General features: G+C 39.9%; 1 protein-coding gene across 1 annotated transcript; it reads right to left on the reverse strand.

Annotated features, from left to right (window-relative positions):
* Window positions 1-1,000: 1,000 nt before the first annotated feature.
* On the reverse strand, window positions 1,001-36,209 carry MYB (MYB proto-oncogene, transcription factor). The gene is made up of 15 exons (XM_057527948.1): window positions 35,938-36,209; window positions 31,379-31,496; window positions 29,471-29,542; window positions 27,553-27,645; window positions 27,086-27,306; window positions 25,141-25,375; window positions 23,714-23,794; window positions 23,168-23,272; window positions 21,592-21,846; window positions 18,350-18,492; window positions 17,245-17,359; window positions 17,027-17,152; window positions 15,803-15,913; window positions 13,006-13,113; window positions 1,001-2,267 (listed from the first exon to the last, which is right to left on the reverse strand). The coding sequence occupies exons 1-15, from the start codon at window positions 35,958-35,960 to the stop codon at window positions 2,151-2,153; spliced, it is 1,923 nt and encodes a 640-aa protein (XP_057383931.1). The 5' UTR covers window positions 35,961-36,209; the 3' UTR covers window positions 1,001-2,150.
* Between the last annotated feature and the right edge of the window lie 35,880 nt (window positions 36,210-72,089).

The raw sequence follows: 72,089 nt of genomic DNA on the forward strand, positions 1-72,089 counted from the left end.
CTTGTTCAAGTTCAAGCTCCTAGTAAGTGGCAGAATTAGCACCTGGAAAAGACTCTGCGGGTGCCTGAATGTAATAAGCTTCCTAACACTGAGATGATGTGTTATTATCTATTAGAAAGACAATCAAAGAATACTAAGCGGTCTTAAAGACTAATAATTAGGGGCAACAAATCCTTGGCTCTAGGAACACCAAGTGCATCATGCCTATGAGAATTCAAAATCTGAGTTGGAAAGGAGGGACTAAAGGAAATTGTAAGGAACCTATGTGAAAGGGATATTGTAGCACAGTGAGGAGAACACTGAGCTGAGAGATGGAAGCCAGTGGGAGTTGGACAGAATGGATGGCTCGGCTGGGTCGCCCTGTCCTTACCCCAACAGAGAAATGTCCTCTGGCTCTGCCCCAGGAGGCTGATCAGCTGCCTTACATCCGGGTACTCCTGTGCCTTCTAGCTTCTGGTTGGTTCTGCCAATGAGGACCCTTGGCAGAGATGGGAGGGGCAGGGAATATAAAGTTAGGGATTACCCTTGGCTCTCTTTCTGTGAGAATTCCAAAGGTCGCTGCTCCTTTCAAGAGCTCCTGCTTTCCATGACTCTCCCCTTCCACGTGACAGTGTCCTTCAGGCCTGCATCCATGAGTACGTGCTACCCTTTGTGGTCCTGCTACCCCCTGCCCACATCTGTGGTATCAGTACCCTTGTAAACGACCTCTCCTTGCATTATCCCAATTCAAATGCTGCTGGAACCCTGAATGATAGATTCTGGAAGATTCTTCCCAGCTGTCATTCTGCACATGATTGTTTTGTGAACTACTGAACTTGGTTTGCTTGTCCTTCTTTCTCCAAAGTTATAATTCTTGGCTTCTTCAAGTGAAGTTCAGATGGTGTGCAAATTATTAACAGAGGAAAGTGCTCTGCTTTCACTCCATTTTCTTAAAATTATGACTATTGTCCACAGTCGAAAGTAAGACAGAAGTCAAAAGTAAGTAAAATAAGGGCACAGCTTTATTTCACTACAAGGCAGTAAGTACACTGTCATATCAAAAGTTCAGTGCCGGCCATCTTGCACCAAATGTTCTTAAGGCAGCAACTGGCTATCAACCCCAGCTGCAAACACAGGTTCTGTGTGGCAGTTCTGAGACCATACGCTTAGAGACCACGGGGAATGCTGATTAAACACATAACTCCTGAATTAAAGAACAGTCAGGCGGAACTCAAAACAAAACATAGGACATCAACAACACAGATCTCCCAAGAAAGAAGTGCAGTGCATGCTCTTATAAACCAACAATAACAAAAGACAAAAAACAACCACAAATGCAAAATCTCCCAAACAAGTTTTCCAATGTATTACAAAAGGAAAAAAAGTATATATATATATAAAAAATAAAAAAGTTTGAAATACTAGTGCATAGTCAATTACCTAACACCAAGTTTCTTTTCTCTCCGTCCCAAGCTCTACTGCCCCTCTGATACTAGCAGCATGTCTACAGGCTAAGACCATAGCAGCAAAACACATTTTTTTTCATTTGGCATATACAAAATTAAATTACTGAATAAAAATATAATTTTTTATAAAACTATTTCATACAGTAATAATTTTTAAAGCAAGCTAACAAAAAAACCCTCATAAAATGGTTTAGTACAATAAATGTACCTCCAATGTTATTAACCATAAATGAGCATTTACAATATTGATTACTTATTCCATGGTGTTAAGCCAACATTTATAGTAATGCATTGTGTTTAGTGATTGAGAAAAGTGAAATATTGGAGTACCTTTTTGTGTAAAATTTCAAAAACCCCATCACAGAAAAAATACTGGTCTGCTGGATCCTCTTAAAATACAGATAAATCATTTTATGTTTTTTTTAAAAAAAAAATCTGCAGTAAGATACTAACAACTGACTACAATTCATGACCTAATAATTTAGGTAAGACTGTTATTTATTAATTTTTTTTAAAAAATTCGTTTAGTTGGGTGAAATCTGATACGATTTCATCCACCTAAATGCACTTGGTGCTGCTCTCAACTGTTGTACCACAACAAAAATAGGCTCTTCTCCCATTCATGAAAAGTTTCATGTAGAGGAATGCTATATCCCAAATCAACTTGAAGTGTTCTGAAAACCATAATGCTTGTCTGCAAACGTCTCACATGACCAGAGTCCGGGTTGAGAAGGCGTTCACGTATTTACGAGCCTGACCGGAAGCCGTCATCTGATCGTCTGTCTTCCCACAGGATGCAGTTTCCCAGGCACCGCTACAAGGCTAATGGGGAGAGAGAAGGCAATGGCAAGGTCAGACCAGGAAGCACACACTTTAGCCCACAAATGGATTCCCAGTCCCAGCAGGGCCAGCAGAAAAAAATGTTGACCTCCAGACAGCAAGTAGTAGACACCAGGGAGCCTTTGTCAGATAAAATCTTCCCTCTGACAACCAGGAATCCAGCATTCTTAAGTGATATTAATTATCAGAAATTGTTTATCGTGAAGAGAGAAAACCCACTCCAAGCAGTATGATAAGATACAGCTGTATCCTCACACTTGAGTGCCTTTTGTCTATTAGGAGATTTTACAGAGTTGGAGACAGGAATGAGTCTAATCCCCCAGATACCTAAGGTGAGCTGTGGGCATTTACTCATTAAGCAAACTGGTGAGTGCTTGAGCCACCCAGCAAAGAAGCTCCTGTAGGTGCTGGAATTGATCAACACCTACTAAACATAGTATATCTTTTTAATCAATTAAATTGATTAAGTTGAGTTATGAAAATTTAAATTTAGCAATTAAAATGGATATTTATCAATTAAATACCAATTAATTAAGAAATATCGGTTTACTTGGATAGCTTACTTTTTAAAGATACAGGATGGAACTAATATCTCATGGGCAGCATCTGGATCCTTCACACACATGATCTCATTTACACAGCACAACTAACCTGGGTGGGAGGTTCATTCTCTCTTAAACTGGGCAGGAAATGGAGACTCAGAAAGTAAGGATAACTTGCCCAAGGCCACTCTATGGGTAAGTAGTGTAATGCTTTTGAACCTGTGTCTGTCTTCTGTGAGCCCTGGCTCCTGCCTTCCCTCCATGTTGCTTCAAACCAAAATATGTACTATTTGTGCCCTACTTATTTCCCAAAAGGATTTAAGATGCTTACAAAATAAATATAAGCAAAGAGAGTTTAAAAAGTGGACAAGGCAGGGTCACAGAGAAATGTGGAAAAAATAAATAATATGAAGATGAGGTGAGATTTGTATTCAAAACACTTGCCATGAACTATAATGCACCAGTAAGATGTAAACTCCAAACATGGCTCTGAGCTCTCTAGCAGTCAATGCAAAGAAGGAAACAGAAACACAAGCAGATATAAGATTTGCTGTCTGTGAGCTCAAAACTAAATCAGTGGTTTTAAAAAGCACAACTATTCCTAGTATTGATATCTAAGAGGGATGTTTTTCATGGGCAAAAGAAGAACAAGAAAAGAAAGGCCTCTGCTGTCCTTTAAGAGAAAAAATGAACGCATGTGAAACTGGTGGAGTGACGACAGGCAGATGAAAGGTTTGTGGTCCCACGGCCAGATGAGGAGGAGACGGGGCACCAAGGAGCAGCCAGGGCAATGCTCTAGGCAAAGGGCATGAATAGGCAGGGTTTAGATAGACAAGTGGTAAAGAGGGTAACCCAGGTGGAAAAATAACATGAAAGAGTCAGGAAGCTGCAGTTTGTACATTGCTTGTGGGAGGGACTGGGAGACAGAGAGGAAGGGACACAATGGATTAAATGACAACATTTAACAAGTGCTTACTATGCACCACTCACGCTTCTAAGTATTTTACATGTATCATCTCATTTAATTCTCATACAAAACACCAGTGGCATAAGTATGGCTCATTACACCTGTTTTACAGAGCAGGCAATTTTAAAAGAAGAGAGAGCTGAGGCAACGTCCTTAAAGTCACCCAGCTAAGAAGGGATGAAGTAGAAATGTGAATCCGGGCTCTAACTTGCTGCTTCCATTAGAGTTCTTATCAGTGGGAAATTGTAGGGTCCTGTCAGCAGGGCCTTGGAATGCAGGAAGAAGTGCTTAGATGAGGTGTCAAAGTCATCAGACTTTTAGCAAATAGGTAAGATAATTCTGAATGAACGTGGTGTTTGTATGGTGATGGGGTTTCCTTGCCTAGGGTCTGGAATAAATTTTCAGTGACATAAGGTTTACAGTGCCATGTTTCTAACTTGTAAACTTTCACAGGACACAAAGTAGATTACCCAGTTTCTGCCCAATCTGTCATGCCATCTCACTGCCAATGTAAAGGCACCATCCAAGTTTACATATATTTACTCTCAAGGCTCAGAGGCTCTATACATAACTTGAAATACTACATAGGCAAGATCGATTATCATAATATTTTCCCAGAACTGTGAATCACAAAAATGGCAGGACAAAGATGACAAGGCGTTCTGGGCTGACTTCTGCCATTGAGTCACATTTAATGTTTTCCTAAGTAAAATCACCAGAGTAGTTTAAGCATTCTTTGATACAGTTCTGAATAAATGATATTTCTCTAGTTTGAAGGAAGTGGATTACATATACATATTTCTTTGGTGTGTTATCTGCCCATCCAAATCTCATATTTTAGTTTAGTTGACTGCTTACATGTTGTTGCTAACATTTTTCAGTGCAGCACTGAAACACCTAATTGACACAAGGAATCCAATTAACAAAATAAAATTTAATGTTATCATTGTAATTTTGAGCTTGTATGTGTAGTGACACACATAGAACATATATGACAATGTGACATATAATAACAATGTGACATCCTAACATGACAATGTGACATACAATAACAATAGGACATATACTAACTACCATTTGAGAGTGAATAGTTAAAGATGATGGCTGTCCATCATGAGTACTATGCAGGGCTTAGAATCAATGATGTACACAGAACAAAGTACATGGATCTTAAAAGCAAGTGACTAAAGAAGATGCAGAATAAAATATCTTACTATGCTAATATATGTAAGCAAAAAATAACATAAAGATACACACAAAACCCAAAAATACATATTTCGAAAGAATACATACAAACAAATGAAGGGGAAAGGAGAATGTAGGTGAAAAGGGAGATAAAAGTGAGGAGCAAGGAAGAAAGGATTGTTTCTGTTTTTCTCTGGTTAAGAATTTTTCTACTTAGCTGTGCTTCAATTAACATAGAATTAATTTTCTATATTAAAGTAAATTAAGTATCTTAAAATCCTATATTAAAAGAATCTTATGCTTGCTTTTACAGTGCCTCTTGGTAAAAGTCAGGTTCTGATCCTTGACAACATAGTACTTAATTCGGAATTCCCAATGTCTGTTCAAGAGAATCTAACACAGTTATCGGCTTAGTATATTTTCAGCTTGGACTTTGACTGTGTTCTTGTTGGATCTCCCAGATGGCTCATCACTTTATTCATGTTTGGCTCTTCCTCCAGGACCAGATATTTAAAACAAAATCAATATAAAGAAGGTACCATATATTTTTAGTTAGTACTTTGAAAACACTTTTCAAACAGTCAGCTTCCCCCAAGTCAAAATGAAATTTATGAAGAAATAAATCAAATTGAATAACTATCTGAATTTCAGAAAGCAGAGCATTTCAGGGGCACCTAAGCCCTGAAGCTCAGAGTTGAGGGAGGGCAAGACGACTTGGAACACCTGAACCTCCCAGTGTAGACAGACACCAAGACACAGTAGCCACTGTGTGCAAGAACCACCGAGTGCAGAACAAAAAGGCGAACGTGAGTGGGCAGCTCCTTTTCCGCACCGTGAGAGTACAAAGCAAGCACTTCTTACAACCATGAATGGAAATACTGGTCAGAGCAGACACATACCTACTTTGTGAAGGTAAAGGAAGAGCAGAAGGTCGAATATTCGGGTAAGAAAGGAAATGCTGAGGTCCACCAGCCAAAAGGGCAGCTGCCTCCTCCTGCTATTTCTTTCTCCCTCCTTACCTTGAAGCCCTGGGGCCCTGGGCCAACTTTTCAAGCTGATGGAATAGTTCTGACAAAGGAGGATTAAACATCTTCGTGCTAGAAGGATGTTTTTTAATACTGTCATGTAGATCCTTGTGCTTCCTCATTCCCTCTCCTTAAATGTTAGTTTCATTTACACTAAAGAATTAGTAAGAATTACAGATTTCTGCACATGAATTCTTGTTAAATGACTAACCCATGGTGCTGTTGCAGACATGTCACTCTACCCTAATTCATTTCAACATCAATAATCCTACCGCACACATCCTCCTCCTCCTGCCCACGAGTTATCTTACGTATCCCATAATTTACCTTTAATTGCCCCTGGGCAGAAGTGAACTGAAAACGGACTGTCCGAGGTCTAACTGGGATATCCTGCTGAAGCACTTTAAATAAATACTCAGATCCTTTCCAGAAAACAGAAGAAAAAAAAAACGAGACAAGACCATGTCCACAGGTGGTTTTCTGTCAGAATTAAATTATCTCCACATTTTCACTTAGAATATGAATGGTTTTTTCATCATGCTGAACAAGAACTGCCATTGTTGTTATATTCATAGAGCAGCTTCACACAATAGCTGGTGATGTCAATAGCCTGGGCAGGGTATGCGCTTTACAATTCACAGACCTCATAAGAAACTTGCGTGAAGTCATAAAAAAAAGATTTTGCAAAACCAAAACAACTTATAAGATGGTATTACATTTTTCTGTTTCAGTTTTTAAAATAATAAGCAGATATAAATGGTGTCCAAAAGACTAAGAATTATTTGATAATTCCATTTAACCTATCTGAAGAAAAGACTTACTCTGGACTAAAATTCTAAAAGTCAGAATTCCTTCCCAGTGGGGCATCTTTTAAAATGTATTAGTTATCTAAGAGATAATGTTGAAATCTTTAGCTGTATCTTGAAAGTCAAGAATAAACCTGAAATGAAGCGTGGCTAAGGTAAGGTTAATGGTTATCAAACTTTTCCCACGCATAAATGCTTCCCTATGTCTGCACAAAACAATTAAATGCTCCCAACTTCAGAGTTGCTAACTTTTCATAGAAAAGAGACCTAAAAGTTAGCGGGTCAAAGGTCCAGATGGTGATGGAGGGTGTCCCATCCACCAGTGCCTCCACATCCCACCCAGGTCTAAGTTAACAATCGCTAATAGGGATGGAGTTTTCCCAAATTTGGAGTTTGTCCCCAATGTCTCTAGGGTTCTTTTCATCTTACATGTTGATAGACTTCCCAACAGTTTTAATCACATAGCCTCAGATGTCACAATTTTTTGGAAGAATAACTCTTTCCTTAGTCACATATTGGTTTTCAACTATTGAGATTAAGATAAGTGCCAAATTGCTCTAAAGCAATTCTATCTTTGTTGGCCCAAGGAAGATTCAATATCACAGTGTTTACCAAACCCAACCAAACAAAAAAATCCAGGTCGTGTACTCTGTAGGGTAGAGCACTCTGAATTTGAGCTCAACTTGCCTTCCCCACTCATTTAGCCTTTCTCAGTTCACCCCAAAAACTGTACATGGTAAACTTGCTTATTATATAAGATATATTGAAAGCAGGTCACTGAAATATTACTGACAGCTATGTGAAATCTTGCCAGGGCAAGTGGAAAAAAGTGACCCAAGGGAGAACCAAATGGATACAGAGGTATCCAGGGGAGTAGGTCAACAACAGCACACTAAGAAATGCCTGGAAAGATCTATGTCACATGGAGACGGACTGTTTCTATGTCAGTTGACATGCCAACACAAGCAGCAGAAAAATAGAGAAGACCCGTAAATCAGTTGTTTCATCTCCATAACACCAAAGAGATCTGACTACCTTTATTTCAGGAATCAGTTGAATCAGCAATCTCTTTTGGTGACCCACTGACACAGTTCTGCCGGAGTGGAACAAGGAATGAGAAAGAGCATGTGAGAGGAAATAATACACCAGAGTGCAAATGGACCTGGCTGTTGGTGAGGCCTCCTTGCCTATGTTTCTAAGGACAGAGACAGTGCATACCCTTTGCCTAAAAATAGGTACCACCAATGTACATTGGCAAGTGTGCTGCCATTTTGAAAGTAATATTATATCCATTTGCTCTTCATAGAAACCTTGTATGATAAGTGGAGGAAATACTATAGTCCCCAATTTAAAATGAGAGCATTTTCATCTGAAGAAGTTAATGAATTAAAAACATGCAGTTAGAAACTGGTGATGTCTAGACTGGAACCCAGGTGCCTGTTGCCTGCATGCTAGCTTATTACACTCCTTAGCAATGCCGATCATGCAAAAAGCAATCCAAAGCACATGGAACTGAAGAAGTGAGCTTCAACTGCTTGCAATAATATCGTAAGATTCTTTGATGCTGTGCAAATGTGTTTAAGTATTAATGGCTTGAGGAATTTACTTAAATTAAACTCACTGCTTTAAAAAAGTAAGGCTAGGACAAGCCAAGTCAGGAAATTAAAATTTAAGGCTGTCATTCTGTGGTTACAAAAAAGAGGAAAGTGAGTGAGTAAAAAGCATATGAACACATCTTTTACATTTGGGTTTTAAACAGGAATAAAAGGAAATTATAATTTAAGAGAAAAATACAGAAGTTCAGAGGCTTATAACTTAAGTACAGTTTCAGATCTACCAATGAAAATGTCTACCTTAGGAAATGTTTACTGGCATAATGTATTTATTTCAAAATGTAAAGCAAATTGAAAGCACATTGAGAAAAACAGGCAGTTCTTTTCTCCTTGCTGAGGGAGCTGTGTGTGTGTGTATGTGTGTGTGTCTGCCTTGGGCTCTTTCAGGGTAACTTTTGAACAGCAGAATCCAATAGTGTTCCACAGTGAATCTGCCTGTCCTGCCCCAAACTGCAAGCTTTCTAGGCTGAATGTCTATTTCCTCATTTGTGTATAAGCTTCTAGACTCCATTCTCTACTACCATACAACGTGAGGAAAACAGCACAATGGTCCGAAAATCTCACATATTCTGAGCTACATGAAAGACACAAATATCAAAAATGTCTCAGAACATTTTTATTATAAGAGTCCCTGTTTGTTTTTACAATTAAAGTTAAGGCAACTAAAAAAAAGAAGAAGAAATCCAACTATTACACTATTATGCAGCTGCTGCAAATTCCTTTTAAAAAAAGATCAAGGGCTTCCCTGGTGGCGCAGTGGTTGAGAATCTGCCTGCTAATGCAGGGGACACGGGTTCGAGCCCTGGTCTGGGAAGATCCCACATGCCACGGAGCAGCTGGGCCCGTGAGCCACAACTACTGAGCCTGCGCGTCTGGAGCCTGTGCCCCGCAACGGGAGGGGCCGCGATAGTGAGAGGCCCGCGCACCGCGATGAAGAGCGGTCCCCGCACCGCGATGAAGAGTGGCCCCCACTTGCCGTAACCAGAGAAAGCCCTCGCATGAACCGAAGACCCAACACAGCCAAAAAAAAAAAAAAAAAAAAAAAAAAAAAAAAAAAAAAAAAAGATCAAGCATAAATAATTTCAAAAACAAATATAACATTATGCATAATGGCTTATAATAGCCTCTAAACATTATAGCTTATGGACTAGGGGTTACATGGAAAGCTCTGAGTTATTAAAATTCTTTGCTTCTCAATGACAACCTGCATAAAAAATGGGCATACTTAGCACCCTGAGTTTGGTCTCTACATACCATTTCCCACTAAAAGGATCACAGCACCTTAGGGAAATGGCTGGTTCCAAGAAGAGAGGAAGGAAATGTAACTATTACACGTATTCATGTGTAAGCACATGCATTTATATGTGCATTAGAAGCTGAACTATAAAGCCCCAATATTTGGGGCCTCAAAACAATAACTACTCTGTCTAAAGTGTTACAGCTATAATTAAGCTAAGGATCACTACCACTGAAATGACAGAACACAGAATTGTACAGTTAGTGTAGTCTTCAATAAACTTTTCTTGTACCTAAGTAAATTTATTTAGTCAACTAGATGGATAGACAATCAACTGTATTATACAAATGACATTTTACATTTTAGAAGTATTGGAAATTTAAAATATTTTAGGAGTCACATTTAGTTGTTTTAATTAAATGCACTCTAACAAAAATGTCTAGATTGTTTGGTTAAAACCCCATTTAACATTTGATTTATTATAAGTACAAATGACAAAATTTCTAGGTTATATAAAGTACTCAAGTTGAATAGCCAGATCATTTAACAAGTGCACAATATGTTCAACAAAACTGTTCATGAGAAATCTGCCTAATTAGGTCAAATTGAATTATCAATGGAAATATATGATAAAGCATAATGGTTTTAATAAAAAATTACCAAATTGCTTAAAAACCTACATAAATATTGAGTCAGGGTTATATGAAATATAGGCAATATATGCTTAAATATTTAGAATTACCTGATGCATTTTCTGAAATTTATCACAAAAGTTTGAAACATTTTAGAAATCACATATTTCTATGGTACGAGAAGCTAGGTTTCCATGACACAAAATGAAGGAGATACATGGTGCATGCCATTCACTCATTCATTCTTAAAATGAATTAGTTATCTATTATAGCAGGTTATTAAAATATATTTGAGCGGTGTAAATCACTAAAACCATATAATGTAGATAGAAGCATTGACTCCAAAATCAACTTATAGGTCTCAATTATTTAGTTTAGTGGAGCCGACAAATGTTACCTTCACCATGTGATGTACATAGGTGGCTTAATCTCAATATACAATATCAGAATCTGTAGAGTGCCACATACGACTCACCGATATACTAGAAAATACTAATTAATAAAAATAGAGCTACTAGACTTCCCTGGGGTGCAGTGGTTAAGAATCTGCCTGCCAATGCAGGGGACACGGGTTCAAGCCCTGGTCTGGGAAGATCCCACATGCTGCGGAGCAACTAGGCCCGTGTGCCACAACTACTGAGCCTGTGCTCTAGAGCCCGCGAGCCACAACAATTGAGGCCGCATGCCACAACTACTGAAGCCCGCGCGCCTAGAGCCCATGCTCCACAACAAGAGAAGCCACCACAATGAGAAGCCCGTGCACCGCAACGAAGAGTAGCCCCCACCCGTCGCAACTAGAGAAAGCCCGCGTGCAGCAACGGAGACCCAGTGCAGCCAAAAATAAATAAATTAAATAAATTAAAAAAAAATAGAGCTATTACTTAATACTGAGTTTCAAAGATAAGTAATATTTCCATCAAATAAAATATAAATATGCTGATAATAAAGTTCCATACTGATTATTTTTTAAATTAGTATCATTAAAATTTTCAAGGTAAAAATTAGACAACCGATTTTTTAGAAATCTGACACTCTTGCCAAATCTTATGTAATATATATTTTATATCTGTACCATGTTTGGCTGGATATATTTTATTTATATCTGCATAAAGGTTTAGATTTAGGTTTTGCTAAACACTATTTGGTTAGGCCAAAAGCTTTAGGATTTAGTTTTAGGGAAAGAACCAGGGGTTTTCAACCTACATAATGATAACTGTCCCTAAATATATATATATGTTGCACTTTGCCACTTAGAATGCACTTTTTTTATACTATGATAAATATAGGTCAGATCCTAGCCTAGGTTACAAAATATACATAAAACTCAACCTAGTTTAATTAATGCACTAATAGCACTAGTCAAATTCTATGCTCTGGAAACCTAGGGCCAAATAATTCAGGGAGGAAGAAGGAAATAAAAACAAAAAAAAGCATTTTCATTCTGGATCTAGGATCAGCTCTAGGTAAAATTTTGAAGTGGCTGACCTTTGCCTTAACATCCTTCTAACCCCCTTTCTTTGTCCCCCTTATGTCCCCCTTCTGTTCTTTTCCTCATCTTCCAGTTCTTTGCCATATTCTGAGTCTCCTTCACATGGCTACCCAAGCCTGACTGACTCAGCAAAGACTCCAGATTCCCCACAAGGACAGACCTTCCCTAGCCCACACTCCAGTCAACAGTCACCTTTCATCAAAGCAGTTGGATCAGATAGAAGCCACAAGGAGAGCAATCTGATGGAATTAAGACACAAAGTGTGCCTACAGCCCTTCCAGCTGTATCTGTATTTCTTAAAAATAATGCTAAATATCACAAATGCTTTAAAGAGGGTAGTCTTAAGAGTCTCACAATTTGGAGAGAGAAGGCCTTACTGCAGTGATGGGAAAGCCCTTCCAGGAACAGGACACTCTTTCAAATCACACTGCCTAAAACAGTGCCTTTCCCTCACAGGACAACTGTGACTTTCCACTTCCTACTCCAGGTTCTCTACATGCTGCAGGGTCTATGACTTTTCCCTCGGTGTAGCACAGGGGGATGGAGGGGAGAGCTCAGCAGGTGGCTGGGTATCGGGCTATTGAATGTTGGGAACTGCTTTAAATAATGTAAGGGAACAAATTTGCATTCTTATTTACATTTGGCTCGGGATTAATTTGGAATTTGTTGTATTTCATCAACATACACCTCCTTCAAAAAAGGGAAATCTCTTTTGATATTAAAACCCGGGAGCAGATGTTCAACTACAGATTAGCCACATAACACTGACAGTTGACTTTTACATTCTGATAGTCAAATATGTTGTAATTCTTTTCTAGCTATCTAATTTCAAACTCCATTGAAAATCTAAACAGGGTCTGAGCTTGGATGGCTTAGTGAGGGAGCACAAAACATTAAAAATTTTGAAACTAAAATTAAACTATACCAATTTTTTATAAAACCTTTAAAAGCAGAAGAAGGAGATAGTGACACATGTGTAATTAACAATCTTAGTCTCAGTCACAGTAAGAAATGTTTCACTTCATCAGGCTTTGGGAGCCTCCTCTAATAAAAAATTTCCCGCGAGTCTCATATGAGGGGCAACAAGGAATTTTAGGAGTTTTTTAGACATTGGGAGTTGTTTAAAAGCATCACTCCTCTATGTCTAAAATGTTTTTCTTTTTTTTTTAAAAAAAGTTTTTTAGTGAATGGCTTTTAAGATACCAACATTGGAATAATAATTACCTGCAAGGGACTCGCCAGGGACCTGTTTTTAGGTACTGTAAATGCTTTGAGAACTTTGTCTTCATCTTCTGACACTGGTGTCATTAAAACGGAACTTGTAAGAATATTCTAAAGGGAAAGAGAATAATTTGAAATTTAAATGAGGTTGGATAATAGGAGAGCCGACACAATTCTAACACTTTAGAGAGTAGATTACTATGAGTTGACACACATTGGCAGGAAAAAAATGCAGGTATCTGCCAGAAATTCTCTTCCCAATGAGCTAAAGTGAGAACTCCACTATGTACTAACCCTAATCCCACTGTGGCAAACATCACTAAAACAAAAAGCCTCAGGGTCCCACACAGTTCTAGGCATGAGGCAGTCACTCAAAATACATCTGCTAAATGGATTAATAAATTTGTGCTTTTAAAAATTTACTAAACTCTGGTGAGAGAACTGTTTATTTCATATATTGGTAAAGAAATATTTTTGAGTTACAGATTAATGGCAGTATAGTATAATGGTGAAAAGTATGGAATTTAGAACTAGACTAAAGTTCTAACCCAGAACCGCCACTTATAAGCTATACAATCTTGAGTAAGTGACAAAGCCTCCCAGTGCCTCAGTTTCCCCCCTGGTGTAATGGAGATGATAATGTTACCAACCTTGTGAGGATTAGATGAGTTAATGCATCTAAAGCTCTTAGACTATTACTCACCACTTAGTACACACTGAATAAATATTAGCAATTGCTATTAGCTCTGATTCTTCATAAGAGGAAAGGGCAACCATTCACAAGTTACAAACTTTAAAATCGATGGTTAACCAAGGGCAAAACAAAACAAAACAAAACTACCAAGCCAGGGCTTCCCTGGTGGCGCAGTGGTTGAGAATCTGCCTGCCAATGCAGGGGACATGGGTTCGAGCCCTGGTCCGGGAAGATCCCACATGCCGCGGAGCAACTGGGCCCGTGAGCCACAATTACTGAGCCTGCGCGTCTGGAGCCTGTGCTCCACAACAAGAGAGGCCGCGATAGTGAGAGGCCTGCGCACCGCGATGAAGAGTGGCCCCCGCTTGCCACAACTAGAGAAAGCCCTCACACAGAAATGAAGGCCCAACACAGCCATAAAAAAAAAAAAAAAAAAAAAAATACCAAGCCACGAAAAGACACAGAAGAAATTTAAGAGCGTGTTACTAAGTGAAAGAAGCTAGTTGGAAAAAGCTACACGCTGTATGATTCCAACTCTATAATATTCCAGAAGAGGCAAAACTAGAGACAGTAAAAAGATCAGTGGTTGCCAGAAGTTGGAGGGATGAATAGCAGCAGAACACAGAGGACTTTTAGGGCAGTGAAACTACTCTGCACGATACTATAATGGTGGATAAATGTCAGTACAAATTTGTCCAAATCCATGGAACGAATAACACCAAGAGTGAACCCTAACATAAACTCTGGGCTTAGGGTGATGATGTATCAATGTAGGCTCACTAGTTGTAACAAATATATCCCTCTGGTGGGTGTGTTGATGATCGGGAGGCTGTGCATGTGTGAGGCCAGGGGATATATGGGAAATCTCTGTACCTTTTGCTCAACTTTGCTGTTAACCTAAGACTGCTCTGAAAAATAAAGTCTATTAAAAAAATGGTGGTAACCAAAGCAATGCAATATAGGGTATAATAAAGGGAATTTACTATAGACACTATGATTAGCACTATGCTAGATGCTACATAAAACCAAACAGGAGACAACTTAGCAAGGAGGAAATACAGGTATCCCCTGCTATTCAAAGGTTCACTTCACACCACTTTGCTTTTACGAAAGTCCTACATCAGTACCTAATATTTTCGCTAACTGCTAACCAAAAGAAATCCGAAGAGAATTTTTGCTTTTCTTTTGCAGCCAACTGTTACAGAGGCAGCACACACCCTGAGCGGTTAGAGTGGCCCCACCAAGCTCCTTCCCCAGGCACTACACTCAGCATCTCGGCATCAAGCCCCATAGTTTTGAATTGTGTGAGCATCTGTGCTTTATCTCAATTTCGTTATTTTTATTCACTTTTTATTGAAGTATAGTTGATTTAAAATATTATATTAGTTTCAGGTGTACACCATGGTGAGTTGATATTTTTATAGATTACACATCATACACAGTTATTAAAAAATACTATCTTATCTGTGCTATACATTACATCCCTGTGACATTTACTTTATAACTGGGAGTCCGTACCTCTTAATCCAGTTCACCTATTTCGTCCCTCTCCCCACCCCTCTCCCCTCTGGCAGCCACTAGTTTGTTCTCTGTATCTGTGAGTCTGCTTCTATTTGTTACATTTGTCCTTTTTTTAAAAAAAAATTTTATTTATTTTTTGCACCTGTTAGCAAGATATGTCCCAAGGTAAACTGCTGCTTTGCTTTATGTCATTTTGGCCTACTAAAGGTATCATAGGAATGCTCTACTTTCAGATAGTAGGGGAAACCTATACTACCTTTAGAAGACAAATAAGTAAGTTAAAAGAAAATGTAAAACTTAACATTCTGTTTTCATGGAAATGTGTATATACATGCAGCAGATTTTTTAAGTGGCAAGGACTCTCAGATCATAAGAAAATAAACAAGTCTGCAATGGAACAGAGTCTATTTCCGGCACATGTAGAAAATCTCACTTTCTATTCAACATTAATAATCATAAGAAAATAAGCATGTGAGAGAATATTTAGAAGTATGATGCACTAAATGCCAAAACCACAGCGGTCCCACATGCCACACACAGAATTCTGTGAGCCACCAACATCTCATAACGTGGGCGCGTACTTACTGGTACATCTGCCACAGGCGATGCCTGTGAGAACAGCTGAGTGTTCAGACTCTCCCCTTCCCAGTGGTCTGAGCAGAAGAAGTTTCCTGCTTTATCAGTTGGAGATTCCACCTAAAAGCAAACAGGAAGTGCTTTGTTGTTTCTAGAGCTAGAACTTCCCATGAAACTGTTAAACTCAAGAGTAAACTTCTGTAAGATGAATAAGGTCTGGGGATCTAATGTATAATACGGTGACTGTAGTTGATAACACTGTATTGTATAACTGAAATTTGCTAAGAGAGTAGAACTTGAATGTTCTCACTGGAAAAAAAGGTAAATATGTGAGGAGATGGATGTGTTAATTAACTCCATGGGGGAGAATCCTTTCATAAGGTACACATATATCAAAACATCACATTGTACACTTTAAATACCTTGTAATTTTATTTGTCAATTATATCTCAGTAAGGCTGAAGAAAAAGTAAATCTATGGCCAATCTCTCAACCACTTATCATTGTGTGAAAATAAATTCAAGAGGCACTGTATCGAACCTGTTGGAAATGCTTCTTGACACCAATGTAAAAGAGTTAGCTAGTGGGAAGCAGCAGCATAGCACAGGGAGATCAGCTCAGTGCTTTGAGATGACCTAGAGGGGTGGGATAGGGAGTGTGGAAGGGAGGCTCAAGAGGGAGGGGATGTGGGGATATACGTATGCATATGGCTGATTCATTTTGCTGTACAACAGAAACTAACACAGTATTGTGAAGCAATTATACTCCAATAAAGATCTATTTTAAAAAAAAACTACAATGAGATACAATGTCACACTCATTAGAATGAATAAAATCAAAAAGACTTACCAAAAAAATAGATACTATTAATTTAATTAGTTTCAATTTTCCATGATGTCCAAAAATTAAATATCTATGTATCAACCAGTCATCCATCCATCTATATATCAGTGATTTTAAAAAGTACAGTACAAAACTGCTTCCTTCTATTTCCTTTATACTCTCTCACATGTTTTCTGTTCAAACAGGAAGGAAATAGAAGTGGCTTGGCTTCCCAAATGCAAGATCGCATGCCTACAGCTTGGCAGTACCTCGTAACTGCATCTTATATGAAAATCTTTTATGAAAAGTGGTGTTGTTACACAGTGCCTCCCCCCACCCTCCCAGACACCTCAAGCTGCCCACAAGGGACAAAAACAGCAGGTTGTTCCTTCCAAAGGATCTCGTGTTTACCTCTTGTTTGATCTTCTTCAGTAAAGGTGGTCCATTTTCTTGAAACTCAGCAACAATTCCAGATTCATCAGATTCCTGTTTAATCACATCTTGTAGGTCTTCTACTAGATGAGATGGTGTCTGAGGCTGAAGGGATGATTGGGTACATTTGCATCAGAGGAAAATTTCTGTCGGTGCTCATAAACCAACTAAACCCCAAGAACTTTGTGAGAACTTACTAGCATCTTCAGGGGACCATATTTAATTTCTTGAGCTGCGAGTGCATGTTTGAATGGTGTAGGAGTTCTCGGAGAGCTTTCTAGGATTGACCTTTTGATAGCTGGAGTTCTGAAACTTTAAAAGGAAAACAAGTGTTGGTTAAATATAAAAGAACATATGTCTCTAACATTTCTCTACCTATTAAATTTAATATTTTTCTACTGAATACAATAAACTCATTGATATGGAATAGGGTATGCTGATGAATCATATATGTATTGTTAGGGAAAAGATAATATGTACATCACATATTTCAAAATATCATACCCCAAAACTAAGAGCATTAAAATATTTCTCATCTTTCTTTAATCATTCTGAAAACACATGAAGTACCCCTAAGCCTTTATAATGACCGTAAGTATTGTGAAGATCTGATGTCATTTAAAAATCAGTTTTATCTATTCATTATCTCTTATCTACCCACAACAGAAAACATATGTTAACCTTTTAAAGTGTATTTTATATTGGAAACAATAAAATTGCTTTTTTAAAAGGTTTCTTATAATTCTTATTGATGTTCTCTCCCATTTCTTTGAATTGGTTAAGGCTTTATTGACTATAAATGACTACTTAATCACTCCTTGGCTTCTAATCATATAATTTTCCTGGGGATGGCAAAAGAGGTCCTATCTATAGATAAATTTCAAAAAGAAAAAATAAGATTAAAAAAATATGAACTAAGTAAAGAACCATACTCATTCTGAAGTTTATAATCAAAGAGGAAAGGAGGCTGAAAAAGCTTGTTTTTGGTGAAGAAGAAAAGGACTTATTGAACAAACAGAAAAACTGAATGGAAAAGTTATTTTAAAATTACCTTTGCATATATAGGAAATTTTGAAATGAACTACAAAAGGTAATTTAGTTTATTCTCCCACCTTCTACCTCTAGGTAGTTCTAACATGCCCAGGACAGACATATTCAATGTGGAAATACACATGACTATGTATATAAAAGTGGATCAGTAAAATTACATATATAAATAGATCAGACATTTGGGGATTATATTCTATTAATTAAATATAAGTAAATAAAATAAATAATTTTTTTCTTGAAACAAGGACTTACATAGTATTTTCCTTTTGAGTTTTCACAGTCTGGTCTCTATGAAATGGTGTTGTAACAGTCAATTTGTGACCATTGAGAGGGGTGGAAGTTAAAGAAGGCATTTCCAAGTCTAAGTTTTCATGGTTATTGGAAGTGTTTAAGAACTAAATACGGGAAGAAAGAAAAAATACTTAAATTAAACAGTGATCCTTTACTCAGCCCAATTTAAAAATCACATGTTGTTAACAAGTAGGTATGTTTTACTGACCCATTATATGAGATAACAATGATGTTAACAAGCACATAGTGTTTTATTTCAATTCAGCACCCAAGATTTGGAGTATGATTTCCAAAAAATAAAATCTAGAGTCAATGCTGAAAAACTTGCAAAATCCTAAGAAAACATTCTCAATAAGTGACACTTGTCATTAAAGAGAATGAGATGCGCTTCTTATTAACATTAAAGGTGTTAAAGTGATTTTTTTTGGAAAGTAATCATTTTTTTCTTTCATACTTTGTTTTTTCTCTTTAATGATCTATGAACCATTATTATATAAAGTTGACATTATGTGGAAAATTCTTGAATAATTTAAGCTGTATCTCTCAGAACACTGATGTTCTGGGAAAGTAATAGGTGTTCCTCAAATGGTTCCAAGGTAAAACAAATTTGGGAAACACACATATTGTAATCTCCTCCTGGAAATTCACAATGCACATCCGTAAATTAAAAACTTTGGGGCTTCCCTGGTGGCGCAGTGGTTGAGAATCTGCCTGCCAATGCAGGGGACACAGGTTCGAGCCCTGGTCTGGGAAGATCCCACATGCCGTGGAGCAACTGGGCCCGTGAGCCACAATTACTGAGCCTGCGCATCTGGAGCCTGTGCTCCGCAACAAGAGAGGCCGCGATAGTGAGAGGCCCGCGCACCGTGATGAAGAGTGGCCCCCGCTTGCCACAACTAGAGAAAAGCCCTCACACAGAAACGAACACCCAACACAGCCATAAAATAAAAAATTAATTAATTAATTAATTAATTAAAAAAAAAAAAACAACTTTGAGAGGTCCTGCAGTAAAGAAACCATTTTAATTTTGTTTGATTCAGTGTTTCCCAAACTTATATACCTATATATTTAGATGTTTTTCTGGAACATCATTAAAGTCTTGTAGAACTAATATACTTCAGAACAGAGTTTGGAAAATACAAGCAAAAAATAAGATCTTTCTTTAGTGGGCATATCATTTGCTCATACCTAAGTTGTTCTTAAAACAGACTCAACAGGCATAATTGGAAAAATGTTTTAAAGAGCCAAATTATCCTTTAGCTTCAATTATTTTCATAATTAAGGACCACAAGTCTTTGATAAAAATTCTAATTTCCATGCCTTAAAAAAGCTGTACGAAATAAGAACATTCATTGGCAAAAACTGCCAAAAAATATTATGGCACGACTCAGAAGAGCCAATGTTGAGAAATTGAAATTAAAACATACGTTATTTTTCTTAAGCATTTGTTCCTCATTTTCTCCCAAAACTTTTTCCCTTAAAGATGGACTGGAACCTTTAAATTTTCTAGTTGCAGCTCAAATGTGATCTAAACATAATTTGGTTCCCTCCTCCCCTGGGTCAGTGAATCACATAGCAATAAGTGAACAAAGAGGCAGAAAATCTGTTAAAGTTTTTAAAGGGATGGGAGAAGAGGAAGAAATAGAAATGTTAAACTCTAGTGTTGAAGGAAATAAAAGCACATCCCAGGCAACTAACTCTCTTTAGAATCGCCAAAAAGTCAGAGAGAGAATTAGGACAAAATCATCAGTCTACAGACAGCCTACACTCTGGGAGGCGGTATGACTTAGCAACAGCCAGAGTCAACAACGGAATGAAATCAGTGAAGACAACAGTCATGAGTCATTTGTTCCAAAGGATTAGTTTCTAGATTATTAAGGTTCAGGTGTCTGTTGAAAATTAGTAACAGCTGTGCAGAAATTGTGCTCTACCTGCGAGGGGGAGAAAGGTAGGCTTTTGACAGGGGAACGCTTGGGAGTTGAACTGCTGACGTCAGCAAATATCAAGGAACTAGAGTGTCCAGTGGCTATGGGGCTGGCCTGGCCCCGCTTTTTTCGAAGGATGACCCGTGGAATTGTGCTGGGCCTCGCAGGAGGGAAGGGCTTGGGCAGGTCAAGTGAACCCTCACTCAATTTGCGTTTGTTCGCCCTCGTGCTAGGCTCTCCTGCAGGTCTATTCACATTGCCCTCTCTTTGCTGAAGCTGGAGGGCTTTGCCTGCGTGGTGTTGGCTAGGTGAAAAAGCTGCTTCTTCAAAGAATTCAAAACTGCTGAGATCACCCCATGATGAAGGATCCTGAAACAACGTGGGAGGCGTGGAACTTTGAGACAGTGTGTGCACATGATGTGTGCCATCACCTGAAACACAGCACTGAGAAAGAGATGCTGAATGCAGAGAAAACACCTGGCCCGCTTGCTTGCCCTCCTAAGAAACAGCTTCGGGATGAACAGTTGTTCTGGTACACTGCATGGTGCGTCTCCCATGCTGCCTCAAGGCTGGCCCTACCCTGGTGCTGCAGGGACCTCCTGGTACTCTATCACTTGCATGCAGTTCAAAGCAAAAAGAAGACCTTTTTGATAGCACATTTTGGCAATGTTCATCCTCTGTCTGATGGGGGATGCAGTAAATGCTTTTTAACCAACTGGGAAACAAAGGAAATGAATTGAGTGTCTGCTTTTGTGATACTGAATTCAAGTTTGTTTCACCAGAGATGGTTTGTCTCGGTGAACCAGTTGGGACTGGTAATCAATGTTTTGTGGAGAAAGCCATGCGCCAACCAATGAACATATTACCACTTCAAATATATTGAAAGATGGCTTTAAGCTCCGAGTGAACATAATTCTTAATGTGCTATCCAAAAGCAAAGCACAATTTTAGGGAAACACAAAGGAGTAAACAAAGTACAAAAAGAAAAGTTTAAAATAATCCAAATATCATTCCTATCACCCAAGCTCTACTTATAGGTCATTAACTTTACTATTTTAAAAAATATGCATTTTGAAGGAAATATGTGAAAAGCTACCTTTTTATCTGGGTAGACTAAGAAATCAGATATTGAAAAGATATATACACAGAAACTAAAGTCATACGTTTACGTTAACATATGCTAGTAACACGATATTCGCCGTAGAAAATGGCAACAATTTGAGGAGTTTCCTAATTCCCCTTCCAAAAACATTAACTTGCCTTAAAAATTCTACTTACAGAATCTATAAATTGAAGTGTTTCTGCAAATTCTAAGAGGTTCTTAACATTGTCCAGAATGGTGCCTTGGTGGACGATCATGCATCTGGCTGGAGAGGCGCTTTCTTCAGGTAGGGAACCAGGATCCACCGGCAGAGATGGAGTGGAGTGGTGGTCTTCCAAACAGGAAACAGGTGCACTGTCTCCATGAGGTCTGGTGTGGTCGGCAATGGTGGTGCTGTGCCACCCAGGGTAGCTGCATGTGTGGTTCTGTGTCTAAGGAGGGGGTGGGGAAATAAAGAAAAAGCGGGGAGGAAAAAGGGAGAAGGAACTTAGCAATGAAGTTGCACAAGGTATCAGATGCTGTTAGAGGAAAGATAAAAGTCATTGCATCATCCAAAACTTGCGCCTATGAGACAGTTGTCAAGATGTTTCCTTTTATCAATGCAAGACCCTGCTTTTTAATAATGGTATAGCCTGTCATCTATAGGATTACCTTCACTGTCATCATTTTGTTAAAGCTGCAAATAGAGGGATTATGTTACAAAGTACAACTCTCACATGGAATGTCTTAAAAATCTACTTTGACATAATTTCCAGCATGATCATAAATGTTTGCTGCAAATTAAGAAGTGGGCTATTCTCATTCTAACCTACAAAAAGGCTGGAGGATTCAAGAGTTAGAGTTGCTTTTATGTGCATATATTCTTGTGGCTTCTACTCCTTTTTTAATGCTACAGATTGCACTGATGCAGTGAAGGGCTGCCAAATCAACGTGGTTAGGAAAGCAGAAGAGCAAATTAACAGAAGTCTCCTTTCAGCATGACCACGCAACAGGAGAAATTGCAAAACATTAACTAAAGTTAAAAAGTGGTCGAACTATCATATGCACATAATCATTTTATTATTTAACCAAAAAGAAATCTACTCCTCAGAATACCTACTGGGTATCACATCTTTTATTCTCTTTGTTGGTTAATTACATACGTTACAAAGTGCAAGCTGCTTTCCCAGTTTGCTGCCCAATCACTAGAAAAGATGTCAAAATTCAGTAATGGTCCACACAGCTTTTGTGCGTGCAAACAAAAGAGTCATTTATGTTGCTTATGGAAAGATTTAATATATATCTTTTTTACATGTATATACTGGACATACATCAAATCATGTTTGAAATGATAAAGTATGAAAATCTAGCTTAAAAAATAATAGAAAAAGAAAAAATCGAATGATCAGGCACCCGACAGATACGCAGCTTTGTAAAATAAAAAAAAACAAAAAAAAATTGCAAATTTTCATTTTTTCTCTGCTAGTCTTTGAATTGATTACAGTCCTTCTGAAGAAAAAAAAATCAAGGATGAGAATCACAAATGGATATTGAGTTTCTATGGCAACACCAAAGGACTACTTCCAACTTAGTCAACACACATTGTGATACCAACTGCATTTTATTACAAGCAACCTCTAGTGTTTAAACATTGTTAGTGGATATACAGAGTCCTGATTAGCGTGATATTTAGAAGATAAGGGAAAAGATACAGAAGAGCACTGGGGTCAAGCATTATCCCCCACCCAGATCAAGTAGGCGGTGACGTCTTACTGGGACTGCCTGCTGTCCTTTGAGTTCATTCTCAGTCGACATTAGAAGCAACTCTAGCTCCTTTATTCGCTTTTCTTTCTCAGGGTCTTCATCGTTATAGTGTCTCTGAAATTAAAAGTTACGGGAGAAAAAAAAAAAAAAGATCTGGTGGGAAAGTGTAAATACAATGGTTGTGGCCCGAGGTTCACGAGGGACCACACAGAACCCAAAGAGCCCTGGCGTGGAACAAACGCCAAAGGAATCTGGCCACTGTAGAAATCTCTGAATGTTATCCCAGACATAAGGGAGGGATGTGAAACCTGAGGCTAGAGGAGATGCTGACGGAGGGGTTGTTTCAACTTCTAACATCAGAGAACCTGAGAATTCTGGCACTAATTCACTCTGGAAGTGTAGCTTGCTGGCCAGAACTCTGCCCACCTCTCCACGGCCCCCTTTTCTTTTAACTTCAGTGGATCAGGTGCAAATAAGCGTTTGGATGAAAGAAACAGAACTGTGCCTTGAGTAGCTAATGAGTTTCTTCACGAAATGATCTTAAAATGGGCTTACCTGAATGGCTGCAGCAGCTGGCTGAGGGACATTGACTATATTTACATGTAACGCTACAGGATATGGGACGTGACTGGAGACCTATGTCAAAAAGGCAAAACACATATACACTAATGTGTATAAAATAGATAACTAATAAGAACCTGCTGTATAAAAAAATAAATTAAATTAAATTTTTTAAAAAAGGCAAAACAAACAAAGGCCGAGTCATTCATGGTTCCACGTGCTTCAGGGGACTTGTTGCCTTCCTGAAGTTTTGCTCTAGGACTAAGGAACACAAACAAACAAACAAACACTTTTCTGATAAAATTCACAAAGCAAAATAAATAAATAAAACCCAACTCCAATTTGAAATTTTAGCCAAGCCTTTAATAATGGTTAAAGAGCTAAAGCAACAGAGCGAAAGAAATTTAAGGTGCTCATCGATCCTGATAGGAAGTATTCCTTAGAGTAAAACAGAAAGAAAAATATAATCTAAAATACATTCACGAGTGTATGAAAGAAGTTTTGATGGTAAAAACGGATGGCACTAGCTGTTTATAAATAAAAATATTTTTCTGTGAATTATTATGAGCTTTAGGAAAGAGTATAGCACCTCTTAAGATAGTTCATTCACCTGAGACCAGTCAGGAAGGTCTGTAGTCAAATATATGGAACAGACAGAGAAGAGTAAAAACTACTTCTGATATGTTTTGCATAGAATTTGTTTATGAGCTCTGAATTCTTGGATAAGTTTCACCATTTATTATTGTTGATTTTAAGATTCAAGTCTTGATTTTTTTCTCTTTATTCTTCTTTTCCCACCCAATTTGAAGATTTTTTTCCATAAATATAAATATCAAGAAATGAAGAAAGAATCACACTGATTCAAAGGAGGATAAAAGATGTCAGATGTCAGTCACAAAACTGCTCCTGATTCACAGTAAGAAGGTAAACACTTACTGAATGAATAAATTAAGATACTTCAGCTAGATCACTACCAGAATTGAACTTACAATCATCTGTTAAATTTCAGTGTCAAACTATTTCCTCTTTAAATGTAATATTACATTCACTTTTCATTTCAGCAGAGAAAAGTATTAGATACAACTGCACCTCCATCCCCCCATTCTTCTTCAGCAGTACCTTGTTAAGTAAATTTATATTCAAAAGCTAACTTCCCAAATTAGATTCGAAGCAGCAAGTTAGAATCAAACAACTTGGATTTTAGTCTGTACTATCTCTATGAGCTGTGTAATCCTGGACAAATCACTTAACATCCTCATTTCCGGATCCATATCAGGGATAACAACACCTACCCCTCTCAATTGATCGTGATCGTGACCATGTTCATGAAAGCTGAGAAGTATGCACCTGAAAGGTATCATTATTACCTGGAGCTAAAATAACATCTCTCTCATTAAACTAAATTCTGAGGAATGGCTTACGTTTTGTGCTTCAGAAACGTGGTAATAGGAATAGTCATTGTTAACTGAGGGCTGGCCAGTTGGAGGGAGTTGAGCTGAAGGTAGAGCATGGGCAAAACCCATCAAATGGCTGTTCTTCTGAAAACTTGTGGCCACTGGTGGCTGGCTGGCTTTAGAAGACTCCTGCAGATAACCTTCCTGCTCGACCTTGCGACGCATGGTAGAATTCCAGTGGTTCTTGATAGCATTATCAGTTCTGCACAGAAATATATCACATACACATTTTACAAACAAAAATTTCAATTCAGATTACAGTTAATTGACAGAAAACTGTTTCTAACAGAGACCCTTTCTTTTGGTCCACTACGAGTGTTTTTTTCCTTTTAATTGTTTCTGTCTTCTCTGCCTCCTAAAAATCATGCTTCCACTATCACCTAATTAAAAATTGATAGGTTTCTCTAAGTTACATAATATGGAACTTATACAGTTTTCTATAAATGCTGAAATCTTTTAGCCATTTTGTTTCCTTGTTAAGAATATTTCCAATACAACACCCTTCATGTTTATTCTGATTGTGGTACAAGACTCTAATACAACTTAAAGTTCTGGCTGTTCTAGAAAATTACTCCTTTGAGTGTGGCTTAGCAGGGCCTACACATCACAACAGGCACTCAGTAAGGTTTGGTGAGCAATAACAATGTTGCTGCCGCCTCAGTGTCTACTCTTTATCTAGAATGGCACTAGCCAGAGATTTTGAGTAAAAAAATTCCCACCTTTTGAAAACTACCTCAAATTGTTCCATAACCAGGCAAATGAAGCCATAACCAGAGGCGAAAATGCAAAATGGGATCCAGAAGGGAAAGAGGCTAACTCCCCAATATATTTTCAAACTGCAAAGCATTTTTACTAAAGTTTTTCAATTCTCAGGAAAACAGTTTCTCAATTCAAAAAAACCGTTTTAAGCCTCCCTTTTACTATTTCGATGGGGGTGGGGGAGTGTATGCTAAAGAAAGAGGAAGTTCAATTGCCCCTTAAATTTTTGGAAGAATCAACAGCATATCCTTTCAGACCATATGGGAGAAAAGGCCTCCTTTTATCAACCTTTTGAATTCTCTAAGCTTATACTGAACCAGGAGGGAGGAAATGTTTTAGAACATCACAAGAGAACACTGCATAGACCATGAGAGCCATAGCCTTCTTTGAAATGACCCTTTCTCCACTTTGGGGTTATGAAGCTCAAGAATAAAAATATTTAAAATATTTCCTATCTTACAATATTTTTATGTAAGATTTATAATTAGTATCTTCCAAACTAAATGGCATCTGTTATAAACTGTTTAAATGGGGAAAGTGGGACAAAAATGAGCTTCCATAGATATCCCTCATAATGAGGTCATTTTTGTGCTTTGTTCATTAAAAAGAAAGCTTAACAACGACATTATTTAAAAACCTGGAAGCAGTACGATAATTCTTGAAATACAATCTTTCTTTATTCAAAAGAAAAAATTAAGCCAAGTGGTATAATGAAATGAACATGGTATCAGGAAAATGGTAGCCAAATTCCTTCTGGTCACTTAACCAGCTGTGTGAACTCATACCAAAGACAAACTGTCTACCCTTGGTTTCCTTCTATGTGTTTAGAGTTTCATAGTTTACGAAGTGCTCTGACATTCGTTTTACTTGATACTAGCATCGGCCCTACGAAGTAGGTTATACCCCGTTTTGCAAATGGGGCAACTGAGGCTGAGGAAAGTTGGCCCAAGCTCACTGTTGGGTGGATTCTGGAAGTCCTCAGTGAGGTAAACTCTAAGATCTCTTCCAGTTGTAAAAGCTATGCATCTAGTTTATCTCGTGAAACATTTACCATCGATAAAATGTAATTCACTCACCATACATTTTAAAGCAGAATGTTCAATACCCACTCCCTCATTCTTCCCAATCAATATATTTTTTGACATATTATTACCGTCCAGGCAGTAGCTTTGCGATTTCTGCCCATCTGTTCCCCAGTCTCTTGTGTGCCTGGTAAATAATTCTGTCTTCCTCTTCTGTCCAGGAGGTTTTCTTAACTTCTGGATTCAAGTGGTTATGCCACCTCTCCCTACATTGTTTTCCAATTCTCCCCTTTAAGTGCTTGGCAATAACAGACCAACGTTTCGGACCGTATTTCTGTACAAGCTCTATCACCTTCAGATAAACACACAAAAATAACCTATGTTTTAATGTTATGTAATGAGTCAGTGTAATCATTCTTCATGTTACAAGATCTTTAGAAAATTTCTAAAAATCTGCTTTCATTCACGGGAAATATGGGAATGGAGTCCTCTGCTTCCTGTTTGCACACTTTACCTGTTTCTTCAAGTTGGGAAACAGTCAACAATGTTGGGGAATATTCATAATTGTGATTCACACACCAACGGAGAAAGAACTTACTCTCTGATCTTCTTCTTTGGTCCAAGGACCCTTGATGAGCTCAGGGTTTAGTACTTTCTGCCATCGGTGCTGGCACTGCACATCTGTTCGATTCTAGGCAAATAAGATAAAGTATGCACTGTCATACAGATACGATGTGATAAGCACATGAAGACTGTTGTAATATAAATCACACACGGACAATATGCAGTGAAAACATTCAAGAACATATTTTAGGGCATATTTGGAGAGCCCATTACTTACAGCTAAAGAACATACAAAGAATATATCAAAGTTGCATCTAAAATTAGAAGCTCTGGGCTTCCCTGGTGGCGCAGTGGTTGAGAGTCTGCCTGCTAATGCAGGGGACACGGGTTCGAGCCCTGGCCTGGGAAGATCCCGCGTGCCGCAGAGCGGCTGGGCCCGTGAGCCACAGCTGCTGAGCCTGCGCGTCTGGAGCCTGTGCTCCGCGACGAGAGAGGCCCGCGCATCGCGATGAAGAGTGGCCCCCGCTTGCCGCAACTGGAGAAAGCCCTCGCACAGAAACGAAGACCCAACACAGCCAAAATCAATCAATCAATCAATCAATCAAACATACGCATCTGATTCAAGATCCTCATTAAAAAAAAAAAATAATAAAAAAAAAAAAAAAATAAAATTAGAAGCTCTGCCTGCTGAGGGAAATAGTCCTGCCATGTGAACTAAAGGATCATCGTACTGCATACCTGGTTGTCAATTTAACTTAACCTTAACCTCAGTGTATTGAATTTGGAAGTACCCACGTGGATTAGGACTTCTTAGAGAGTCCATATTGATGTTGGACTTTTATGGGAACCCACTCTAAATGACTCAAGTTTGATTCCCATTCAAACTAAGAGATGTGCTTCAATTTAGGACCACAAGTGTTAATATTGCAGAAAGAACAAAGATGAATAAAGATAGGCCCTGTTTTATAAGAGTTTATAATCTTGTAAGAAGTAAAAGACAAATATATAATTAACTAATAGAGGGCAGAATTTGATTCATATGCAAGAAGAGACCAAAGTAAAATGATATTGGGGTGGAAAGAGGAGCATCTTCTGAGGAGGAGAAATTATGTTTCCTTAGAAGGAGTCCAGAAAAGCTCTTGGCATGGACTTTGAAGGATGGATAGAACATTTTAGGAGGTGGCATCACCAGGGACAAAAGCCCTCAGGAGGGAAAGCAGAAATGAATTCAACCAAACCTGCTTACAGAAGGGAAGTAGGAAACAGAACTGGGGCTGTAAGCTGAGGCATAAGGGAAGGCCCTCATGTGCCAGGCAGTTTACCTGATGTGTGAGACTCGAAGTTACTGTTGCTAGTTTTGAAAAGTAAAGTACAGCTGCATTTTATGAAGCTCCATCTGTCAGTGGTGTCTGGGATGTATGGGATAGTGGAAAGCTACAAGTAGGAAAGCCAGTTATGAAGGCAATGCAATCGGTCAGAGAAGAGGGAAAGGGGCTGAACATACGGAACAGTGAGAAGAATAAACAAAGGAATCCCAGATTCCTTAATCCTTGCTTGGTTGTAGGGGATGGGGGAGTATGATAAGTCTAAAAGAATGCCAAAATTTTAAACCAGGGTACCAAAATTATGGCTATTGAAAAAACAGGAAATTTAAAAGAAGCTGACTTGGGGGAAATACCATGAGTTTAGTCATCTACTATATAACAAATCATCAAAATGCTAATTTATATTATCCTAAAAAATTAAAAGATAAAATAAGAAGCAAACGTTTAAAATACATTGTAAAAATCCTTTAACAATATATTTAGAAATTTTAATTATACGCATTACAATAGAAATATAAGTTACAGATAAGGCATTTCTCCCATGTCTTAATATCATCTCCTATAATATCTTATTTAAATCTTTGGGAGAAGATTTCCTTTTACAGAAAGAAAAAATTACTAACTTACCGGGAGATAATTGGCAATAACTTTCCAGTCATCTGTTCCATTCTGTTCCACCAGCTTCTTTAGTTTTTCATCCTAAGACATTTAAAGGTAATCCTAGGATATCAGTCATTTACTGTACAACTCTATTCAAGTTTGAGTTAAAGGGGAACCGACCCCCCCCCAAAAAAATCTCTCAAAAATAACCAAATTCAACAAATATTAAGGTGATATACTGGTTTACAGCATAGATTTATTTAGAGTCAGACAGACCAGAGTTTGAATCTTAACTCAGCTACTGATTAGTTGTATAAACTTGGGTATATCATTTTGCTTTTCTGGACATTAGTATTGTCATCTGTACAATGGAAACGATGATGTCAACAGGGTTATTTGGGGATTATATGAGTTAATTATGCAAAACATTTAGCATAATGCCTGGCACATTGAATGTTTAACATATGGTAACTTTTAAAATTTTACTTTGTGGGAAAAAAGTAATGAACTCCAGTGTTTGACTTCAGAGACGTTGAACTATGGCAATAGATAGGCTCTCAGTAAGAAATAGTTCAAGCTCTAGTCTAACATTTAGTAAGTTCAACCTCTTTCATATAAAAAAATGTAAGATCACTTTTCTTAATTACACTCGAAGGCATGTATGATGTAAGAAAATCATTTAGCTTTTGTATCAATGTGTTGACAATTTAAATGAGACCAAACTTATTAGAACACAGAAGACGCTAAACGTCAGGGTGAAATCTTTCAGTTCACAAGTGTCTTTCCAAACATGTTCAAGCAAAAGAGAATCCTCATGTTTCTGCAAAGGTAACTTTCACACACAATGTGAGTCCCCGCTATGACACAGTCACAGGAATTAGGAAACCAGTGTTACAAACAGAGCTTCTAAATCGCTGAGAATCACCCAAGTGCACAATTTCCATAGGCAAAATATGGATTTCCTATGGACCTCACTGGAAATCCCGTCCGCCTGTCAATGAGAGCTCTGGTTTAAGTGAAGGAGGACAGGATGAAACCGAAGAAGAGTCAATACCATTTATTCTAACATGAAATCTTCTACAATTGGTAGCAAATTTTTTAAAGAACTTTGAAGAAAAAAGCAACTTTTCTCTTACATTAATAATTTTGCCTCCTAAGCATTTTTCCATTCCCATAGAGATCAAGATTTGATAAGATAGCAGAAGAAGAGAGGTGAGAAGGAGACACATCTCCATCCATTTTTAAATGTTTTCAGAACAGACATCCACATATATTTCTCTGCGTAATATTATATACCAAGAATGTTAAATGAACCCATTATAACAAGACAAGTTCTGTGAGTGTTTTGCTTTATTCTTTTGTTTTGTTTTTGGAAATAGCAATTCATTCATTTGTTCAGGGAACATCTGTTAATATCCCACTTTGTGGCAATCGATTCTGGGTTCAGGGAACGCAAAAATGAATAGATGTTTAGCCCTGCCCTCAGCAGACTTACAGTCTACTGGGCGGTGGTGGGGGGGAATATACATTACAGCAACAATAAATAAGAACATGTATCCATTGGCTGGAGGACGAATCCAACCTGTCTGGGGAAGCCAAGGTTGGCTTCACAGAAGAAGTGATGTCTTCACAAGTGTTGAAGAAGTAGTAAGAAGTTGTGGGGCAAAGGGACAAGAGCAGAATAGGCAGAAGGAAACGCAGATAAAACAAAGTGAGGAGGGGACCTTCAAACAACTGCAGAAAGTTTGGAAAAGGATGGTATAGTGTCCATGTGGGGGAGTGGTGAGGGGTATGGACGCGGCACAGGCAGGCTAGGATAAGAGTCAAAGAGCCCGCTAATGAGTTTGAACATCTGTAGTTTAGCTGAAATTTTGTTTTTTTATAAATGGATGCACTCTAGGTTTTTCCCCATGTTTTGATTACGTGATTAGTTACCTCTTCCCTGGTCCACCTAGTTTTCCCCAAGTGACGCTTTCCAGACTTGGGAAGCAGCCCGTCATAATCATGGTCACACATCTCAATGTCTTCATCATCCTCGTCACTACTGTAGATGCTGCAGAAATAAAAACGGGCAGATGTGGACTGAAACAAGAGGATTCAAACTACTGGATTACAAAACTTACACCAAAACTCCTCAACAATCTTTTCAAAGGTTACAAAGGTAAAACTTTGAAAACTTGCATAACGAGACTGTTTTTGGCACTCTGTTGCTCTAGGATTGTAAACTGGTTCTGCTGTTATTGGTATCCACAGATACGGCAAAGGACCTGGCACTTTCTATTGCTCTGCATGTTTAAACCTGCTGTTAATGTTAGACCAGTGACAAGTTACACAATTGGCAACCTTCCAACCAATGAAGGTTTAAGTTTAAAACTTAATGTTAAGGACAATAAAAGGAACGAGAGCCCATGTCCTTTACGTAAGTACACTCGCAAAACCTTTGGTATACGTCCCATCATTTAAGTAATATTTCCCAAATACAATTTAAAAAACCTCAATTATGTTATCCTAATGGGACTGGTGTTTTATTAAGAGAAAAAAATTCAAGAAGTAATGCACCCAACAATATAATTATAGTCATCCCTTAAAGATTAGAAGATTAAGAGAATCTAAAAGGAAAGGATTTTAAAACCTGAGAAAGGATAAATGATCAAGTGATCAAACTGCTTTGTAAATAACATTAATACCAAACAGTTCAAAACTCCAGGCCAGGTTGATCCAACTTGTGGCCACGTTTACAATCCTCAGTTTCCAGAGTAACCAAGTGAATAATTAGGCCACATGATAGTCAGAATCTTACTCATGTTTTTTCTACCTCTGACTGAATGGTATTTGAAAGATCTTAAAATGTACCTAATTTAAAACTGAGGGATTCCCACAGGTGGGTTTAAAAGGAACCCATTACTGTTTTCAGAAGAGCTTTTTCTTTTACCTACTTGACCAAAACTATAAATTTTGATGACTTTTGAAGTAACTCTATACTTAATGTTTATTAATCATATAATGGATAGGTGAGAGTCATTTTACAGCCAGTTTACTTTTAGTTATAATTTTACTTATAAAACTTAAGATATGAGGAAAAATTATACTATCTTTAAAAATTTACTAAAATTTATCATTGTAATATTGAGAATTCCATCAAACTAAGAACAATAAAAATAATGATATAAAGCAATATCATAATGCAGATTATTATTCTAAAAAAGAAAATGTATGTTCATATCAGGTTTTGTCTTCCAAAAGCAACTTACAAGTATATATTACCCATCCCTTACAAGCAAGCAAAAATGCTTACCAAAATTCCTGAATTTGAGGTTCTTATAATTTAAAACTATTATTTTGGGAAACAATCTGAAGGTCCAGGATGCATGGTGACAAGTAGGATGTGATCCAAACTTAAAATGCCACCACAATAAAGACCACTAAACTGAGTTTATAATCTATAACCATCTTTCATTTAGTGTCTATCCTTTTGAACAAGAGCCTGATCCTGTTTCACATTGTCAACAAGGGGCTCTAAACCAACTTCTGATTAAAAATTACAGTAGTTTCCCTTTAATAAAAAGCACAAGCATCATAAGGTGAAAAAAAAAGTTATTATAATCCTAGCGCTTTTGAAAGGTTCATAGGGAACTCCTTGGAAAGCCCCCCCAAATGAGGTGGCACCCTTGTGAAATATCAGGGATACCAAGAAAACCAGAGTAATCTGAAAGTGGAGTCATAGATTCAACTGAATTTAACTTTGGGGGTTTGGGTGGATCTGGAGATCACGTTTTCAGAACTGAGGACTATTTTTTTTTTCAGGTTTTTATTAGTTATCTATTTTATACATACTAGTGTATATATGTCAGGCTCAATCTCCCAGTTCATCCCACCACCACCTTCCCCTTTCCCCCCCACCTTGGTGTGAGGGCTATATTTTCCCAACCAGTAATTGGACACCACTGTCTTGGCAACAGATCAACACTCAGGAATAAGCAACAAATTCAGCCGCCCATAGGGGGCAGCCTACACCAGGTGAGAGAGAATAGACATCAAACAGGACTAGGGTTCTGGAGGCAAAGGTGCTAATTCTGCCTCCACCTAGCTGCGTGACTTGGACAAATCACTTCCTCTCTCTCACGACCTCAGTTCCTCGCCTATACAGAGGGCTTGGATTTTACTTCTAAGGTATTTTCCAGGACTAATAAGGGATAATTCCACATCTTCCATGACTCTTAAAAATTAAGCAGAAATGTGCAAAGTCAGAGATGTGCAAAAGCAAAGTCTTGGGGAAAACTTGGTGTGTAACTTCCGCAGGTCCTGAAGAGGCCATGAGGGGAGCAGGGCGAGCCCAGGGCTGCTCACACTGTCCGCTCCTGGGTCCATCAGCAGGCTAGGCGCGGGGCTCGCCTTTGAGCTTTGCATGAGATTTCCTCCTTCTAAATTGTCCGGGTCGTCTAAGTAGCATGATTAATTTCTACTAAGGACCTGAAATAACTTTTCCTTTATCTGCTCTGAGAAGATCTCAGACCCAACAGTCAGAAGACTCTCAAAGGCTGATTTCAAGCTTGATGCACCCGACTCCCCACCTGCTAGACCTGGTGTGGTTACAAGAGTACGACTATGAATATTACATTCTGTCAAGGAAACAAACCGTGCAAAGAAACGAAAAAGAAGAGAAGTGTTGGGGGTTGGGAAAAGGGAGGGGAGCGGGAGGAAGTGCCTTGTGGCCGCTACTGTGATTCTAGAAACAGGGTTCAGACTCATTTCGCTGACCTGGTTAATAATCCCTGCCGAGTTGACGTTCGCCTTGCAAGAAACGGCTTAGCGCCCGCAGCCGGGTTTCTCTTCCCCCTGAGGCAGGTTCAAGGCTCCCGCCCCTCCTGGCCGCCTCCCCTCTCCGCTACCTGGGAGCCACAGGGAACCTGCGCGGCCCCGCCCCGCGGGGACAGTCGAGATCTCGGGGCGCGGAGCCTCCCCCGCGTCTCCTCCCAGCACCCCTTCCCAGCTCCCTCCTTCTCCTCTTCCTCCTAGTTTCTGCTCTCGAAAAAATAGGTGACCTCCGCTGCTCTACTGTTAAGTCCCAAGGGCGAAGGTGAAACCACTTAAGGGGCAGCATCCCTGCCCCGCGCGGCCGGGCCCTGGGCGAGGCTTAGGGAGCCAGCGGCCCCCCAAGTCGCCTCCCTTTTTCTCCGGCACCCGGCCATGCCTTGGCGCCGCTCCCCGCCCGGCCAGGCCCGGCCGAGGGTGCTGCAGCGGGGCCCACACCCACGCTCTTTGCAACTTCCTAGCTCTGCAAGAGGACCCGTGCCCGCTGATTCGAAAACAAATAAGTAAAAGAAAATCAAAAAACCCGAGGAAAAGAGGGTGGGTGTACTTTGCCTCCAGGGACTTCTCCCCAGAACCTCCTGGCGAGGGTCCGTCCCGTCTCCCCTCCTCCGACAGGGCGACCTGAGGCTGCAGAGCTGGGCGCGGGGAGGAGCGGCGACCTCGGCCGGGTCCACGTGCGCGCGCCGCGCCGGGACCTCTTGCACAGGGAAAGAGCTCCGGGGGATTGCGTCCCGGTTGCGCGGCAGCGGCCTTGGGTGCTGCCCGCCTCAGTCCCTTTCCGTTGAGTGGCAACCGTGACGGCCGCCGAGCGAGCCCCTACACCCGGCCACCCGCAGGGAGCTCCGGCGCGTCCAGTCCGGAAAGTCCAGAGACTGGTGGAAGCGGGAGCTTCAGCAAGTGACAGTTCAGACCAGTCTTTTCCTCCTCCGCTCCCTATTCCCCTCCTTCCGGCCGAAATGTAAGGGCACTTCATTCAAGATACCCGGCGAGCCTCCCCAAGTGCGGTTGACATGTGCGTCGCGGGTGCGTGTGAGTGGGTGTGCAATGTTTGCTTTAAAAGTAAAAGCCTCCCAGAGAATAATGATTAGAACCTTCAAAACCAGGGCTTAAAACAATTTGCAAATGTAGAGACCCTTTCCTCCCCTACAATCTTCTTTCCAGCCGCCTGTCAGCTGACACTCTTCTTCGCCTCCATAAAGAATGAATGAAATTTACATGAACTACCTGCAGCTACTATACAATCCGGCATTTTCCCTATATCTGCCATATGCTCTGCACTTCCAAGTCCAAACATATCGCAATGCATCCAGCAATTACGCTGCGACTCCCTCGCCGACACCCGCGGCATCAAGCCAGGGACCTAGTGGGCTCCCCGGGACTGGTGGGCACCGCTCTGCCCCCGGCTGGAACGTGCTGCTTTTTTCCCCTAGACAGAATGTACCCCCGTGCAACTTGCAAAATGAGCCGCAGGGCGTGCTTCCCAACGTCCTAATGCATTTCTCGCATAGACTCTTCCATTCATCAGTCCCTCGAGCGGCTTCTGCTGCCAAGGCAAGGGCTCTAGGTCCTCGCAGGATCTGACAGCCCCGCAGAAGATCCGGGAACCATTTCCCACCTGCTCTCCCGGCGCCTGGCGCCCAGCGCGCCCCCGCCCGCGGCCGCCCGCCCGGGATCCCCGTTACCTGTGCCGGGGTCTCCGGGCCATGGCGCGGCGGGCGCGGGGCTCCGCTGGGAGCCGCGGGAACCGCACTGGGCTGCCGCCTCCCGCTGCCCGCCGCCTGCCTGCGTCCTTCCCCGGCTGCGCAGTGGCGCTCCGCACCGTCGGGGCGAAGTTTCTCAGGAGAAAGAGGAGGAGGAGGAGGAGGAGGTCGCGGAGGAGAAGGAGGAGGAGGAAACAGGTTGATATTAAAGTGTAAACTCTGTAAACAGAGATGCCATCAAACAAAGAGCTTTGGACACTCCCCCTCCCGCCAAATCTGGCGCCCCTGCAGTGCGCACGCGCCCTGTCCACCGCCTCCGCGGTAGCCTTGTCTGCCGCCCGCCAGGCTGCCCGGCCGGCGGGGCCGCTGCTTCCTTCGGCTCTCGCGCCGCCGCGCTGCTCCTGGCGCGCTGCGAGGCCCAGGCGGCGCGCGGGCGGATAGCCCGGGGCCAGGGAGGGGCGGCCGGGGGCTGCGGCGGCGCCCTTTGCTGAGCAAACCCCGCTCCGCGGCAGGGGCCGCGCGGGACCGCGCCACGTCCCACTGATGCCTCCTCCCCTCCTTTTCGGTGGCCGCACCGCCGTCGCCCCACTCGCCTTGCTCCTGGGCACCCGAACCGAGCTCGCCGGGCTCTGCCTCACTGTCGCAGGGGCGGCAAGGGGGGCGGGGGGGGTGGGAACTCCTCCGGCATTTGAGATTGGATTTTCTGCAGGGTTTAAAACTCAGCTCCCTGGCGATGGGGCAATGTTGGGTTGGGGGATAGGTAGTAGGGGATGGGAGCGTACGTTTGCATAGGATGTTTGGCTATGTTTTTGTTTTTGTTTTTTTAAATAAAGATCATCTCTAATTTAACTTGGTGACCAAAGACACTTAAGTACGAGTGGGGCTGGAGCTATCACCGCTCACACATGGCGCACCCCGGCGGAGCTTTCACTCTCCACCCAGATCCTGGAGCCAACACGCCACCTTCGCATTGTCACATGCCTTCATTCTCACCGGGGCACACGCCCGGCCCCACCCACCCTGCCCGGCCCAGGCGGCGCCCACCACACACCTCTGCCCATGCAGAATGCAGCGCGCGCCCTGGATTACACACCTGCAAAATCCACAGGGTTCCAAACAGCCCGCCCCCAGCAGAACTCAGGAAACCCCACGTGTGCTTGCATGGTTTTAAAAGTTCAACAGTCTGTGATACGGAGGTCGGTATCCACGTTGAGCATAGTTTACGACTCTTTGTTTTACGAGATAAAAATCACGAAAGACCTTCGTGTTCATCTAACTAGGGGCTCCCGAAGAAGTAAAGGGAGAATATAAGTGCTGAATTTATAAGGATTGATGATTGGGGGATTTTAGGGGAGTTTTAGTTTTACTTCCGTTTATACACTTGTACCATTGGGGATTTTTTTTTTTTTCATTCTCTGTACACACTAATTTATTTTTCCTTTAATCTTATAGGAGTTTGAGACTTCTGCTGACTGGGTTTGTGAGTGTCCCATGTGCCCCGGCAGTTCAAACTTAGCTCAGAAAGCATTTTTCTTACTAAAAAAGCATTTTCTTACTGAAATGAGTCACAATTTTATTAAATGGTGAAGCATGCTTGGTTTCAAGATTTTATCTGGTGTTTTAAACTTTGTTTCTTAACATTGTAATATAGTTTAAATCCTTATCAAAAAGTGTTAGTTTCTAGTTAGGTTTTAACATTCCTTTCTTCCTGAGGGGGAAAAAAAATAACACTGAAACAAACTTATTGTGAGATAATTCAGTTCACAGTCTTGAAAGACAAGTCACTTGCAAGTTAATATATTTTAAAAGCCAACGTTTATTTCTAGTTTCTATAATAAAGTTTCTTTCTCCATATCAAAAATAAACAAATTAAAAAAAATACCTAGAACAAACATCTAGAACCCACCCTTAAAGTAACTGCATCTGTCTTTGGGATTATTATGAATCTAACCGGCATGATTCCCAAATGCTGAGCCTCTTTGGCACAATAAGAGTGTCTGAACCCTTCCCCAAGTGAGTTCACCGCCTCTTTCCCAGGATTTTTAGGAGATGGAAGTGGTCTATGATTCTTAAACTCCTTTTAAGTAGAAAAATACCAAATTCAATTTTATTTCCTTTATTCCCTTTGTGCATCATTTTCATACATGTTGTTTTGAGAATTTATAATATTGTCATTCCCCAGACATTTTGGAGTTTAGGTTTACATTTTTTTCCCTCCTGTGACAAAAATATGGATGGGGACAAATATAGTCTGATAAAGAGTATGCATGCAATGATTCTACTAGGCTAATTTGGGATATATTGCCACCTGATAAGTATGTAGAAGGATAGAATCAAATGGAATTATAAATTCTTGTATGGATGAAAATGTATTTTCAAAGACATTACAGAATATTTACTGTAACTATATTTAGACGTTTCCTTCCTCCACTTATAATTATTACAAATGCATTTTTAGATGACAACATTATATATTTCATTAGTATCAAAATCTTTTTTTTTTTTAAAGATCTGCTGCATCAGTTATTTTAGTGTGGCAGGCCTGGGTTAGATCTAAATTCAGATACAGCCTTTTATTTGCAATGTGCTAGACGGGGGTCAGCAAACTTTTCTGTAAAGGGCCAGATAACAAGTGTTTTAGACTTTTTGGGCTGTGTTGCATATTCTTCTACTTTTCTTTTTCTTTTCTTTACAACACTTTAAGAATGTAAAAACCATTTTTAGCTTGAAGGCCATATCCAGCCTGCAGGCCATAGTTGGACAACATTAAACCAGTGATCCTCAGTCTTTAGAATAAGAATCACTAAGTGTATCCATGAAAAATGCACAGTCCCAGGCCATCCCCCTAGAGACTAGATGATTCCGTAGGTTTGAGGCAGGGCCCAGGAAACTCTGCATTTTTAACAAGTATCCAAACAGTTTTCATGGAAGCTGTCTCTGGATCAGTCATTGACTATCTCGGTATTAGAGTGAAGTCAGGCTGCTTCAAAACACTCTTCCCTCTGCCTGTTGCCTCTCACCACCTTCCCCTACCTCATTCTCTTTCACCTCTCCTGGGCTAAGGAATCAGGCTCTCAAAAACCCAAGACAACTTAGGTCCATGGGAAAGTTGGTGCCAGTGGCCGCTGGGCTGTGGCATCCTATTTCTTCTTCCTTTACTACTAAACTTCAGCCTCATGTTTGAAACTTGAAAGAAAAGGAATCACTTAATCACATGCTCATCATCATTATGATCATCTCCTCCTCCAGAAAGTAAGCACTTAAAGCATTTTATTTTACTCTAAACACTGAGGGGAAGGACTGACAGAAGAAAGATGTATATTCCAGCTTTTTTGCTTCTGACTGCTGAGAAATTCTGGGCACATGGTGGATCTTTAATACCTGTGAGCAGTGTCCCAAAGAAGAATGAGGATTATCAATGGTAGTGACAGACCAGACCCCATGGGCCCCATGTCTCTAGCCACCCACCTTTTCCCACCCCCTCAACCCAATTTGGTTCAGAGCATTAAGAGGGAAATAATTACAGTAAACCACCAAATGGTTAAAGTACAGACAATTCTTGATCATTTCAGTTAATGAATGACAGCTGTAGCATGTAAAATTGAAATCCATAGGTTTGAGATAAACCTCATGTTGGCTCACAGCAAACCTTTTAGTAATAACAATGGGGAAGTGCTTAGTGCAATATGTTTCATAGAGCCTCCATACAGGATGGTGACCAAAAAAATTTTATCCTTAAAGGATTCCTGGGTTTGGCATTTCCTGTTTGTTTTCAATCTCCAGATCTTCATAAAGTTATATATGTATTCCTGTGACAACCAAACTGCATATTTTCATTGCCGTTTGAACTTTGTCTTAAATAAAACGTATGAGGGTTTTTTTGTGTGTGATGTGGGAAGGACATTCCAGAGGAAGGGAAAAGTGTGAGCAAAAGCACATGATGGGGAACCACAAGGCGTATTCCAAGCACAGGGAATAAGGAGGTGGCCAGATTTCCTGGAGCAAGGAGAGTTTTGGAGGCCAGGTCAGAGTGTATGTGTTTTGAATGGAAGATCTACATTATCAGAGCGGTGCATTTGGAAGGTTAATCTAACAGTATCACAAATAGATTGGAGTGAGAAAAAGGGGTAGGAGAAGAGGTCAGTCAGTTAATTGGGCTGGGCTAGGACGGTAACCCTATTTAGAATGGAAAGGAGGGGGCAGATCCTAAGAACACTGCAGAGGCAGAACCTTCAAGACTTAACAACTGATTGGATGGCTATTTGGAGGCACCATTAATAGAAATAGGGAAGTCAAGAGGGGAAGAGAAGTGAGTGCTAAGGAGATTCAAAGAGGAAAGTGAGTTTAGATTTCGGTATGTTAACTTTGTGGTTTCTTTTGGAAGAGATCCGGGTAGAGCTGTTGAGCAGGTGGTAGAGAGTGTGGGATCAGAGCCTGTGGGAGAGGTCGAGCTGGGACAGCGGTGTCCTGGGGCAAAGCTTTGGGAGCCAGTCCTTAGACGCGGACATTACTAAATGCTAAATTACATAAACCTACAATTAAATAGATTTTAAAAGGTAATAAATATTAAAAACTCATCATTTCCTAATTATTTTACTACATTTCACTGTTAAATATGCTTTTGAGTTTATCTCCATTATATCTGCATGATGGAAATACTATGTAATGTATGCGAATGTGCATTTCTTTCCAATTTTGTGTTCAGTGAAGTCGTGTGAGTAGCTTGAAATTGGCTCTGGTTGGAGTATTTGCCCCATAAAAAGTGGCAAATGCTACAATATTTAAGAGTTATCTGCATGAAGGCAGTAATTGTGCTACAGCCTGGCTTTGCTAATAGGCATTTGTAAAGAGAGATGGCCAAGGGAAAGTCTTTGGAGAATATTTAAGAGGTTGAAAGACGAGGTTGAGACTGAGTGTAGGAGCTAGGTGGAGAGACCTGTTGGGAAGTAAAGAAAGTTTCTAGATATATATAAATAAATGTTATTATCTTTTCTTCTTTTGATAGGATTCTGTATTTTATCAACTGACTTTGAAAGGTTTTCCTTTTTTTTTTTAAAGAATGCTTTTTAAAAAATATTTATTGTATGTATGTATGTATGTATGTATTTTGGCTGTGCTAGGTCTTAGTTACGGCACTTGGGATCTTCGTTGCGGCATGCGGACTTCTTAGTTGTGGCATGTATGCGGGATCTAGTTCCCCAACCAGGGATGGAACCCGGGCCCCCTGCATTGGGAGCATGGAGTCTTACCCACTGGACCACCAGGGAAGTCCCGGTTTTCCTTTACTTTGAAAAAAAGTATTTATTGGGCAGTGGCTTTCAAACATTTTGGATCATGACTCACATTATTCTACTCCATTCCATTCCAACCCATTCCATTCTATTGTTAATACATCCTGGTTAAGAACCCTATGTTGTTTTTGTGCCCTGCTTACAGGTCGTGAAGGACAGTTTGAAAATCGCTTCTGAGAGGATGAAGGCCTCACCTCTTTCTGCTTTAAACAGTAACTTTTCCCCAAGTGGCAGTCCTGTCTTTTCAAAGCTTTGGGAGAAAGTCCTCAAAACCAGTTTACAGAAGTAATTTTTCTCCCCTCTCTTCTTACAACTGTTCGTGCCCAATTCCTCCTCCCTCTCCATACTTCCTCCACATGTGTAATAAATGTAAACTAGCAGCTTTCAGAGTCAGTAAACTAACAAGCTTTTATTAATAGAAATTGTAACAGAAACAACAACAGTCACACTTAGGGGCTTATCGGAGTAACGAAATGACAAGGTGGGCAAGGCAGGTCGTCAAACATACGGCAGATGGCAATTTCTCTGAGCCTCGTATTCCAAACCTTCAAAATGCGGAGATTGCAGGAGAGAGCTTGAAAGGTGCTTCCAGTCTTTAATATTCTGTTTTCCCCCAAAATACCTAGGTCTCCCATTTTACCTCTATATACCTGACTATGTTTCCACAGTTTGTTTTTATCGCACCGTGTGAAGCACGAGCTTGCAGGAGGAACGGGGCATTTTGCTAGATGATTCTTGCTCGTTCAAGGCCTCTGTTCCACTCCTATTGTCACCACCTTCTCCTAGGTTATCATTACTTCACCATGAACTACCATAACAGCCCCCCATCAGTGAATTTCTCCTCTATGATCTCTTTCTCCCCCATCCATTCTCAACTCACAGCAAGCGAGTCAATCTCACTCTAACCACTTTTGGCGGTTTAGTCATATGTTAAAATCCCATAACTGACTCCCTAATGTTGAGAAGATAAGACCTGAACTCCTCCACTCGGCATTCCCTGTCTTGAGCTTGCTCTGGCCTCTGTGCCTACTCGGCCTACCCCCAAGGGGTTATGGCATTTAATAACTGGCATGGCTCATGTACCGACCAATCAGAAGGCCTGGCTAAGCACAACCTGTATAGCTCCAGTTGGGCGCACTGGCTGAGTGTTGTTCTGCTTTACAACACACCTCCCTTCTAACCTTATCTCCTGCCACGCTCTGTTCCCTCTGCTTCCTCCCCAAAAAACCATTGGCAATCTCAGGGCCTTTGCTTACACCATGCCTCCTGCCTGCAATGCTTTCCTTCCTCCTCTCTGCTTACATAAGTGCCGCCACCCCTCATCCCTCAGGCCCCGCTGAAGCCCAACCTTTCTTCTGAAATCCTCTTAGACTTCCCTAATCCACAATCAGCATGCCCACCTGTGAGTTGTGTTCATGCCTCTATTCCCTGCCTTTTGTTGAGCATATGGCCTGCATTACCTTCCCTTGATATTTACTTAATTATCTCTTTTCTCTGTCTTTATTTTTTATAATGTGCCTTATCTCATGTTGAGTTTTGATTATAAACTAGAGGAGAGGGGTGTATCTTCTGACTTTCTATATACTCAGTTTCTGGAGCAGGATCTTGAACACAGGTATGCACATAAATGTTTGTGGCACTGTTGACAATGAATGAGGAATTAGCTGGAGCTGTCGTGTGCGTGTGTTGCTTTTTTAAAAAAAAATGCATTAAATGGGGACTTCCCTGGTGGTCCAGTGGTTAAGAATCCACCTTCCAATGCAGGGGACGCGAGTTCGATCCCTGGTCGGGGAAAAAAGATCCCACGTGCTGCGGGGCAACTAAGCCCAAGTGCCACAACTAGAGAGCCGTGCACCGCAACTACTGAGCCTGCGCACTTTTGAGCCTGTGCTTTGGAGCTCATGCCACAACTAGAGAGAAGCTCTTGCGCCTGCTGCAACAAAATATCCCTCGTGCCGCAACTAAGACCCGACACAGCCAAAAATAAATAAATAAATATTTAAAAAATACATTTAATGCTTGGTATTTGGGTGTTAGAGTTTACAACAGGCTTTGTCATATATTATCTTTAATCCCCATAGCAGTTCTTACCTTTCTGCCTATGGTTTTTCCCCTCTTAGATATAATTTTCCCTACTTTTGGGTGTGGGTAACTGAGGTTGAGAGAGATGAAGTGATTTGCCCAGGGTCACCCAGGTAATAAATTGAAGAGCTGGGATTGTTTAAACCCAGCTTTTTTATTCCAAACCTTGAGTTCACTACTCTATGGTAGCCTCCAACTTTTAATTCCTCCCCCTTTACGTTCCTGTAATTCTTCTCAAATTGGATTCCCTCACATGGATTCAATTCTGCCCTTAGGTAAAAGTTGATAACCTTACAAATTATATCAGTACTATTGTTTTAATCTTAGAAGTAGTGCTTTATTTCTAGTATTTATATAGATCCTTGTCCTTTTGGCAACTTGACTCTGGAGCTGTTTTCTTTCAAAGCATGTTTTTTTTTCACATATTGTTTTTCTGAATTTTATTTCTTCCATCTCTATCCTATCATTATATATTTATCTTTATTTATTTACTTTAATATATCTTCATGTAATATTGAATTCCATTCCTTTACCTTAAGGAGCCATCCATTTTGAAACTAGTCATAAACTCAGTGAGTGAATGAGTGCTTATGTCCAGCAAATATGAAAAGCTTTCTTAGTCTTTGTGAAAACCATTCGGTGAGGACTGGCATCTTTTCTAATCACTAGTATGTCTTTCCTCCTTCCTTCTTTCCTTTTCTTTCCCTTCCTTTCCTTTCCTTTCTCCCTCCTTCCTTCCTTCCTTCCTTCCATCTGAACCCACAGTCTAAGAAGATGAAGTTCTTTCCTCCACCAGAACAAGGACAGGGGAATAGCTTTAAGGTAGTTTTTATTTTCTTTGGCCCTTCAAATCAAGTGGGCTACATAATTTAAAATGTGAATGAACCCTGTTGGGATAAAGTATACCATCTCTCTACTTCTTCCATTTAAATTTATTGCTAGAAATATAAAAAAATCTGTGGAAGTGTAAAACCAATACTACAAAAGTTGTGACACCTATAGAAATTATTTATTCTAATTTACTTTTTGGTGTTAGTAGTGGGTCTAAGGAAATAAATAAAAATAGTCAATTAGCTTTTGAAAAATATTAGTCCCCAGAGTTATCTTAATTGCGTTTAAATACTTGTGTTAAGCAAACATTTCACTTTTCATAAAGAAAATAGCCTCTAAAGAAATAGCCTCTAAAGAAAAATAGCCTCTAAAGAAACTATATCAAATTGTTTATAATCTTTTGTACTACAATTATGAAAAAAGTTCCAAAGTGCTAGCCCTGCTGGGAGCTTGGGGAGGCTTATCTGATTCTATTTTAGATTAAAGCGTAACCAAGAGCACTTTTGCAACTGAAAGGCAATATTTTATTTGAAAAATGTTAGGTACACAAAAGTTCTCCTATAACAATTCTAATTTATGTTTTAGTTTAGATTACATATAGTTTATTTTCTGAAAGCCCTATTGGTGCTTTTTCTTTCTTTTAAATGACTGGGAGTTAACGATACCCTCACAGGTCAATTAAAGAGCAATACATATGCAAAATGCTTTTAGAAAGAAGATACTTTTTACCTTCAGACTATTACTTTCTAAAATTCACAATTTGCTATATATCGATATATGAAGTAGGTGTTACTAATGTTTAAAAGTTTTTAAAAATCTCACTGCAATGTACTTAAAGATACCTTTCAGTATGTAAACATCAGAATTTTCATGATGATAATGTTGATTCAAATCCTAAAAGCATTTCACAGTAAATAGGTTTCTTTGAAAATGTAACGTGGGAACAGATTTTATTAATGCAAAATCTGATGCATTTCCAGCGTAGTGGTATACAATCTTGTGCCATGTTATGGGTTTATTGGTTTCTTTTGAAGACTGTCAACAGGTTTTGCATAGAATGACTCATTCCAAAGAACATGCCAAGCAAAGTTTTGAAATCAGAATAGGCTGAGTTGCTGGTGTTCTATCTCAGTGAAAGGCACCACCTCCCTTTCATTAGTCAAACCAGGCACTTGGAAGTCACCCTAGGCTCTCTCTGCCCCAACATTCAATCAGGCACAAGTTCCTGCTAAACTTATTTCTTTAACATTTATCCAAGTTTCCCTCCTTTTTATCCCTTCTACCACCACTTCAGTTTAGACACTTGTCAGCCCCCTGATGCTTTGCTAGCATCCTTAAAAGCCATTTAAGGATGGCTTAAATCTCATTTAGTTTCATTTGCTTAAAATCCTGCTTATAGCAGTGGCTCTGGACCAGAATATCAGGGTCATCTGGACAGTTTTCAGACTACACATGCCTCTCCCACCACCTCCACCAATGTCCCCTTCACCCTAAAAAGCAACCTACCTACAGGGTAGAGATCAAAATCCTTAGCATTACATCTAAGACTCTTAATAGCCTCATATCATTCTTATGCCCTCATAACAGTCCACTGCTCATATGGTACCACAGGGCACACTGTGAATCAATGCCTCTAGCAGAGTACTTACTTTCTGTTTAACCTTTGTTTCATTCTGTCTGGTCCTCTGGAACAGTGGGTCTCATTTTTAGTGACATAAGAATTACCATTCAACATGCAAGATTCCTAAGTAACCATGTCTGTTCAATAGATCCTAGATTCAATAGAGTCAATAGACTCCAATTCAATAAACCTCTGTGGAACCTCCCTGCGTTTTTAAGAGGCAGAATTCGGTGATGCTGATTCGATGGTTTATGATAAGCACCTCAGAGACCAGCATTTTGGGTTCTATTAACCTACAGGTAACAAGTCACTTTCACTTTGTAGATATTTCATAAATATTTGAGGCACTGAATTAGACTGAACATAGCTTTTAATTCAAGAGTTATGTCCATTTCAGGATTTTTTTTAGGTCTTTCGCCTGTCTCTCCATTCCTACCACTCACACACACAAACCCCAAAACCAAACTAACAAAAAACAAACAAAAAACCCCACATTCTTGCCTTCTGTCTGGCTGTCTCAGAGAAAGTAGCATTCCTGAAAGATCTTAGTAATGAAGAATCTGAGACTCAGTCTGGTCAAAAATTAAAATTTATCAATAAAATGAAAAGTGATATTGTCTGTAATTTTCCCTAGATACATAGATAATTGAGTTTTCTGTAGACTAGTGCTGACAAATAAAATTTAACGCCAGCCACATATATCTACCTCAAAAATATTTCTGGCTGCGTTTTAAAAAAGTAAAAAGAAACCGACAACCCTAATTGTAACAATATTTTTATTTAACCTAATATATCTAAAATATTATCACTTCAATGCACCATCAATATTAAAAATTATTAAGAAAATACTCTGTATTTTTTTTTGGTACTTACAGTGCATCTCAACTCACATGCTAAATTTTTATCAGAAATATTTAGGGGGCTTCCTTGGTGGTGCAGTGGTGGAGAATCTGCCTGCCAATGCAGGGGACACGGGTTCGGGCCCTGGTCAGGGAAGATCCCACATGCCGCGGAGCAACTAGGCCCGTGAGCCACAATTACTGAGCCTGCATGTCTGGAGCCTGTGCTCCGCAACAAGAGAGGCCGCGATAGTGAGAGGCCCGCGCACCGTGATGAAGAGTGGCCCCCACTTGCTGCAGCTAGAGAAAGCCCTCGCACAGAAACGAAGACACAACACAGCCAAAAATAAATAAATAAATAATTAAAAACTTAAAAAAAAAAAAGAAATATTTGATCTGTTATGAGAATTCACAAAATGTACAGCTGAAAAAGTAAATTTACAGAACCAGAGTGTTTCAAACATACTTAAAAGTTTTCTAGTAACTGAAGCAAGTGTCAGGTTTTAAATGTAATATTAATTTAAAAATAACTAAAATTTAAAATTCAGTTCCTCAGTCACACAAGCCACGGTTCAACTAATCATTGGTCATATGCAGCTAGTGGCTACTATATTAGACAGTGTAGCTATAAAACATGGAATTGTTCAAGATCAGATACTTATTAATAAACTATCTTCCTAGAAACCTTACAACTATCCCCCCTAAAAAAAGGTAAAATTCCTCAATTTCTTTTTGGTTACTGGTGTAAGATAATCTAATTATGATTTTTGGAAATAATGAGTGAGCTGAGAATATCACTCATTTTGAGAGCGATTGTGGAATTCTAGGCCTAGAAGAGGGTTAACCCATTGCAGCAAGTAGAATGGAGAATAACTCCACAGAGATTTTTGAATAAGGATTTACTCCACATAATTTCCCAAAGGAGTATGTCACCTTCTGAGGTCAGTAATTGTTTTGCATTTCCGGCTTTGAGTCATGCCTGGAGCCGTGGAATTAGTTGTCAATGATTAGGCATACCCTCTTTAAAGAAAACAACTGGGCTTCAGTAGAGTTGCGATCAGGTTTCATGTAAATCTAAGAGCTTTCCTTTTATGGAATATATGACTTGATGTTCAGAGAAGAAAGGGAATCAACCACAAATACTCAAACCATCAGAAGTAACAAACGCTGAAGTCAGCTACTTCCAAAAGTCAAAAAGGCAGGGCTTGAATTCTATTTACTTATTTAGATATCCTCTTGATCCCCCATTTGTACCAAAAAGGATGTAAAACAGCTCCAGCAAAGTGGCTTACAAAATTTATGTTGCTTTGGTATAGTAAGAAAGATTTGTATTCGTCTTTTATTTCTGCTTCTGGGATTTAGAAAATCATTTCCAGGATTCACAGCAGTGTCATGTTGGCTGTATTTACATAAATAGAGCATCTTATCACTTCTTTGGAGGCCAGCAAACATTCAATCAGGGTTCACTCTGTGATCACCACAGTAGACTGGTATACCCCATCGATCTCCCCCTCAGAGGAGAGGCTCTCCGCTGCCCTGGTCATGAGCCCCATCTCCTGGGTGCTGGGCAGACCATGGCCCCCTTCAGTGTGTTCCCCAGGCAGCCCAGAGGGCAGCTCCGATGGAAGGCCTTGAGCACGTTCCTCAGGGTCAGCAGCAGAGTGACAAAGCTGCAGGCCAGCACAGCGGCCAGCAAGTCCTTCAGCACTGGGGACAAAGTTTAATATGACAAGTCCCTACCTTGAAGGAGCTCAGTGTAGGGAGACTAGCATGTGGTAATTATCGTACAAGGTGCATAAAGTTCTGTGGGAGAGAGCTTAGGTTGTCCATAATTATCCACCAACCAGAGAAGATGTTGGTGAGGACTTGGCCTGTATTACCTAGTCTAATGTGTTCTCAGTAGACTGTCCTGTCCAAAGATACTTTCCCTGTCTACCTGACACTTAGTCACCCTAGGGTGAGATCAGATTCCTGTTCAAACGATTGTTTTGAATTGAAAGACCATATGGATCCATTTATAACTATTATCTCTAAGGGTGCATTCATTTTTGAGTTGGGGGTTTGGTCGAGAATAGGCCCAGATTAGATACTGAAGTGAAAAACCTCATTCGGTAGGAGAAAAATCCTAGTGAGAGTACCCCATTTGGTGGACTTGAGAAGCAGCCTAGAATTAACCTGGGTTTTTTAGTTTTGTCTAATTCTTCCTCTGCCTCTAATAAATACAGTACCCCTAACATGCACATTCTATTCAGCGTTTTAAAAAACATTTTCTTCAAAGACATGAAGTCTTTAAGATTACATATTAGATTCTTATTTTCCTATTTTTTAACAACCCTTATTTAAATCCATTCATACTTGTATTTGAAAGTTTTTTAAAAAATTAATTAATTTATTTTTGGCTGCGTTGGGTTTTCATTGCTGCAGGACGGCTTTCTCTATCTAGCTGCGGCGAGCCGGGGCTACTCTTCCTTGCGGTGTACGTGCTTCTCATTGCGGTAGCTTCTCTTCTTGCGGAGCTCGGGCTCTCGGCGCGCAGGCTCAGTAGTTGTGACTTGTGGGCTCTACAGCGCAGGCTCAGTAGTTGCGACGCATGGGCTTAGTTGCTCAAAGCATGGGGGATCTTCCCGGACCAGGGAACCCGTGTCCCCTGCATTAGCAGGTAGATTCTTAACCACTGCGCCACCAGGGAAGTCCCAGATTCTTATTTTCCTTAATGTAAACGGTCATGCTGAGGCCACTTGAACTACTGTGTGAGAACAACTACCTACCTAAGTGAGGTGAGTTAATCCACTGATGGTATCAGAGACTCCATTTGTTGTCCAATATGCCAGGATAAACTCTGTGGCCAAGCATGTGATCCTAGAGTCTTATTTACTGTGGTTGATCAAGAGATTAGCTCCTCCAATTACTTGGCAGAAGGCATAAAACTTCAGGTCAGTATGAAAAATGCAGTTTTAACATCGCTTTTCCATCTCACGATAGATCTAAAAGAACCTTGATTTGGAAGGTAGCATTGCACAGCTTAACTAAGGGCTTTCAAATGAGATCACGGCTTGGCTGTCACCAAGTAGAAGAGAAGCAGCAGGTAATTTCCAGGAGACTCAAATCCCTTCTCTGAGGCTGGTGCAATAGCTCGTACCCAGATGCTCTGTTTATTGTTACAGCTTTGGGGATGGTGCTCCTAGGGATTCAGAAAATGAGTAAGATCGCTCCTGTTTTGTTTTCTCCTCACAGGCAGGCCCTCCAGCCTTTACTGGGTTTATTTGCAAAGGAACCTGTCTTCAGAGACACACTTCACCTTGAGAAGACCAGATTGCTCTTAAGGTAGGTGAATCCTGATGTGAAGACAGAAGCCAACAATCTGGAGCCTATGGAAAGATCTTCTGAGGCTGCCTCACTCAGGGCGGGGTGGGGAGTGGGGGGAGATATGATAACACTGATCAGAGACACAATGTTACCTCAGGAGTATGTTGAAAAATCGTTTATATATATAAACTATTCTGAGCCTTATGAAAATTCATTGAAAGAAGGAAGGATGGGGGAGTGGAACAAGCAGTATTTGTAGTATTTGTGTACTAAAAGTTGGTCTGATTTCCTGACCAGTGTTTGCACTGCAATATTGCCAGTATTCTGTATTACACATTATTATCAGCCATGATTTTCTCTCATTAAAGACTTTTGGTTAAAAAAAAAAAGAAACTTTCAGTTGATTTTTCACTTCAGTCCAGAGGTCCTAACAGAGAACAGTCACAATCCAATAAATATTAAAAACTCAAAGTGTATTTTGTGGGTTCTCAACCTGGGTCCGTGAGCAGACTTTAGAGGACACTTTAAATTGCATGTAAATTGTAATGAATATATTCATTTCATTTTTAAAGGGGAGAATTTTGTAGTAATCATTAAATTCATAAAGTCATTGCTGGACCCAAAAAGTGAGGTATGTTATTATGTGTCATTTTGTTTAATGACAAAATGAGTTTGAATGAGTTTAATTCTGCCTCAGGAAATGAAGTTGAAAGAAGGCAGAGATCATAATAATTCAAATCTAGTTTTAAATATCTGGTTAGTCCATAAATGTGAATTTGATGGAAACTTAGTCAAGTATGTTATCTGCTACATACAAAGATTAGAGACAAATGGAGGTATTATATTTTATAATTATTGAAGATAAAATCATGTGCTTTCTTCCAAAACTTAGAAATTTCTACTTCAAAGAATTAGAACTTTTAGAATGTAGATGTTTGTTTCCAAAAAAGATGAAAACTTTTGTAAGATTTTGGTATAAGAACAAAGTTAACCTTTTCCTCTCCCCAGAAATAAACATTAAACTAAAGAGAATCAGAATTCTAGTCATAAGCTCTTATTTTTTGCACTTGAAGAACTGAAAGCTTTCTCTGTTTGTTATTTTCTGAGGGAGGGGGTTTCCTGTGTGTCTTTCTGAAGCTCTGGGGATCCCCTCATCTTTTTAGTCCTAGTTACCTCTTCCTATATAGCAAGCATCATTGGAACCAATAAGGGCTTTTGTGGCCATCATTTGCCATCCCCAGGCCGAGCTGTCTGCATTTTCTCTTGACTGAATCAGGATACTATTTCCTGGTATAAGGCTTGAAGTACCTCCAGGCAGTAGGGCCTGCCTCAGGGGAAGGCAGAAGCTGTCTGATTTGAAAGGATAAGAGACTGGATTCTTAGCCTCACAAATCATGCTCACAATGTCTGAAATTCTATCTTTAGAAATGTAGTGGGCTTCCCTGGTGGCGCAGTGGTTGAGAATCTGCCTGCCAATGCAGGGGACATGGGTTCGAGCCCTGGTCTGGGAAGATCCCACATGCCGCAGAGCAGCTGGGCCCATGAGCCACAATTACTGAGCCTGCGTGTCTGGAGCCTGTGCTCCGCAACAAGAGAGGCCGCGATAGTGAGAGGCCCGCGCACCGCGATGAAGAGTGGCCCCCGCTTGCCACAATTGGAGGAAGCCCTCGCACAGAAACGAAGACCCAACACAGCCATAAATAAATAAATAAAAATAAAAATTAAAAAAAAAAAAAAAAAAAAGCCTTAAAAAAAAAAAAAGAAATGTAGTACTTTGAGATTTTCACTCTTCTGATGTTTGTATCCTTTAAAATGCAGTCTTTCCTAGGAATCCTACTTATTAATCCAATATTTTGGCTAGGGCCATTGGGACAGCTACACATAAACGTTGAGAAAAGAGGTTAATAGTTAGGTGCACGAGAATACAGGAGGGAACAGTGGGGGCCCCGTCCAGCCTGGGAGGCAGACATGTCCTCCTGGATGGGCCTTGGCTGTGTCTTTACCAGGGGAAGAGCTCAGAGCTTAGGCCCTGCCCACTTTCTCTGCAATTCCAGGAATGACCGCTAGGTAATTGGGCCCACTTCTCAATTTGCCTTCTACCCAAGTTGGTAATAAAGGAAGTCTAAAACCTGATCAGTTTTTCAAACCATTATGGGTATGAAAGATAAAATTTTCTTTTATGCCTGGGATCTTGACCTTTAAAAATCACAAGTGGTGTTTTAAATGGATTATTAGAGCAGAGCGCTTTATTGTAATTCAATACAGAATTCTATGTCTCCATTACACAGACTAATGGCACCTCCAGACATAGTTACAGTAATTTTCCCAGCTGATATAATTTAATTAATGATATAAGGACATAATTACATGTTTCAGTGATCTCTTGCATATTTACAGGAACTGCTGTAACTAGTTTAATTAGAGTAATTATGTAAATAGCTGATAATGCACAACAAATTACAGAAAAAAAAAATCTCCTAGTCTAGTATGTTCAGTTTCTAAGCAAGCTTATAAAAGGAAAACATTTACATCTGAGGATTAAAGTTAAGACTCTATGACCTCTAAATTTTGTTGTTCCTAAACCAGGCAGAACATAACTGTTGGAGGTTTAACAGTTAACTTTCTTCCTTTTGTAGTTCTGTTGAAGACCTCATGTCCGTTGTTGTTCTATGAAATTGCTCATTCTGCTTTGCCACTGGCTCCAGTTTCGCGATGAGTTTTCTGTCATATTGGGTAGTCTATTGCACTCACTGAGAATTGGAGAGGGTGATTAGGGAAACAAACCTCACACCTCTCTGTCATTTCCTTTCTTGTCCTTTCTTTAACTGATGTAGTCTGTTTCCATCACATGCACAAAGATGTTTCTTTGGATCAGGCTCCAAGTCCTCTTTCTGTAGTTAAACACACATTTCTAGAGTCTATAATTGAAGTTCTACTGTGAAGTTCTAACTCTGGTTTGCCCATCACTCAGTTCCTTTTGATGTTGCCTTTCCTATTGAAGAGATCAGTCTCGGAGTCCCTAGGAGGAAGTAAGAGCCTCCTTTTAAAGTGAAATAATGTCCCTCCTTAATCAGCTGGTGTGTTTCTGATGACTGATGTCAGGCACACCCTCTCTCTTCCTCTACTTTCGAAGACTGCTGGATCCATGTCCTCGTGCTTCTTATGTAAGAAGACCTCAGGAAATTCAATACAGCCCAAAGAAATATCAACCTTAAGTAGAGTAGAAGGGGACTTCCCTGGTGGTGCAGTGGTTAAGGATCCTCCTGGCAATGCAGGGGACCTGGGTTCGACCCCTGGTCCGGGAAGATACCACATGCAGTGGAGCAACTAAGCCCGCACGCCACAACGAAGAGTAGCCCCACTCACCGCAACTAGAGAAAGCCTGCGTGCAGCAACAAAGGCCCAACGCAGCCAAAAATAAATAAATAAAATAAATAGATTAAAAAAAAAGTAGAGTAGAGGGTCAAATTTAAATTATAATTTGCTCAAATTAATGACTCTTGCAGGCTTTGCACCATCTTCCTCTGCCTAGATTTTCAGTCTTTCCTCTGCCCTGCCTTACTTCCCATTGTCCCACAACAGGAAGCCTCGTCTCTTGACTGTCCTGTGAACACATTCCAGAACCTATGTGTTCATTTCCTTTTCATAGTCTCCTTTTCTACTGGATTTTACCCATTTTTACTCCCTTCTCAAGTTCACCTCCTGCGCGAAGGTTTTCATTACAATGGCTTTTTTCCTCTTCCAGGACACAGTCTCCATTAAGTAAATCAGTGAATTCTGTACTGTCGTGTATTGTGCTCTTGGTGGAAAGAGGACTGTGTCTGATACTTCTTTATTCCCCACCAGCGCCTATCATGGTGTTGGTTTCACAGTAGGCATTCAGCAAATTCTCACGCATGGATTCAAGTGTATTTAATCAGGACTTCTGTAGGTGGTTGTACAGGCTGTGTATGCACAACTCTAGGGTACCCTTCCAAGATCAACTCTGCAATGCTATTTACTGTTACAAGATGTCAGCCCCTTTCTTCTTGGTGCCACTTGCTACAGTCACCTCTGTCTTTAGCTCCAAGCCCTTACCAGTCAGTCTCACTCTGTTGAAATCTGGAATTAGTCCCATCACCTCCACAAGAAGATCCAGTGTCCTCCCTTTAGAAATTCACAGGCTAACAGGGAACGCAGACATAGAAATACATAATTGCTAAATCTTTTGATATACGTAAAGATAAAAGTATGCAGGAATTATAGAAGTGGTATAGGGGAGGAAGTCATATTTAATTGTAGAATTAACAAGACTAACTGATGTCGAGTTGAGAAAGAGGTCAATAAAGGAGTTTAGGTCACTCCTAGGTTTCTGGCTCTGGAGACTTCATAAATAATGATGCATCTTGTAGGAAATGTAATTCTGGGTAAAGAGGAGAGGGTTTGAAGAGAAAATAATAGTTTGGACATGTGTGGCTTTTGAGATGCCTATAAGAGATGGAAGACACCCAGTGAAGTATTATTTTTGTTGGATTGATACTGAGAAATGGAAAAATGAGGAGCATCAACTTCATCAGTATATGGTTGGTGGTTGTGTGGGGTGTTTGAACTCCCAAAGAGAGAGTTAGGATGAGACAGGTAATGGCCCAAGAAGAGAGTTCCCAGGAGTTTCTGTTGGGGAGGAAAATCTAGCCAAGAGCAGAGTCAGAGCAGAAAAGCTCCAGGAGCTCAAGGTGTCATAGGCCAAGTTATGATAACTGAGGATCCTGCTTTAATCAATCTGTAGGAATGATTCCTAATAAACACATTCAAATGTCAATATTTTACTTAATATTTTCTTTGCACATGAAGCAAATGGATAAACATTTCCTTTCTAAATTTTTTTTTGCATTATTTATTTGTATAGTAAGTCCTTTAGTGAGCTGTTATCTGTTCAAAAGAAAAATTAAGTTAGAATTAAACAGTGAAGTAGGTGTCCCTCAAATGAGAATGGAGAGTAGTTGAGGTGTAAGAACTGATAGTAAGATGAGATCATCAAGGCCCACTGGTGTGCAAGGAGGCAGAATTGCTCATCTTTGTTCACAGCCCTGCCCCCATGGCCAATTTCCTGCTACAGTGAGCTGTGCATGGTGCCCTTGACCTTGAAGCCCCTTGCAACAAACTATTGTAACCCATCCCCTTCCATTTCCATGTTCTTTTTCTCTGCTATCTTCTACTCTGCTTGTTCCAAGTTTGTTTTAGGTGTTTATCCCATTGTTGCTTTAGAGTTTGTTACAAATGGTTTTAAATACCTTCTATGTACTCCTATATACCTCTGATTCTGAAATGTTATCTCCAGTTTGGATCTGTCTCTTGATATTCAGACTCATGTAGCGAAGTGCCTGGTTCTCATCTTTGGATCCTTCCAGATCTTTCCTTCCTCAGTAAAGGGCAACTTCATTCTTCCATTTATAAAACTTGGAGATTATCCATCAAGAAATCTTGTTGGCTTTACCTTTAAAAAATATCCAGAGTATGACCACATCTCGCCACCTCCATGCTACCACCCTGTGAGTAGCTGCCTTCATCTCTCACCTACAAATTATACTTTTCTAACTGACTGCCTTCAGTCTACTCTCAACACAGTAGCCAGACCCTTTCAGAAGACGAATCAGGCCATGTCACTTTTCTGCTCAAAACCTGATGGTTTTTCCAATTTAGAGTAAAAAACTAAGTCCCAGTGATGACATATGTGTGATTCACCACTGCTTTGCCTCCTGCACTGACTTTGTACCTTGTATCATCCTACTGTTCTTGCTCTGGCCACTCCACTCACCGTGACCTCTTAGCTGGTCCTGGAACATGATAGGCATGCTCCTGCTTCAGGGCCTGCTTTTCTTCTGCCTGGATATTCTTCTTCTGTCCACATGACTTGTTTCCTCTCTTGCTTTAGGTCTTCACTCAAATTTCCCTTTTCAGGGAGATCTTCTTATGTATTCTATCTAATATTTCTGCTCCCCATCCCCCAATTCCCAATACCCCTTTCTTGCTGAATTTTTCTCTCCAGCACTTAACCACTTTCTGATGTACCATATATTTGGACTCACCCTAGTAATTGTCTCTTCCTCCACTAGAATATAAGTTCAAGAAGGAAAGAGGCCTTGTTTCTTCACAGCTGTATCTTCTTTGCCTAGAAAAGTGCCTAACATACATTGGGCACTCAGTAAATATTTCATGAATGAATGAGGGAATTAAAAAAAAAAGGACATCGTTACTTTGACACAGCCTGTCAATGAACCCCACTTTCTTCCCTACATTTCCTGGACTGAGTGGAGAATTCCTGAATTCTGTCTAGGATAAAGGGCCTGAGTAGGGAATAACCAAAAACCATTCTCTTCTCTTTTTCCTATCCTCATCATCATGTCATCATCTTTGCTGTCAGTATCATTTATTGATCATGTTTTCATGTTCCAGGGACTAGACCAACAGCTTGACATACATTATCCCATTGAATCTTTACAGCAACACTAGAATTTAAGTATTGTCCTCCTTTTTGAGATGAGGAGACTAAGAGTTAAATCTTCCCAAGGTCACACAGTTAGTAGGTGGCAAAGTCAAAAGGTCTCAGACTGCTCCCCACCCCAATTTCCCTAGATCCATATTTACATATTTGATATATACATGTAAAAACAGGGCTTGTGGCAAATGGCTTGGACTGCATGTTAACAGGCAATGTACTGAGCCCAAACACAAAATAAAGCTACAACAACAAAACAAAGCATTCTTTTAAAAGTATATGCTCAGTTAAGTAAGTTGAATTATGGTAGGCACTGCTATATTTGGGAGGTCATTTATTTCAATGGAAAATGATAGACAAGAGCTCATGCTGACTAATTTATTTAAAAAAATATAATGAACTTTGTATTCTGAAAAGTCAAAGGTTAATTTCTCCTATGGTAAAGAACAGAAACAGAAGAAAATAAGACTGTAACTAGTGTCATTTTGTCTTAAATATCCTGGTGAAATTTTAGTCAGTTTTCCAAAGGAAGCAATTTAGCTTCCTAGGATCAAGAAAATAGATTCAAGAAAGCAGTTTTTAAAATATATTTATAGGCTGTGATGCCTATACATTTTGCTATTCATTCAAGTAAAATAAAACATTTAATTCTAAAAACTGATGACAGGAAAGGATTTGATCATGATAATAGATGTTTTAGAATGATAATGTGGAGACATACTTTCTTCCCCTCAGAATAAGACATTTCAGTTCTTCCTCTTAACATATCTATTTGCCTATAGAGCAATTTGCCTATAGAGCAAATTTATTTTTATTTGCCTATAGAGCAAAAGTTTAAGGGGCATGGGATTGAGAACGAATGTTCTGATGCCAGGGATCTTCTAACGGCATAAACTGAAGTCAGAGATATTGAACACAGTGCTTAAAGAGGCTGTTATTTCATCATGAGTTTTGTAACTTCATAGAAGATACTTGAGGAAATTAGTATCTTATACTTAGATGTGTATGTTTTATTTCTTCAACAGGATTTTGTAAGAGAGAGAACACTTTTTAAAAAAAAAATTAATAGCACACCATTAACTTGACATTATACAAGAAAAATAAGAGGGTTCCTTGAAGTCATTGAAATAACACTCCCACATAAACTTGTCACCTTACAAACACTACATTTCTTTTCTTTCATTTAAAAACTTGGCAATTTGTCTTTCTAAGTCAATTACTACATGCGCCTTCTTTTTAAGCAGCTAATGGAAAAGAAGTAGGAGTAAATTAAGAGTAGGTAATAAAAAAGATAAATTTAAATGTATGCAAGCACACATTTGTCAGAATACTTTAGTTAGAAGCTTTAAAGGAAGTGATCTAGAATTATACAAGAGAACATGTGTACCCCTTAGAGTGATAAAGAAGAATCCATTACACAAACCAGACTATTGTTATTTATTAGCGCAGAGTATTAGTTTTGTTGTTATGATGTGTGCAGTCATTTTTACTTTTCATATACCTCATTCAGTAAACAACTGTTCAACTGTTTTCCCATATTTTTATTGTTTACTGGAATTAATTTAAGATGCAAGCGTAAAAGATCTAACAACCATTTAGTGGTAAGTGTTGCTTTGGAAATATACAGCTGACCTCTGGTCACCTACCAGTCAAACCTTAAGATGTTAATGAATTCAGTAATTTCCTCCCCTTCTCCTTCCTTCTTTAGTGAAAGGTTCAGAAAAATGAGAGTTACTTTCTTCTTATTTTTGTTTTTTCTTCCACAACACACATTTGGGCGTTTGAACCTCTTACCTATATAATGTAGAAGAATAGGTTTATAAACAACTCCAGAAACTGGCCTTCCTTAATTGCAAGAGCAATATGATTACATTTGAAAATGTTCTTAGCTGGAAACTATAAATATTAATACAAATACTTTTGTATCCATATGTTTTCTTCACAGTTTTCCTCATGTGTACTTATTTTTTACCTATCTGCAGGGTATGTACAATTATGTGTCCTATTTTCTGAATTTGTTCTTAAGCGAAAATTCTGCTTATATTCTTAACTTTCTTACTACCCTACTTTTTCGCCCCACTTTCAACCACTGTTAACACATCCAATGCCTGTCTCAGAAAAAACCCACACCTCCTTCAATGTTGTGGGAATTAGTTCACCCTTTTCTATATTATATCATGACTCTCTTGGAAACTTATCCATTCACTGGCACCTGTGCTAAATATTGGCAATGAAGAAGTAAATAGATCCAGATTCTTGAATTTGAGGGAACAGGTAGTCAGGGAGTTAATGCTTATAATGAACTCTAATATATTATGATATTATTATGATAACAATATATGTAAGGGATTACAGATGAAACAGACAAATGAAGGACTTCACAGTGGAGGAGATGTTGAATTGGGACTGGTAGAGGTCTACCAGAAAGAAGCTCAGAAAAGCATTTCCCAAATAGCAGCAAGTATGAGGGAATAATATGGAATTGAAAGGTGCATGGCCCTATAGGGGACAGGCAGATAAAGAAAATGAATGACTAGGCTAGGAATGATGCAATGGAAAGGGGTGGGGATTGTGGAGAATTCGAGACTGCAGGCCACATCTACAGCAGAAAGTCATTTTTTAGCTTTGGCTGGTTGCCATGTAGGAATGTAGGCTCAATGTTGACAAATTTTCTATTTTTCACAAGAAGATAGAAGTCCTGTGAAATGTTCAAACAAAAATCTTTTTAAACACTGTAAGACCTGAACAAAACATGTCTGTAGGGTGATTGGGTCCACAGACCTCTAGCTGGCAATCTTGGCCAATAACACACTCCAAAAATGGTTAGTTCTGGGTCAAAACAGGGCATATGCTCTGGGGGATGGGAGAGATGGTAGAGAGTGGCGAGAGATAAAGATGGAGAGATGGGTTGGAGATAGTGTTTCAAAGACCTTCTGTTCCTTATCTTGGCAGTTTGGGTTTCATTCTAGAGGTAATAGGGAAAAATAAAATAATTTTATGTAGAAAAATGCCATGATAATTGGATTTATTGTAACTTCCTGAAGATGTTGACAATAATTTACATTTTAAAAAAATTTAAAACAAATTCGGAAAGTAGGTTTACGTGGTCTGTTCACAGAGGTAGTGTGCATAGTAGTAGATCCAGTACTTGTATGTAGTTCCAACTGGGATTAATCAAGTACTCAGGAATTAAGTGAACCATAGGACAACTCTATTACCACCATCACCACTTCTGTTTGCAGAGGCAATTGTGGAAACTGGGTGCTTGGCTGGAACTTTCTGCACTGTTAAAAAGGGTTGTCAGCACCCTCCCATTCTGAACATTAAATAGGAATCCATCTCGCTAAAAATAACTTGACATGCACAGGTAGAATAAACAGGTAGACATTTACTTATTTGTATGCAGAGCTGGGCCAAGGTTCGGGTGACCTCATGCCAGAAGGATGTGGTTAAGCTGTACTCCACTGTTCACCTGCCCTCATGGCCATGGCTACTGGCGTTGCTTTAGCCACAGCTGTCTACCCTAGGCCACCTCCGTGACTCCCCTCTCTTTGCTCACTGAGGCCTGTTAATGAATGGGCTTGAAGGAAAGACATCTGTGTTTTCTAGCAGAGCTTCAGGGCAAGGTCAATGCATTGCCATTCCTGAACACACTGCCAGATTGTAGATCGAAATTAAAGCTCAGTACTTTTTTAGGCATACTGAAACGGGTCTCTGATGATGTAGTCATGTGTATGGAGAAATCTGACTGTGACTGTGAGTTAGTGTTCTTGACATCTAGTCCTGGGTTGGGTTATAAGCACTGTGGGAAAGATGTGTTCTCTTGGCTGCCCCCTTACAGCTCTAAGTAGGGTCTCTGGGTTTACGTGGGTCCAGAGTGAGTGTGGGCTCACAAGCGGAAACTAATGACTAAAGTTGGGCTCTGATCTCTTAGTCATGTTAGGCCCTACAACTAGGACACTAGTATCCTTAACAGTGAAAATGTAACCTCAAACCTCTATCAACCCAGAGGTAATAAAGTGAGAAAAGTCATTTGAGAGTAGAACTCTGGATCAGGAGTGATGAGATTAGCCCCATTTGGAGGTCTGTGTCAAATCATTTTTTTCTTCATTTCTCAGTTGGTCCAGTTGTAAAATAGAAATAATATTGGTCCTACTTGACAGAAATGAGTATCCCTTGAGTATGTATTGAGATGTGCAAAAGTTTGTGAAAGAATATATTATTTTTTTTAGTTAAAAATTACACTTGTATAAAAAAAGAAAAGACAATTCCCTTACACTCTATCTCAATTGTGACAAATATTTCATATTAGGAGACGTACCATATAGAGGTTAGTCTTTAACTAGACTTTTACTTTCATTAATTTCTAACAAGTGGTATCATTACTTCATGTCTCTGAAGTACAGTATAATTGGCAAAAGTGAAAATGAAAACAATTTTAAGAACAGATGATGCAAGAGAAAATTCCTGGCCTTTTGGGCCCTTCTGTATGGTGCGTGTTGACATTCAGGGGAAAGACAGACCAAGTTTCCTCACAGATGTTGTCCATATAAAACCCAAATCTTCCATTCTCACTTTCACCGAAAAAGGGGAAAAAAAGATATCCATGATTAGAGGGAACTTTGGGACTCAGTTTTATGGTTTGTCAACTTCCTTGTTCAAACTTTCACTACTTTCATTATCAGTGTCAAAGACAGTATATACTCTGGAATCACTTTTTGCTCATTTCCATTCCTAGTATTTTTTTTTTTTTGGTGACTCTTTTAACCTAGTCTTCAATTATTCTAGAAAAGACTCTGAATTCTTATTTTCCCCATCACTTTTTTATCTTCTTACCTACCCCCTACCTCAAACTAATTTACAAGGAGAGTTTTGGTTCTTCCATTTAGTATCCAGTGCTGGTTCTTGGATCTTTCTGAGAGAAGTGAGCCATCTACTGTTGCCTTTTGGTATGACTTTTGAAACTAGAAAATTCTAGTGGCAGAGCTTAGATAATCTTATAAACAACAATTATAAGCAGTCACATAAATTTACAAATTAGGCCTATTAACAAAAAAAATTTAAAACATTGACATTTTTTGCCGTTACCTTAGTTATACAATAACCATTTTTTTCACCTGCATGGTTGGGATGGAGCCGGTAGAGAAGGCAGATGACGGGCTTAGGAAGTATTTAAAAATCACCAAGGCCCAGGCTCCATCCCTAAGAAATTATGATTTAATTGGTCTGGGATGGGGCCCAAATATCAGTATTTTTTTCAAAACTGCCCAGATAATTTGAATATGTCAGAGTTAAAAACTACTGCTATGATTTTGTTGCTTCTTATTTCTTGAAGGTGGGTTTTTTTCCAGTGAGCAAAGTGGCTGTGTGACAAAACGTCAGGCTTCTTACAAAGCAGAAGCTCCCTCGTGGAATATGTTTCTGAAAAGTTTCCAAAAAGAAGCTCATGCATTGACATGGCCAAATGATCAAATCCCATGAACTGCCAGTCAGAGCTTTCAAGTGAAAATTTCCTTTTTAACTTTTTGTATTTTTTGACAGTATGTGTAGAGTGAATAAGATAGAATTTTGTTGAAAATTCTGCTCCATCTTTCACTGAATGTGTCAACTTGAGCTAATTACTTCACTTTTCTAACTCTAAGATGAGGATAGTAATAGTAGGTAGATCACAGGGGTTTGTAAAGATTAAATGAAATAACGCATGGTCTACCCTAGCACTGAGCCTAGTGCCTGGCACATAGAAACTTCTCAGTGAAAGTTAGAATTATTGGTAAAGGGAATTGTACTGAGAAGCAACTTGTAGTGAGCGATGTATCTTGTTCTCTAAAAGTGTCTTTTAAATTTTTGCTTAAGTCTGGCTTTAGACCCTCATGGATTCTTTACAGAAAGTAATATTAAACTGCATATAGGCAACTCTTGACTTCTGATGCATAGCTAAGCAGTTCAACTAAATTTAACTATGATTTTACTGCCAAAATATGTTCCTACTACAGTGACTAGACTAGGGCACAGCTCATATGGCTGTAGAGGAATAAACTGAAGTCTACTTTTCCTCTTAGAATCCTTAGCAAGATGCCAATGACAGTGTGTGGGTATGCTCTATAGGTCAAAAGATGTAAGTAGGGTTTTTAGCCTTTAAAAAAATGCTTTACAACAATCTTAAATGAAGTTTTAAAAGTAAAAATAGTCTACCTCTTACCCTATCCTCTTATTACCCCAGCATGGGTGTTTAAATTTCTTACCTTCTTCCAATTCTATTTACATGTCTGAACCTATATCATGTCTTCCTTGACTGAAGGTTACTCTATTACTTTTGCACTTGATCTTTTCCCCGCAGGCCACAGAGCTTTGTCATTAAAAGTATGGGCTCCAGTGTCAGAGTCCTTACCTTCCCCGTCTCCACCACTGGCTGTATGACATTGAGCACTTGAAGGTCTCTTGAGTCTCAGAGAGTTGCTATGAGGAGTTAGCACACCGCTACTCCATACATTTCAACTATTATTTAATAGTTTCTTTGTAAACCCTTTCAACTTGCTAACTATTTCCATTATTTAAATGCCAATGTCATTTTTCACTGATGAAATGTTAGTATTTTGAGGAGTGGAAATTACATATACCCTTAAACATTCCAGTTTCTCTTCTTACTATTTTCCAGATTAAATTTATTTTAATTGGATATATCCAAGTGTATTGAGCAGGTATGTATAGATAGAAAAGAACAAAAAAATATGGTTATTTGATGAAGGTTCTATCAGGCAACCTCATAAGACACCGTTGTATAGCTCCAGATTACACAAAATGATTTCTAAACTGGTTTGCCAGTTTGCCTGGTTTGCCTCTGCTGGTTTGCCGTGTGGTTCCTCAGAGATGAAGAAGTTAGTGTAGATGCACGCTCAAGTGAGTCTGATCTAGTGAGGTCTTCTTGATCTGAAGCAACTCCAGGTATGGTGCTGATAAGAAGAGAGATGACCTCTTTGTGCTCTACACTTTCCACCTTCAAATGAAAAGTGACCAGCTGCTGATTTACTAAGATTGGGGGATGATGTGTGATGCTCAGTCATTCGACAAATTGCCATCGCACACCTGTTACTCGCTAGGCCATGCAATGTGAACAAAAGCAGATGAGGCCTGACTCCTGGAGTTTACCATCAAGGAGGGGGGATAAATATAAATCAAATAATCAATTGAACAAGTATAAAATTATACCTGTGGGACTTCCCTGGCGGTCCAGTGGTTAAGACTCCACGCTTCCAACGCAGGGGGCGCGGGTTCGATCCTTGGTCGGGGAACTAAGATCCCACATGCTGGGCAGTGCGGCCGAAAAAAAAAGAAAAATTATACCTGTAATATATTTTAGGCAGGAAAGGTGCATGGCGCAATGAGAGTCTAAACTTAAGATACTTGACCTGGCAGGGAGGTCAGAGAAAGTTTGCCTGAAGAAGTCACAGTTGTGCTGAGAACAGATGGATGAGTAAATATTGACTAGGTGAAAAGGAAGGAAAGTGCATCCTAGGCAGAGGAACAGAAAGCACAGAAGTCCTGAGGCAGGAGGAAGCAGAGCAAGTAAAGGGAATTGAAAGAAGGCCAGGTGGCCGGTCCTGTGACAGAGTGGAATGAATTACTGTCACATGGATGGAGCTATCAGTGTGCTAGAGCTCGTTTACACCAGCAAATGTGAGCTGATTCCACACATCTCTTCCCAACTTCACATTCAGTGACGGAAAGTTTGTAGCTTGAAATTGGCCATAGTGGGTGTATCTACACATAAAAACTGCCAACTCTTTTTTGCCCCCGGAGAGCTGGGTTACCAGCAAATCACTGGATTGAATTATGTGGAGCTATGCCCAGATTCAGAATCCAGCCATTCCAGATGGTTCTTAATCTGAGAACTGAAGCAGCCGAGAGACATGTCTTGGGAAAGAGAAAGAGATTGTGACTTCCAATGATTATCACGCCTCATGCAGCAAGAGCAGACTAATTGGTACAAGGAATGTCCTCTAGCATTCTGGCTTTAACTTTTCCTTTCCTTGTTCTTTTCTTTTCTTTTTTTCTCTTCTGTTCTGTTCTTTCTGTTTTTACAAATAAAACGGCTCAAACATCCATGCCAAATACTGAGGAAATCCTAGTACTCTCCCTGAGATTCTTAAGGATTCCCAGGATGGGTGCCTTGTTCCTTCCAGCCACCTCTCACCTTGACCTCTTGCAGAGTTCCCTATATGCTCTCTTCATCCTGCTGCCTCTGTCTGCTAGTGGCTGTCAGTACTGCTTTACCTTCACAAAGTCATCACTCATCACAAGGCCATCACCCATCTTTCATTGCCCAAAGTAGCACCAACACAAGATGCAAAAAAGAAATCCCCTTGAACTTCAGGATTAGATCTTCCTGCCCTAAAGTGCCTGCCTTGAGTGGCCTGCCCCTGGGCTCCCAAAGCTCTACTGTATCTCCTTCACTGCTCACTCCCCCACTCCCACTGCCTCCTTCTTGTGATATTATTTGGAAAATTTTAATTTGCAATCTCTATCCCGGGCTAGGCTCAATATCTTTGCATATCCAGAAAGCTCATCATACTCTTTGCTAAACCAAAGAACAATCAACCAGACTCACCCTCAGTAGAAGAAAGAGCTAACAATACGTGCGAAATGATTTTTTTTCTTTACTTTTAAGCAGAGTTCACTTCTTCACCAATCAAGGGTCTTGGGTTTTTATTCTTCATTTTACAGGAGCATTAATTTTCCTTTACCTTCGAAAATTTGTTAGAGCTGGAGAACCGGAAACGCCATGTCCTCTTTAAATCTTAGTAGCCCCAATTCACTTTAGACTGCAATAAAAAATCTTCCAGTGTTATTGAGGTTTGATTTGATTTTTCAGTTCAGGCTCTGGCATAATTAGGATGAAATGGTCTGCACTCCTCCTCCTCCTCCCTCAGTCTGGAACCCTGGACGCCGGCTTGTTGCCGCAGGCCCTCAAGGCCACCTCGACCAGCCTGCCTGCTCTCAGCAGCCGCCCTCCTGGGCGCAGAGGAGGAGTGACCCTCAGGGTCTGCCTCCTCCACCTCCTCACCTTCTTACTCTCCTAACACAGAATGCTTAGGTAGACTTTAAAGAAACGATTCTATGTGCCATTTCAGCCCGAGAAGAAAGAAGCTGTCACAGGAGAATAGAATGGAACCTGCATTATTATTAAGAAAATACCTGGCCAGGTAAAATTGAGCAAATTTTATCCTTCAGGAATAAAGACGCAGACGTAGAGAATGGACTTGAGGACATGGGGAGGGGGAAGGGTAAGCAGGGACGAAGTGAGAGAGTGACATGGACATATATACACTACCGAATGTGAAATAGATAGCTAGTGGGAAGCAGTCGCATAGCACAGGGAGATCAGCTCGGTGCTTTGTGACCACCTAGAGGGGTGGGATAGGGAGGGTGGGAGGGAGGGAGACGCAAGAGGGAGGAGATATGGGGATATATGTATACGTATAGCTGATTCACTATGTTATACAGCAGAAACTAACACACCGTCGTAAAGCAATTATACTCCAATAAGGATGTTAAAAAACAAAAAAAAGGTTTGTCCCTTCTCCTCAGACTTCCTTTAAGTTTTCCTTTCCAGACCTTTCCCCACACACATAGAATCTGTCCAGTTCCTTCACACTAAGGTATAAATGGCTGATAAGACTTGATATGTTATTGCTTTTAGAGTTATTTGCATTTCCTCAGGAGAAAAACATGTAGCCAAAGGAAACACACTGTTTACAGGATGGAGAAAACTATTTTGCGAAAGGGCACCTTTGTGACACCTTCAAAATTATTTGTCCCGGTTTAAGGGTTATTCCTTGAGACCAACATGAGGAGAAATAGAAAGTTTATGTTTTTTGGATGGGGAGGTCCTGTTATAATCAATTCAGCACTGATATGTGAAGTTAGTCCTCCCTTTTTAGAATTAGGTTGAATAGGTCTTGTTTTTTTTTTTTGAGGCAAAAATCTTGGGGAGGTTGAGAGAAAGGAGTTAGTGGCTTCTATTTAATCTCTTATAAATGCATATTGCCCGTCAACAATGGCCCCAATGCTCATCTCAGTAAACTGCAGAATAGGTCTGGAAAGGAAAGAAAACATTTAAAGCTTATGTCAGCCTTACTCTGAGAATAAGGGGTCTTCTCTGTGCTTTTAACTCTTGTCTTTCAGCAGAGCTAAATCAAACAAGAAATATTATAAGAGCTGAAACCTTTTTCAATGCCAGGTCCTTGCTCACACTGGTAATGTACATTTTAAGGCTTCGACAGCATATTGAGGGAAAGTCAAATGAACGTCACGAGGTCATGACTGGGTTGGATTTGGCAATTTGATCTACTAATTCCAGAAATGAAGACTAGAGATCTGTGCAGATGGAAATGAAGGCCAATTAGACATATTAACATGTAGATTCAAAAATAAGATAGCACAGCATTTTACTCTGAGTCTTTGCCAGTAGAGTTTAATAAATTAAGATGAAATGCAGTCAAATTGAGACATCAGAAAACGAGGTTAGGCAATATTATGCAAACAGCTCAAGACTTGGTTAATGGATCCTGGCACTTTGGGAAGATGAATTCCTTAAAGCTGACCAGTGGGTTCTTTCGTGGTTTGAGTGCCTTATCCACTTTCTGACAGAAAGGACCTGCACAACGAACTGGAGAGAAAACAGTACTTTTGGTTCAGGCAAATATGAAAACCAGGGATTCATACAAAGTTTTAGAGTTCCCCAAAGTTTTTTTTTTTTTTTTTTTTTTTTTTTTTTAAGGATTTTCTTATTTATTTATTTATTTATTTTATTTTTGGCTGTGTTGGGTCTTCGGTTCGTGCGAGGGCTTTCTCCAGTTGCGGCAAGCGGGGGCCACTCTTCATCGCGGTGCGGGGACCGCTCTTCATCGCGGTGCGCGGGCCTTTCTCTATCGCGGCCCCTCCCGTCGCGGGGCACAGGCTCCAGATGCGCAGGCTCAGCAGCCGTGGCTCACGGGCCCAGCTGCTCCGTGGCATGTGGGATCTTCCCAGACCAGGGCTCGAACCCGTGTCCCCTGCATTGGCAGGCAGATTCTCAACCACTGCGCCACCAGGGAAGCCCTAGAGTTCCCCAAAGTTTTTAAAGTTACTAATATTTAGGAGTATTTGTTTCCCTTTATTTTTGCATAAGGTCTCCTACCATGAGGTCTGCTTGTAACGGCACTGCCTAGCTGCTATGAAAGGAAAACGAAAGAGTTAAATAAAAATTATATTTTGTGGATAGAGAGAGTAGGGGATTAGAAAATAGACATACGGATCGTAATTCCTGGATTATATTTTTAAGCACCGCCTTTGCTCCTCTTAAGATTTTGTTTTCATAAAGCTTTAGGCTCTTATAGTGCAAATTGCACCTTGCTTAAGGGCAGCAAGATTTACTTAATGACTATCTGCAAATCATTTTAGAATCTTAAGGGGGGAATGTTATTAGAGTGGAGAGCAGTAAATGCTCTCTGTGCAGGGGAAAGCTTCCCCAGCTCATGGCAACAGGCTTTGATCTCATCAGCCCCCATAATGAATTTCTGCCTTGAGTTTTTTTTTAATTAATTTATTTATTTTTGGCTGTATTGGGTCTTCGTTTCTGTGCGAGGGCTTTCTCTAGTTGTGGCAAGCGGGGGCCACTCTTCATCGCGGTGCGCAGGCCTCTCACTATCACGGCCTCTCTTGTTGCGGAGCACAGGCTCCAGACGCGCAGGCTCAGTAATTGTGGCTCACGGGCCTAGTTGCTCCGCGGCATGTGGGATCCTCCCAGACCAGGGCTCGAACCCGTGTCCCCTGCATTAGCAGGCAGATTCTCAACCACTGAGCCACCAGGGAAGCCCCTGCCTTGAGTTTTACAGGGACTTTCTTCTAAGGAGAGCAAAGCTCAGTGCAGACATTATCTAATTCTTCCTCGTAACATTCATGTAAGTTTGGGTAGGGCAGGTGTTATTGTTACCCAACCCATTCTGCAGATGGAGAAATAAAACAGAAAGTTAAGTGACTTTCCCAAGGTCAAAGAGAAGTTGAACAAGGGCCAGGAAGATTCCATTTGGGGTTTCCCAATTGTCGGCCCAGAGCTTTCACCTGCTGACTCTGGGACCACCAGGTAGCTGTTGGGGGAACTGGCAGGTCATGCAGGGCTATGACAGGAGTGCAGTGGGTAAGGATTCTGAGTCAGAGGCCCCGAGTCTGCCCCTTTCTACACTAAATGTGAGATGTTGGACAAGTTATTGGGCTTTCTGGAATTAGTTTTTCTTCTTTAAAACAGGGTTATATTAGAAGTGTGTTCCCCACAAGTCTGCTGGATTAGATGAAATAATGCATTTTCAAGTTATGGCATGTGATGAAATAGTCTAATCAAATTAATATCCTAAAGCGTAAAGTCTATAACCATGAGGTTGAAATTAATAAATACAAATTCAAAAGTTGATAAATCAATCAACTTTATTATCTAGATTCATTTCAAAATATACAATCAAAATAGTCCACCATTATATTTACAGTAGATTTTTAGATGATTTTAACACAGTAAATTTGTGTCTTTGATTCTTCCATCCATTATTTCATGATCCTCACTCAGACAGTCTCAACTGTGCTCCTAATAAAGCAAATCCTACTAGTGACTAGGGAACTGTCCTTTTCTTCCTTTCCAAGCTTTTCTCTTCACCTTTCTGTGTCTCCCGTAGCTCCTGATGGTGCCCACGAGAAGTCATTGCTACAAAGCCCAGTCGATATGCATTGGGCATGGCCACCATTGCAGTTGGTGCTCTGGGTTCCTCGTGGAGCCTGAGGGGCACTGAGTTCTCTGGAATTTTCAAACTGCCACAGCCAAGTTGTGCCCTGCACTAGGGTGGGGGGGCTCTGTCCACCTTGGCTGCGTTATACCTTTCCCCATGGCTTTCCCTCTTGTGTCCTTTTAGGATAACAGCTTCCAGAAGAATACAGCACTTGGGGTCTGGATCAGGGGAGAAAAATTGAAGGACAGTTACTGTTCTGTACTTAGAACCCCTTTTCTTCTGACCACTAAGGTTTCATTTTCTCAAACTGGATCGTAACTACCACACTTGTCTGAATCTGTCTGTCTGTCTGTCTTTTTTTTTTTTTTTTAAATAGTCTGTTTTACTGGTCAACTTTTTTTTTTTTTTAAACTTTGGGTTTTGTTTATTTATTTATTTTATTTATTTATGGCTGTGTTGGGTCTTCATTTTCTGTGCGAGGGCTTTCTCTAGTTGTGGCAAGTGGGGGCCACTCTTCATCACGGTGCTCAGGCCTCTCATTATTGCGGCCTCTCTTGTTATGGAGCACAGGCTGCAGACGCGCAGGCTCAGTAATTGTGGCTCACGGGCCCAGCTGCTCTGTGGCATGTGGGATCTTTCCAGACCAGGGCTCAAACCTGTGTCCCCTGCATTGGCAGGCAGATTCTCAACCACTGCGCCACCAGGGAAGCCATGTCTCTCTTTTTTAAGGAAGGGTTTTCTCCTAGGAGGACCTCACAATTTCATGTAAATGATTTGTGGCAGGCAAACAATCTAGAATAATAGACATGTCTGAATAGTTGGTTGAACGCAGACATCATTCTGTTTTCCCACAGAGATATAACTGTGAAGTAAATATATATGTAAAGTTAAAGTTAATAAATATAAACATAATTTTAAGGGTAGCTGTTTACTCGATATTTTTTATAAATCCTATGAACCCTTGGGCTTAATTGACTTTATTTAGTATATGAATGGTCTTCAAATTTATAGTAGCTAATTCTTACCCTTCAAACAAATGAGAATGAAAATAAAAGAGAAATATTCACTGACCACACATACTTAAAGTTTCAGAGATTATAGCATTTATCAGGCCAAATAATGTCCCTATTCATAGCTGAGAAGTCTGTTTTCCAATGAGTTAAACTGTCATCTTTTTCTGAGGGGGTAAATTATCCTAAATATTTTGTTCCTTTGCCTTCTTCATCCACTCCATTTGTTCTATATCTAATCTCACATCTGGAGACATAAAATTTATAGATTCTAAAATGAGATTAACTGACAATTTGTTGTTCCTGTTTTTAGAGCATGAAGAAATTTTCCCCTGGCTGGGGGGAATGGCTAATGACAGTATTCAAAACTGAACTGGTCAATTTCTGCCAGGTATTTGACATCTGAAAAATGATATCACTTTTTTTAGCTTGGAATATCTAGAGGACTTCCTACTTACTATACAGGTATTATTGTTTTGGGGGTTTTGTTAAATTGTATCTGAGACTGAACAGAGCAGAACTTTCATGGCGCTTGAACACATGATGGAACACACACCACTGCCCTCGCCCTCTACGTGGAAGCTTGGCTCAAATATAAATTCCAGAAGAACCTCTGTGTCCAAATCAGAGGTATGAAGAATTAGACTTTATATCTAGACTAGGCTTTTAAACATATCCTCATTAGAGTATTAAGATTTATGATGTTGTTTTTTTGTAACATTCTGTTTCAAGACACTAAAAGTACTGGAACAAAAGCATTGAAATTTTGTGTCCCAGGGTTTTTCGAGCACTATATTTATAAGACTGGAGCAGGGGAAAAAATCTAAAAGTTTACAACTAAATCAATGCTTGTGAAATTTCCAGTTTGTTCTCCTTGGACAAATAATGTTAGACTAAATATTAGAATGTTACACTGAATTGAATTTGGAGGTTTTCTTGAACCCTGAAAAATGTGTGTGTGTGTGTGTGTGTGTGTGTGTGTGTGGTGTGTGTGTAAAATCGCATACTGGTGATTACCTAAGGAAATCATTACATTGACTAAACTCCTAATTGAAGACATAATAGCTAAAGAGACCAAAGGTCTTTTATTTTACTGTTTTTTTGTGTGCTATGGGTTTTTGACTAGCAAAGCTTTATAATATGTATACACAGGAACCATAATAGAAATTTTACTGCTTAACTCATTTTGAATGATCATTAGGAAGTACTTTCCCCCCAACCGTTATTTATTATAAGAGGAGAGTTTATCTCTTTGGTGATTTCAAGACTTGTATTAGTTACATGGCATATAAATAAAGGGGTTAAGAAGAAAAGCCAAAGGACTTCAGAATGACTGTAGGCTACAGGAGTAATAAGAAAGTGCTAACAATGTGACATATTTATAAAAATTGGCAAATCCCAGACTGAGGCTGGGGATGGAAAGGAGAGTTGCCTTCTTTTCGTTTGTCCCAGTGCAAAAGCAGTTAAATCAAGTTACAGCCTGACCTGCTGGGAAAGTACGGTTAGCAGTCTCACAATTATCACTGTTGTTCAGTTGTAAAAGAAAGAAGGGTTTTTTGTTGTTGTTATATTTTGTTTTGATTTGAAGAAGTGTTTCAGCAAGTTTAGGAAGAGGAAGTTAAATCCATGCCAAGGTATCTCTGATTTTTGCGGGTATTCCCTTCTGCTCTCCTCCAGAGCTGGGAATTTCCCTCCCTTTCTCCATGTGTGCTCCCACCCCCAGCTCATCAGTGGAGCAGCTTGCAGATAAGCCTTTTCCTTGTTCTGCTCCCTTTTAGGAAATCCATGCCTAAAGAGAAAGGTTTTTGATCTATTTGAATACAGTACAACAATTCAGGTAGAATTTTATCCTTCAAAGAATCTTTTTTTTCCCACCCCAGAAGACAATTCTTCGTAGGCACCATAGGCAGAGAAGAACATTTTCTCA

Source organism: Balaenoptera acutorostrata, chromosome 14 (genome assembly GCF_949987535.1).
Source record: "Balaenoptera acutorostrata chromosome 14, mBalAcu1.1, whole genome shotgun sequence".
Taxonomy (NCBI): Eukaryota; Metazoa; Chordata; class Mammalia; order Artiodactyla; family Balaenopteridae; genus Balaenoptera; species Balaenoptera acutorostrata.

Bases quoted from the DNA above. Each gene is read 5' to 3' on its own strand.
- MYB (XM_057527948.1), bottom strand. From the start codon at position 35,960: ATGGCCCGGAGACCCCGGCACAG. The intron at 23,795-25,140 runs GTAAGCCATTCC...TTTTTGACATAG, and splicing joins ACGTTTCTGAAGCACAAAAC to GTCTCCAGTCACGTCCCATA. The intron at 15,914-17,026 runs GTAAACACGAGA...GTTTGCTTTTAG, and splicing joins TGAAGAAGATCAAACAAGAG to GTGGAATCTCCAACTGATAA.